This window comes from Tenrec ecaudatus, chromosome 10 (assembly GCF_050624435.1).
Source record: "Tenrec ecaudatus isolate mTenEca1 chromosome 10, mTenEca1.hap1, whole genome shotgun sequence".
NCBI classification, from domain to species: Eukaryota; Metazoa; Chordata; class Mammalia; order Afrosoricida; family Tenrecidae; genus Tenrec; species Tenrec ecaudatus.
Genome location: NC_134539.1, coordinates 137007354 through 137075055, shown reverse-complemented (window position 1 = coordinate 137075055; position 67702 = coordinate 137007354). Strand labels below are relative to the sequence as shown.

General features: G+C 58.6%; 3 protein-coding genes across 4 annotated transcripts; all 3 read left to right on the top strand.

Moving 5' to 3' along the window:
• The first annotated feature begins 42657 nt into the window (after positions 1-42657).
• Positions 42658-49371, top strand: LOC142458747 (keratin, type I cytoskeletal 42). The gene is made up of 8 exons (XM_075559663.1): positions 42658-43122; positions 45585-45667; positions 45800-45956; positions 47023-47184; positions 47687-47812; positions 47942-48162; positions 49058-49107; positions 49274-49371. The coding sequence occupies exons 1-8, from the start codon at positions 42658-42660 to the stop codon at positions 49369-49371; spliced, it is 1362 nt and encodes a 453-aa protein (XP_075415778.1).
• Positions 49372-51569: 2198 nt separating this feature from the next.
• LOC142458341 (keratin, type I cytoskeletal 17) lies at positions 51570-56752 on the top strand. Of its 2 annotated transcripts, XM_075559370.1 has the most exons (8): positions 51570-52004; positions 52916-52998; positions 53825-53981; positions 54560-54721; positions 55221-55346; positions 55446-55666; positions 55767-55792; positions 56588-56752. In XM_075559370.1, exons 1-8 carry the CDS (start codon positions 51570-51572, stop codon positions 56680-56682), a joined length of 1305 nt encoding a protein of 434 aa, XP_075415485.1. In that variant the 3' UTR covers positions 56683-56752. The 2 variants fall into 2 exon arrangements, with proteins under 2 accessions (XP_075415485.1, XP_075415484.1); XM_075559369.1 differs by lacking the exon at positions 55767-55792 and having other exon boundaries at positions 56505-56752.
• Positions 56753-64760: 8008 nt separating this feature from the next.
• On the top strand, positions 64761-67275 carry LOC142458343 (keratin, type I cytoskeletal 14-like). Its single transcript, XM_075559371.1, has 6 exons — positions 64761-65306; positions 65944-66026; positions 66156-66312; positions 66431-66592; positions 66684-66809; positions 67051-67275. Exons 1-6 carry the CDS (start codon positions 64761-64763, stop codon positions 67273-67275), a joined length of 1299 nt encoding a protein of 432 aa, XP_075415486.1.
• The last annotated feature ends 427 nt before the right edge of the window (positions 67276-67702 follow it).

Sequence of the window (67702 nt, the reverse complement as noted above, 5' to 3'; positions counted from 1 at the left end):
CAAGTGTTAGGTGTACATTAGTGAGGGAGACCAGGGCTTTGGGCCTCACAAGACGGCAGTGCTGGGCAGGTAAACTAAATGAATGAAGGCAGCCAAGTGTGATGTCATTGGGTGGGGTGGGGGCTGGGGACGCCGGAGAACTGCACTTTGCAGCAGTGACCGAGCGCCAGCCCCTTGTGTCCGATCTTTTCCAAGGGAACTCGGAAGTCTGGGGATGTTCACAAAGTGCCTTGGTTTTAAAATATCGCCTGTGAATGGACTCTGGGAAAATCCCGTGCAAGCCACAGAAAGAAAGGATGTTGGCTCTCCAAGATCCCTGACAATGATCATGAAGTCCAGTGGGGAGGAGTTGTTAGAACAAAACATTTCCAGGCCCCAAGCCAGCCTCACAGTTGTGTTTGAGCGCATTGTTGCAGCGCCTGTGTCAGCCCATCTCATCTCCCCTCCTCCGCGTCTGCACTTCTAAGGTACACCTTCTGGGGGTGCTTCCTTCAAGGCAGACCTTGACCTTCTGCTGTCTCCGAGATGCAGATGCATACTGCAGCTCTCAGACACATGTGAGGCGATTGAAAACACCATGACTTGGGTCAGTGGGGGGAGAGGTCATTGTGTGTATGTGGGGTGGGGGGGGGGAAGAGTATGTGACAGGCAGTGTTAAGTGCCAAGAAGGAAGTAAACAGGGAGGTGAGATGGTGACTGGGCCAGGATCATTCTTTAGATGGGATGGTCAAGAAGGCCTTTGATGGGGTGACATCTCAGTCAACACCTAGAGGTGGGGAGGAGTTATTCCCTGGGAGACACGACAAGAGTATGCTGTACAGAAAAGGCCCCAGGTAGGACAGGCTAGGTGTACTTGCTAGCTTGTTATGCTTCTACAGCATTTACTAAACCATACTGTGATGGATGATTTGGCGTCCTTGATACCAGGAAGTGGGGGCTATGGCTAGGGCCATGGGTATCTTCCTAGTGTCTCAATCATCCCAGTCTGAAACTGAGGACCTAACCCTGGAACTTGGGCCCATGGGTACCCAACACCCCATAGATTGGCCCTCTGCCTGGGGAAGCTTCATACTAACAGGCAGGGCTCCCCATGAAAGGCCTTGGGGAGAGAGGGTAAATGGTTCCGTAAAAGAAATCCCCTTTCTGCCCTCCATGTGGTGTGTAAAAGTATTCTGTATTTTCTTTAAAAGCTCTGCTTTTGATGTTTAAGCCTTTTATCTACCTGGAATTTAGTTTGGTTTTAGACGAGCCTTTGCTAGGTTGTCTCAGCATCCTTTATTTGATCATCATCCTTTCCCCTCAGGGTGGACACGCCTACTCCATCACAGTCATGCCTCCATGTCCCTGTCGTCTGTTTCTGGGCTCCATTCTGTTCCACTGGCCTGTTGACCCCTAAGCCACCCTCTTTTTAATTCTGTCCCTGTTTGTATTTGCCACGGAGGTGGTTCCGATTCGTGGCCAGCCCACGTACAACACAACAGGCCTGGTCCTGTGCAGACTTTATGGGGTATATTTGAGTCTCTTGTTGCAGCTGTTCTGTCCGTCCATCTCCCACGGGCTGCTCCTGCTTTTTCTGGCCCACACTTTACCGAGCAGCACGTCCTCCTGCAGTGGTCGGCCTCTCCTGGTGGAAGAACCAGGCACCCTTTGTGGCCCCCGGGGTTCTCACTGGCTGACATTCAGAAGTAGATCCTCAGGTATTTCTTCCTAGTCTGTCTTGAGGCTCTGCTACAGCCTGTCTGCCCTGGGTGTCCCCGCTGGTGTTTGCAGCATCAGTGGTACAGCTCCCTCCTCATCCCAGCGCATGCCCAGCCTCCGCCTCCGTGGGACCCATGACAGACAAAAGATGCTCCTGATTCCAGGAGCTCGACAAAAAGTCTCCATGACTAATGAGACGACGAAGTGTCCCTCTTCCTGGTCCTTTAGAATGACTTCTTACGAATCACAAACATTTACGTTGGAACGATTTTGGTTCTTGGCCCTGCTTCCCTTTCACCCTGGTGATGTATCACTGCCCCCCAGGTTCTGCACCTCTGCAGCTCCCCAGTCCCCAGGCTTTCTTGTCCCGGGGCCTTTGGCACACTTCCTGCCGCCTTCCCTGATTGCCTTCGTTAGCTTCTTAGCCACGCATCCTGCTGGGCTCACCTGGGAGCATCCCATTTTTGGAAGTGTGTGTGTGTGCGCGCCACGCGTGCTTGGAGTTCCTTCTCGGTACCCCCACTTCTGAGTGGGTGGTGGTGGTGGTTTTTGGTATTCATGTGCTGCTTTGGCTTACCTGTTCCCTGAACTGGCACTGCATCATTTTCCCGGTCTAATACGATAGCTAGGCGCCTTGGTGGCATTGGGGGTGCTAACCTCAAGGTCACCAGTTCGCACCCACCAGCTGCTCCATGGGAGGGAGATGAGGCTGGCTGCTCCTGGAAAGAGGGACGGCTTCAACACCCTGCAGGGCGGTCCTGCTCCGTCCGGTAGCACCCACGGGAAGGCAGCGAGGGTGGTTCCGTGCTGGAGTGCTCAACATGCATCCATAGGCGGCCCTTCATTAGACAATTGTTACGCGGTCCTGGACGGCAAGGCAGAGCTGAGGGGCGTGTGCAGGGCCCTTCTACCCCTGGAGCCTGTGTGACTGCATGGGTCAGGTCCCAAGCTGCCCCTGCCTGGCACTTAGTTTCTCCCGGGAGGTTGGAAGCTCAGAGAGCAGGTGCCTGCCTGACTCCCTGTTGTGTGGGTGTCTTTGGAGGGGGAGGGGAGGTGCTCAGTGATCACGCGGACAGGCACCCTGCCCCGGGCACTTGCTCTTGTTGAGGTTCCAGGCTGTGACCACTCTGAGAGGTTCCTGAGACGGAGGGTTGAGCGAAAGCTGCTTTCAAGGGCTGCCCAGGGGCTGGGGCTCAGGGCAGGGAGGGGGCCCTGGCTCAGCCACATTCCCCAGGCACTCCTGCAGGGACCTGAGCAGCGGGCAGGCGCCCTGTGCCAGAGTGACCTTCTCTAGAAACAGCATGTAGTCAAAGAGAGGGCCTGTGGTAGGTGCCAGGGAGGCTGGACGCCGGGCTAGCACATGGCCACCAACTCCCTTGCTGACCTCAGCACTTTGGTTACGCCCCCCTTCCTGCCCCCATAAAAGGAGAACTGGGTCTAAAGTCCCAAGTTCTGGCTCCCCTGCTGGAGCATGCCCAGGAAGGGCCTGCAGAGTCCACTGCCAAGTGGGGGCGGGCATGCCTGGGAGCTGTGGGGTGAGGGCAGGTCTGGGGCACGCGGATGGGTCTGAGAACCACCTCCATACAGGTAAGAAGACCCAGCTTCCTTCCCTGTGGAGGGGATAGGGGGTAGGGGTGGGCTCCCACTTCCCAAATCCCAGTCTAGCCTCCATCGCTTCCTGTCCAGAGCCATGTTCTCCGCTATAGAACAGAGACAGCCATCCTACGGGCCTCTTAGTGTAAGGAACCCCCATGGTGCTGTTGAGAAAATGTTGGACAGCTAGCCTCAAGGTCAGCGGTTCAAATGCACCGGCCCTGCCTCAGGAGCAAGAGGACTCTGTCTGCCCCGTGAAGACTTCCAGCCTCGGAAACCCTCGGTCAGGTTACTGTGAGTTGCAGTCGATGGCAGTGGGTCTGTTGAGGTCACTTAAAGAGGACAGCGTATGTGACAGGATTCAAGGAGGGGAGAGGGAAGGGCCCAAGAGTGGCAGCATAGTGCTCAGGCTGGGCAGAGGCCATGGCTGCCCGCTCTTGGGCATGGCAGGGCCTGACTGCATGGAGCACTCAGGGACAGGGTGCCCCATTAGAACCCCCCAACGCCCCGAATAGCAGCCTCCCCCCCCCCATGGGATTTCTGTGTCCTTTGGGAAAACATGTCTCCATGGAAACCAGGGCAGATGATGATCTGGTCCCTCAGAGGGACCAGTACCCTGGAGAGGCCTGCCACACCCAGATGGGATTTTGGGGCCGCCTGGTGGGATGTGGCTTGGCACCGATTGAGTCTGGCTTAGAGAAAGTCTCATTGCACATCCTATTTTGGACCCACCATCCACACACGTAAATGACTGGAATCGTGTCCGGCGCCCCAGACACGAGGAAGCCCCCACGGCCACCACTTGGAGCCAGAGGGAGACCCGAGCCGGCTGCAACTTGGGCCCACATCTGTGAGGGTGGGCTGAGGGAGCTGTGTGCTGGGGCTCTGCTGACAAAACCTCACCCTCCACCCACCCAGGGGCGAGGTGGGAAGGGGCATGAGGGACCCTTTCGAAGTGCTGGAGCCAATCACAAGCTTGATGTAGAGCAGGGGTGTCTAACTGGTGGCCTGAGAGCCCCAGGTGGCCCCTGATGCTCTGAAATAAAATTAAAATAGAAAAAATTGTTAGGAAAATAGCTGTTAGGGGAGATGGAGGCAATATCGTACACAAAATTCCCTGGTTACATTTTATATCAGAGCATCGTGGGCCATAAAATATTAACTCGGGGGCCTCATTCGGCCCGAGGGCCACCAGTTTGACCTCCCTGATCTAGAGCAGCGATTCTCATATGTCCGATGGTCTTAGGAACCGAGACACCGCTCCTCTGTGGTCTCCAGGTGGGTCCGCCCACATGCAGATGCGCCCACATACGAGTACCCGGTGTGAAGACTGTTACCCGTGCTACACCATGCTTCAAGACAACATTTCATTCATTTGTCATTAGAAATAATTTCACAATGTGTAATTATGTATTGATTTTGTGATTCATCACTATGCTTTAATTATGTTCAATTTGTAACAATGAAAATGCATCCTGCATCTCAGATATTTACAAAGCGATTCTTAACAGTAGCAAAATTACAGTTAAGAAGTAGCAACGAAAATAACTTTGTGGTTGGGGGACGTCACCACCACAGGAGGACCTGCTTGAAAGGGTCTCCGCAGGAGGAAGGTTGAGAACCCCTGCTCTGGAGGCTTGTGGTCCTCGGGCTGTGCCCTTTGGGTCTGCATCCTTTCCCCTCCCTGCCCCACCCCCTCTCAGTTTCTCACCCCTGTCCCCCACTGGGCTCCAGGCCAGCCCTGCTGCTTGGTGCCTCCTCCAGCCCCTCCGGATGGGGCGGGAGCAGCCTCCCTTAGGAAGGAGGGTAAAGGCCAATGTTTCTGCCAGGCCACCCGGGAGCCAGACTGCAGACTCGGCTGCCAGTGGCAGGCTGGACGGAAGGAGATGGGCTAACCTTGCACACCCTCTGACCAATAGGTAGCCCAGCCTGGCCTCATGCCCACCCACAAAGCCTGGTGCCCAGAGGCACACAGTGGGGGGTCCTGAGCTCTGACCTGGTGGAGGAGGATGGGAGTGTTTCATGGCAATCCTTTTAGCCTTAGGGTGGAGCAGTGGGACTAGTGGTCTCCACCATGGGACCAGGGAGCGGTCTCCAGCTCCCTGGCCCCCCACTGAAAGCCATAAGAACTCACTTGTGGGCCATCTCCAGGGGTGACCTCTGTGTCTACCCAGCACAGACTCCGCACCCCCTCTTCCCCCCAGGAAGCTCTCACCACCAGCTGAGACAGAGCCCAGCAGATCCTGGAAAGAGGAATTAGATGCTGCCTGGGGTGGAGGCGGGGCTACACCCCTGTCCCCACCCACACTCCCACCCCTAGCCATTCTCACTGTGCAGGTCTGGCATCAAGCTCAGGTCACTGAGCTGCACCTGGCTCCCCTGGGCAGCACCCGCCCTTCTTTTCTAATGAAACCCAACTCCCAAGGTGGAAGCGCAAGGGGCTGTGGTAGCTAGCACAGCCACAGCCGGGTCGGGCCACGCATGGCTCTTGGGTCCAGCTGGGAAGGTCACAATATCCAAGTGGGGCTTGAGGATGTGGGGTGAACACAGTGAGAGAGCGCACAGACAAGTTTTGTATTCTGCTCATTGGCGGAAACGACCTCCTTTGGGTTACGTCGTGGTGAGATGGCTGAGTCGGGTTCTGACCCGTAGCCACCCTGTGCACAGCAGAACGAGCTGCGCTGCCCTCTGACACCCTCACAACTGCCCCTGCCCTTGAGCCCATTGCCTCACGGGGGTACCCCCCAAACCAGAATTGTTTTTCAAAGCTATGTACTTAAATACTTAAATCTATTTTTAACAAAACGACCTTATCATCTTCAAACTTAATACATTTGTCAAACGAATCTGGGATTCCATGCTTGGAAACATTTTTCAAACTCATCTGTTTGGATGGTTGATAGCACCTCCCTCGGTTTTTCTTCACCTCTTCCACACAGTCAAAATTGCTGTCTTTTCATGGCCCTCTCCATTTGTGGAAACAAGAAGTTGCACGGAATGACGTCAGGTGTGTGGGGCAAGAGAGACATGCTGTTTTGGGCCCCAAACTGGCACACTGAGAGGGCTTCGCGAGCAGGTGCATTGTTGTGGTGGCAAAACCAGGCTCATCTGCCATAAACCAGGCCTTTTTTGTCACACATGATTACGCAATCTTTCCAGAACCTCTAAATAGAAAGCTTGATTCACAGTATGACCTGGTGGAAAGAACTCCAAATGTACTTTGACATTTTCATCCGTATGGGAAGTTGACATATCCAGAATGAGATTTGTTATCAATTGACATTTCACCTTTTTTGAAACTAGGAAACCACTTTTTTCCCCATAGCGCTGCCCTTGTGAGTTGTGTCCAACATTGCAGCAGTTTCTGTGGAATTCCCCGCCCCCTCAGGAAACAGAATTTCACAGCTGCACACTGTTCTCTTAAATCCACCATCACAAAAAAGAAGGTAGGAGCCAAACTGCTTTTATGAAAAAATTCACTGTGACCACAGAGAGCCTTCCCAGGTGATGCCACTGGGTGCGCTAACTCAGACCGAGTTGCTGGATGCTTACCTAGTGGGGAAAATGCATACTATGAAGGCTTAGGTCAGCGCTTTTTGTTTATTTGGGGGGTACCCCCTCGTACATTGGGGTGAATAGAAATGCATTCCCTAAACTTTTTTTGTGATTCTCACTATCATCGAGTTGATACTGACTCAAAGAGACCCCCATGTGGGTTCTGAGACGGTAACTGTTCATGGGAGTAGAAAGCCCAGTCTTTTCCCCCAAGTTGCTGCTGGTGGTTTTGAACTACTGACCATGTGGGTTGCAGCCCAACATGGATTTACACATCAGATCATCATCATTGCATTGATTCAACAGTTTCTTTTTAAATTTTAAATCATTTTATTGGGGGCTTTAAAAAATCGTTTTATTAGGGGCTCATACAACTCACCGCCATCCATGCAACATCAATTGTGTCAAGCACATCTGTATATTCATTGCCCTCATCATTCTCAAAACATTTGCTCTCCACCAAAGCCCCTGGCATTAGCTCCTCATTTTCCCCTCCCCACTCTCCCCTCCCTCACGAGCCCTTGATCATTCATAAATGATTATTTTGTCATATCTTGCCCTATCTGGCGTCTCCCTTCACCCACTTTTCTGTTGTCCGTCCCCCAGGGAGGAAGTCACATGCAGATCCTCCACTCAGCAGTTTAAACAACTTATCCACCCTCTCCCTGTCCTGTTCACCCCTCACTTCTTTTCTCCCATCTCCCTCTTGGAGGATTTTTTCTTTTCCTCAGCCAAGTTCACAACTGTCCCCCTCAGGCCTTTGCCTTCTCCTTGTGGACAGTGAGACTCCCACCAGCAGTGTACAAGGCGTCCCGTCTTTCCGGCCCCTCCCCCCACAGCATTGGTTGTTTTCTGCTTTTTTTAGACTTTTCCAGGTGTCTCTTTCCTTGTCATTTGGACCTGTACCTCCCGGATGGCGAGTGGCAATCATCTCTTCAGAGGTGTGCTGACTGAATAAAATACATTATTTTTTTGGCCTACGTAATTTATTATGAAGCTCTTGTTGCAGAAGCATAAACACCAAGAAAGAAACCAGATATTTGCCAATACAAGTTCAATGGGTGAGATGGTGGCAACAATCTGAATGCAATTCAACTCAGCACGACAGACTGCTACTCGGCTGTGCGTGCCACCCCTCGGACCAAGACCCAGCTTGGTTCTTCTCCAATGTCTGCTCTTGGGGTCCTACCTGATTCCATTGGGTGTGGGGTACAGACAGGTTTCCCCCAGGCTGTCACCTGCTTGCTAGTTCATTGTGCGGTCAGCTGCTTAGAGGTATTCTTCCTGCAGGCATTAGCCATCCAGAGCAAACAGACACTATTGCCTCTCACACCACAGGTGGGGCTCACGTCTACTGATAAACTTAGCGGTTGTTTCCCTGCAGGAGAACCCAGAGACAAAGTCAAGCCAGCCTGAGGATCAAAGTTTGCCATCTTGAATCTAGGATTCACCCATCTTGTCACATGTGTACTCTTAGTCCCTCCCCTTCTTATTGCATGCACACCCCTAGCTCATCTTCCTGTCATGCAATTGCCTGTTGTACAGCCCTGCCTGTTACCGATGCGCTTACCTGTAATCAGGGGGCTTGCATGCCCAAGTATGTATATAAGCCTTGGTTACAAATATATTCTCTCTTGCCAATGCATAGAGAGAACTATATGGCTGGCCCCATGATGAGACATGACATTCCTCACTGACCCATAGCCCTACAGGGGACAACACTGGAGACAGTGTGGGAATTGTACCCAATCTGACCCCACCACACTGAGACAAAACACTAAGGGCGTGCAACAGAACAGCAAGGGAAGCAGAGCAAAGAAGTGCCTTGGGAATACAAAAAATGGACTTTGGGGCCAGGGCTTGGCACCCCATCAGACTGGACTGGAAAACATTCCTAAAGGTCAACAAACAGACCTTGAACTCTTAAAAAAAACAAACAATATATTCTCTCTCTCCTCCTCCTCCCTCTCTCTGTGCATGCTACCATGAAATGTGTCTGACTCTTAGTTTATCTCTTCTATCCTGTCTTCTATGACTTGACAATGATCTTTCTCTGATATCACCGTAGAATTGCTCCTGCTTGGTTTTGCTCTGTCTTGTTTTTGTGCATGTTATGTCCTCAGGTCTGTCTAAATAAAATAGGCTGGATGAACAATCTGGAGGAGAAAACAACAGGACATATTATGGGAGAGGGGGAAGTGGAGGAAAAGGAAGTGATGTTAACAAACCCAGGGACAAAGGAACAACAAGTGATCCAAATAGGTGGTGAGGAAGAGGTAGGAGGTCTGGTAGGGCGTGATCAAGGGTAATGTAACCAAGAGGAATTACTGAAACCCAAATGAAGGCTGAGCATGATAGTGGGACAAGAGGAAAGTAAAAGGAAATAGAGGAAAGAGCTAGGAGGCAAAGGACATTTATAGAGGTCTAAATATAGGTATGCACATATGTAAATGTATTTATATATGAGGATGGGGAAATAGATCTATGTTCATATATTTATAGGTTTAGTATTAAGGTAGCAGGTGGACATTGGGTCTCCACTCAAGTACTCCCTCAATGCAAGAATACTTTCTTCTATTAAACTGGCATTCCATGATGCTCACCTTCCCTACACGATCGCTGAAGACAAAGCAAGTGCATAAGCAAATGTGAAGAAAGCTGATGGAGCCTGGCTATCAAAAGATGTAGCGTCTGGGATGGGTCCTTAAACTATGGCATGCCACCCGTCGAGGACATTTATCCAGCCAGCCAGGTGTTTTTGCCCCATTTGTTTTTTTTACTTCAAAATAAGATGTGCAGTGTGCATAGGAATTTGTTCATAGTTTTTTTTAAAACTATAATCTGGCCCTCCAATGGGTCTGAGGGACAGTGAACTGGCCTCCTGTTTAAAAAGTTTGAGGGCCCCTGGTCTAGGGTCATAAAGACTTGAAGGTAAACAAGAGGCCACCTAGCTGAGAAGCATTAAAGCCCACATGGAAGAAACACACCAACCTGCATGATCACGAGGTGTCGATAGGAGCAGGTATCAGGCATCAAAGAACAAAAAATCATATCACTGTGAATGAGGGGGAGTGCAGAGTGGAGACCCAAAGCCCATCTGTAGGCAACTGGACATCCCCTTACGGAAGGGTCGTGAGGAGATGAGTCAGTCAGGGTGTGATGTAGCAATGTTGAAACATACAACTTTCTTCTAGTTCCTAAATGCTTCCTCCCCCCTCCCACCCAACTATCATGATCCCAATTCTGCCTTACAAATCTGTCTAGACCAGAGGATGTACACTGGTACAGATAGGAACTGGAAACACAGGGAGTCCAGGATGGATAATCCCTTCAGGACCAGTGGTGAGAGTGACGATACCAGGAGGGTGAAGGGAGGGTGGGGTGGGAGGGGGGAACCAATTACAGGGATCTACATATAACCTCCTTCTGGGGGGATGGACAACAGAAAAGTGGGTGAAGGGAGACTTCGGGCAGTGTAAGATATGACAAAATAATAATTTATAAATTATCAAGGGTTCATGAGGGAGGGGATGTGGGGAGGGAGGGGGGAAAATGAGGAGCTGATGCCAGGGGCTTAAGTGAAGAACCAATGTTTTGAGAATGATGATGGCGATGAATGTACAGATGTGCTTGACACAATTGATGTATGTATGGATTGTGATAAGAGTTGTATGAGTCCCCAATAAAATGATTTAAAAAAATTGCGCCTAGGGACCCCACTCGGACCCTCGGCTGTGAGAGGCTGGTTTACTCCAGCAATTGGACAACGGGCTGCTGCTGCTGTTGCTGTTTCTTGGCCAGGAATCTCTCCATTCTGAAAGTCTTGTGAGACGACTTGGTGAAGCCGGTTAAATGCATTAAGATTAGTTTCCCAGTGTGGTGCTGAGCGGTGTTTGAGATCGCTGGCTGGGCCGGACTGTTTCTCTAGGATGGTCCCGGGCTCGCTGGGGCTGCAGGAGGGAAGATGCGGCGATGCCCCGCCCACCTCCCCGCAGAGATGTGTGTGGCACAAGTCACCTGTGGGGGGGAGGGGGGCTGTGTTGGGCAGGTTTAGATGGTCCCGCGAGTTGCTGACTGTGGACGCGGGTTGATGCGCAGGTGGGAGACATCCCTACCACTGCGCATGTCTCAAAATGTCCTTCCTGAAACGGCGACACTTTTGAGGTCTCCTTTGCTACCGAGAGGGAATATTTTACAATGCTTCTCAAGGCCGCATGATATTTTTTAAAAAAGATCATTTCATTGGGGGCTCTGACGACTCACCTGACAATCCGTATATCCATTAAAAAAATCAATTTATTAGTGGCTCATACAACATCACAATCCATACATGCATCAATTGTGTAAAGCACATTTGTACATTCGTTGCCCTCATCATTCTCAAAACATTTGCTCTCCATTTAAGCCCCTGGCATCAGCTCCTCATTTCCTCCCTCTCTCCCTGCTCTCCGCTCCCTCACGAACCCTTGATATTTTATAAATTATTATTTTGTCATATCTTGCCCTGTCCGACATCTCCCTTCACCCACTTTTCTGTTGTCCAGCCCCCAGGGAGGAGGTCACATGTAGATCCTTGTAATTGATTCCCCCTTTCCACCCCACCCTCCTTCCACCCTCCCGGTATCGCCACTCTCACCACTGGTCCTGAAGGAAACATCCGCCCTGGATTCCCTGTGTTTCCAGTTGCTATCTGTACCAGTGTGCATCCTCTGGTCTAGCCAGATTTGTGAGGTAGAATTAGGACCATGATAGTGGGTGGGAGGAAGTATTTAGGAACTAGAGGAAAGTTGTGTTTCATCGTTGCTACACTGCACCCTGACAGGTTCCTTTCCTGCGAAAGGGGCTGCCCAATTGCCTACAGATGGGCTTTGGGTCTCCACTCTGCACTCTCTCTCATTCACAATGATACGATTTTTTGTTCTGATGAGGCCCTGATACCTGATCCCTTCGGCATCTCGTGATCGCACAGGCTGGTGTGCTTCTTCCATGTGGGCTGTGTTGCTTCTCAGCTAGGTGGCCTCTTGTTTACCTTCAAGCCCCCAAGACCCCAGAAGCTATATCTTTTAATAGCTGGGCACCATCAACCTTCTTCACTACATTTGCTCATGCACGATTTTGTCTTCGGCAATCCTGTCGGGAAGGTGAGCATCATGGAATGCCAGTTTAATAGAAGAAAGTGTTTCTGCATTGAAGGAGTACTTGAGTGGAGGCCCAATGTCCATCTGCTACCTTAATACTAAACCTATAAATATATGCGCATAGATGTATTTCCCCATCATCAAATATATATTTACATATGTACATGTCTGTATTTAGACCTCTATAAATACCCTTTGTCCCCTAGCTCTTTCCTCTATTTCCTTTTACTTTCTTCTTGTCCCACTATCATGCTCAGCCTTCAATTGGGTTTCAGCAATTCCTCTTGGTTACATTACCCTTGATCAAGCCCTACCAGGCCTCCTACACCCACCACCGATTTGGATCACTTGTTGTTCCTTTGTCCCTGGGTTTGTTAACATCACTTCCCCCGCCCCCATGTCCCCTGGAACTGTCGGTCCTGTTGTTTTCGCCTCTAGATTGTTCATCCAGCCTGTCTTATTTAGACAGACCTGCAGAGATAATAACATGCACAAAAACAAGGCAGAGCAAAACCAAGCAACAAAATAAAACAAAACAAAACAACAAGCCAATGACAAAAAAAAAACACAACAAAAGAAAGAAAAGCTTGTAGTTAGTTCAAGGACTGTTTGTTGACCTTTAGGAATGTTTTCCGGTCGCATCTGATGGGACGCCAAGCCCTGACTCCAAAGTCTAGTTTTGGTATTTCCTGGGAACTTCGTTGCTCTGTTCCCCTTGCTATTCTGTTGCACCCCCTTAGTGTTTTGCCTCGGTGTGGTGGGATCAGATCGGGTGGAATTCCCACACTGTCTCCAGTGTTGTCCCCTTTAGGGCTATAGGTCAGTGAGGGACGTCATGTCTCATAGTGGGGCTGGCCATGTGGTCTTCTCTGCGGATTACCTACTCTGAGTGGGAACATCGTCCTCAAGGCTCGGTGGGCCCGGATGTGCTCCACTCTCTCTTCCTCCCCCTTCATTTGCTCCCATGTGCTTTGATCAGACATGTCCCTCTCCCAGAGTTGCAGAGTCATTGCTGTCCTCTGAAATAAATTCTTCTGGGGGAGGGGCAGCTGTCCACATAGTTGGGATTGGGGCCAGCCCCTCAGAGATCTCCACTGGTTCCCTACTCCATGCCTGCATGTTGCATTCACATCTTGGAGCACCGGGTGGAAGTCTGGTCCCTCTTTTCCTGGGGAGATGTAAGCAATACCCTCCCCTTGGGTGGCTTAGTGCCCTGTTTCCCTGCTACCCATTTATTTTTGATTTACTTCCTTCCCCACCTCCTTTTCAGTTGGCTCCGTCCACCCATTGTATCAAGCATGTCTGTATGTCCTTTGCCTGGCTGTCCCATCGGTCGCTAGGTTGGGCTCCTAAATCCTCAGTACTTATCAACAGCCCCGCAGTGACCGTGCCGGAGTTGACCCAGCACACACAGCCACCATCGTTTCGTAGGGTGCTTTCTGGGTCCGACACGAAACTGTATCTTCACAGTGTCTGCCAGATCGAGCCCCACTGACACTCCCTCGGGCAGCTCAGGCGGCCTCACCGGCTCCCGGGGGCTCCTCCACCCCTCCCTTCCTGGGCTCGATCCAGCAAGGCGGTCGTCTATGCTGGGACGTCACATGCCTTCGTACATCTCATTGAGTTGTCACCCCAACCCAACGAGGCAGACGCTTTTGTCACCCCCACTTTACAGATGGGGAAAATGAGGCTCAGCAAGGGTGAGCCAGGGGCCTACGGTCACACAGCTCCTGGTAAGCTGTGTTTGGAACAGAGCTGCCGGTCACCAAGGCCTGGCCCTCAGAACCCCGGGCAGCTCTTCCCTGACCCTTGTTGATGCCTCCCCTCTCTCTGGACGCCCACCTGGTCTTCAGACCCTTGCTCCTGCTCGCCTGGGTCTCTCCTTCCTCTCTCTCCTGGCCAACTCACTCCCCAGAGCCTGGGCGATCCCACGAAAGTGTCAGTCAGATCACACTGTTCTTGGCTCACGTGGAGAAGTCACCGTCTCTGCCTGTTTGGAACACCCTCATGTGGCCCAGCCCTGGAGGCTTCTCTCGCCTCATTCCATTCACTCCATCGTACATCCCTCTTCAACCCACCTATCTCCGTGCTAGGCCTAGAATTCCAGACCCCCCCCCCCCCATGTGCCAGTCTTCCAGGTATTCCCCCAGATACTCACGTGACTTCTTTTCTCAAAATCTTGAGGTTTTACTGAAATGTCACCTTCATAGGAAGGTCCTCCCTGACTTTAGAACCTGAGCCCCTCCTGGCCCCTCCCAGCGCCACGGCTCCCCTTTTCCCTGGAGCGCGTACCACCTGAAATCAGGTGACTACCTGGTGGCGGCCCCATTCTTCAGAGCTCCCCCACGGAGTGGAACCCCACGCTCACCGCTGCACCCCAACTGCTGGGCTCACTGAGTCCTGGCCAAGTCAGAGTGCGGCCTTTACCTGGAAGTCCGATCACAGGGAGGGGTTCTGATTCTTGCCTCTGTGGTGGAGGCTCGGAGTGTGGAAGCGGTTCATGCCCGGGGCTGCTCCCCCACAGGTGGATGCTGGTCCTCCCAGGGACGTCGTGAAAGGAGGGCCTGGTGAATGCACACACCGCGGGGCCGTGAGCTGATTGGGTTCCTGCGTGTAGTGTCGCACCTGCTCCTCACATGTCCCACTTAGGACAACGGTGAACAAACAAAAACTACTGTCCAGCTCTTTTGCATGTCAGTGGTGAACGTCTGGCAGGAATGGGTGGGACGGGCCTGGCTGGGCCCTGCGTCGCAGTGGTGTGGTGATGAGGGCGCGATAGATGGAATCACTCTCTGGTCTGATGTGGTCATCTTCGATTTTGCCTCACAACCGGGTCTTTGATGTCCATCCGTGTGGAGAGTGAGGAAGCAGTATCGTGCTAATGGCTCAAAGGGGATCATTGCCTGGCACTTACCCAGAGTACCTAGCAAGGGGATCTCAGAAGCCTGCCACTTTTCATCTCCCTGGGCGGGGGGAGGGGGTGCCCAACTCAGCACCAGCCCACCCGATGGCTGAGTCCATGCTGACTCCTGGCGACTGCTCTGCCCGCAGACCTACCCGCAGGGTTGCCAGTGACCGTGACCTTTTGGAAGCAGATCACCAGGCCTTTCTTGTGCGTGCATGTAAGTTGCCAACCATTTGGTGACCAGCTGGGGGCTTCTTAACTGCCTACCCCACTCAGGGCCTCCAGGTGGGGCAGGCTCTGCGTCAGGAAGGGGTAACGAAGCAACTAGTAACAAATCCTGAGACAGTCAAATCCATGTGTAAATAACCAGTGGTTACGTGTTTCCAAAAAAACAAAAATAGTAAAACTCCATTGAGTTGATGCTGACTTGGGTGAATCTATAGGACAGGGTAGAACTGCCCCTCTGGGTTTCTGAAACTGTAACTCTTTATTTTTGAAAGCATTTTTATTGGTGGCTCATACAACGCTTATCACAATCCATCCATCCATCCATCCATCCATCCATCCATTGTGTCCAGCACATTTGTACATCTGTTGCCATCATCATTCTCCAGGGCTCAAGTAGAGAGAAAGTGTTTTTGAGGAACTGTAACTCCTTAGGGAAGTAGAAAGGCCCCTCTTTCTTCCACAGATTGGCTGGCGGTTTTGAACTGCTGACCCTGCAGTTACACAGCCCAGTGTGTAACCCCCACGCCACCAGGGTTCCCAGTTTAAATGTCTAGCTCTCTTAAATCACCCCCTCCCCACGTGGCCTCCGGCGTGGACCCCTCGCACTGTCAGTGGTGCCAGCATTAACGCTGTCCACGTTCCCTGCACTCCCCCATCCCCCACCCCCAATAGCACTGCTCTTCAGCTCCCCTCCTGCCTGCCCTCAGCCAAGGCCTCCAACGGGACCTGTTAGAGCCCGGAGCAGCGATCTCTTCCAGAGGAGAGCTCAGGGCGAGGGCTCCCTTGCTCAAAGCCCTTTGCTGGCTCCCGGCTGCCTCAGCCATGAAGCACAGACTATCTGGACCAGCGGTTCTCAACCTGTGGGTCCAGACCTCTTTGGGGGTCGAACGACCCTTTCATAGAGGTCGTCTCATTCATAACAGCAGCAAAATGACAGGGATGAAGTAGCAACGAAAATCATGTTCTGGTTGGGGGTCACCACCACATGAGGAACTGTATGAAAGGGTCACGGCGTGAGGAAGGTGGAGAACCACTGCTCTAGACTCAAGTCCTGAAGGACTTGTCCATTATGCCCCCGACTGGCCTTTCCCTCTGACCGGGGTTGGGGACAGCTTGTCTCCTGAGAAGCCGTTGTTCCCTGTCTCTGTCCCTGTCCCTTTGCCCAGGCTGGTCCCTCCACTGGAGGGCCTTCCTGCATGTCACCTCACCCTAAATCCTCATGAACTGACCTCACGGGCTACCTGCTCTTTTAAAGTTCAGCTCCCACGGCCCTAAGGAGCCCCGACGGCTAGTGTTTGTGCCCTGGCCTGAGCCCCACAGGACCCGCAGTTCAAACCACCCGTCGCTTCGCCAGGGAAAGAAGTTCAAAACTCCAAGTAAACCAGTTACCCAGCACAGGGCTCAGGTGCGCCCAGCCATGGCGCTGAGCTGCCGAATGGGCACGCTTCCCAGGACGGCCATAAGATGGCAGCATAGACCAGGTTTGGGGACAAAGAGGAGGCTGTGGCGTCCTGATCTCTGGTGGGGGGCTGGAGAGCCCAAACCGACCTTCAAGCTTCCCTCCTTTCTCGAGACTGTAGCCCTGACAGGACACAACCCGCACACAACCCTGAGGAGGGACCTCTCTAGGGGCGAAGGCATGGGTGGGTGGGGGAGAGAGAGAGTTTATATATATGTATATGTGTGTGTCTATATATACACGTATATATATGAGAGAGAGAGAGAGAGAGAGAGAGACTGACTTATTGCCCTCCCATTTGTGAACTCAGATGTGAGGAAAGAGGGCGGACCCCGTTGGGAGGTTTAGGTCTGGTTCTGCACCCCAGTCCTGGGTGAGTGTCGCCTGGGACCCACCTGGGAAGGAGCCTGTGGCAGACCCCAGGTCATGGGGTATCCATTTGCCCAAAGGCAGTGTGGTGGTTGGGCTAATGGTGGGCTGCCCAGTCTCATTGTCTCCCTTTCTGGGATTCCGTGAAGCTGAGAAGCTGAGCACTAGGGGGCGCTCCTGGGACCCCACAAGACCCTGCCTGCATCTCAAGACCCTTTTAGGCAGGACACCCCCGTGTAGGCAGATAAAAGCCACCAGTTTCTCAGAAATCCTTACTGGGGGCCGGGGGTGAGCTCCTCCCGTTCTGGCTGTGACTCCCACTTTTGGGGGGGGATGGGCAGGGGCTGCCCTCCCAGCACCCTGTCCTCCGTGCATAAGGTAGCTGTACCTGGAAAACTCACAGCAGGCATCCAGGAAGTGGCCATTGCTAATGGTATTATTGCTAACCCCTTCCTGCCCCCACAGCCCCCAATTCTAATTTTACCTTGAGACCAATTCAGGAGGTGGGGGAGGAGGTGCCCCACATATGTCTATCCAGGGAGTGGCGAGAGGAAGGGCAAGGATTCCTTCAGAGGGACAGAGAAGGCGCCTGGGGCTTCCCTGGGCACGAGGGCAGGTGGGCACCCGGTGGACCTGCCCAGGTAGTGAGCGCATCCCCAGGCACCGGTGTTGCACAGGGACTTCCCAGCAGAGGGCGCCGTGAGCACACAGCCCGGCCTCCCTCCAAAGGCTGGACTTATTGTCCTGCCAAGATGTCCACTGCCCCTGTGGGTTCTTTCTGAGGCTGTACATCGGTATGGGAGCAGAAGCCTCCTGTTTCTTCTGAGCAGGGGCTGGTGGGTTTGAACTACCGATCTTGCAGTAGCAGCCCAATACGCTCCCGCCCAGGGTTTGCTCTGCGCCGCCCCCTGAGCTTGCTGTTAGGTGCTCAGAGCGACCTGGCAATTGCCAGGTCTTTGCTGCCTGTGCACTGGGGCTCGCGGTGGAGGCAAGCTGTGGGCCCAGGCAGGCTCCCATGGGAGCCGTGGCAGTGAGGGTCCTGTAGACGGAATTAGGAAGCATGGCCTCACCATGACTTTGCAACATCATGCCGCGTTTCATGCCGCGTTTGGGGCCCGTCTGTATTGTCATCATGTATCCGTTCAACTAGCGCTGACCTATAAAGCGGCCAACACCAGGAACCAGCCATAGAGGTCAGCCAGGGTGGAGGGGTGCACGGGAAGCCTGACACCGCAGGCAGTTTGGGAGGTTGGACAGGACCTAATTCTGCTGGTGGAGAATAAGAACTGCAGCCAGTCCACCAACACTGGCCCCGGGAGCCGCTGTGTCTGAGCGAGCCTCCCTGGATCCACCAGGCAGTTACACACGTGTGTGCTTGTGTGTACGAAGTGATTGTTGTTGCAGGCACTTACAGTCTGAGGGCCCCAGCCAGCAGGGCGCCCCACTCTGTGAAGGCCAGCAGGCTGGGAGGGAAGGGGGTACTCAAGGAAGGAGGGGCCCAGCTTGGGCCTCGGGGAGTGGGTCCACCTGGCTGGTGATTAGACTGAGGGGTGGGGGCTGCCAGCAGTGGGCCTGGGGGAGGGCGAGGGCTGACTGATGTGAGTGTGTGCCTTTCTGTGTGTGGCAGTGGCAACGTGGTGACCTCCAGACCTGGGCATGTGCGGAAAGTCACCTCTGCTTCCACTTGAAGGAGCCCTGGAGGTGAGAGGTGGGCGGTTCAAACCCACCAGCCGCTCTGCAGGAGAGAGTTGAGGCTGTCAGGGCCTGTCAAGGTTCACAGTCACGGAAATGCCAGGGAATAGTTGCGCCCTGCCCTGTGGGGTCTCTGTGAGTTGGACAGGATCGAGGACAGGGTTTTTGGGTATCCCACTGAGAGCATTAGACTGCTGGTCAGGGGCATTTCCTCCAGGCGCAGCCCAGTCGGGGCCCGGCCGGAGGCTCCAGCAGGGTTGTGGAGAAAGAATGAAGGTGAATGGAGGTCAGAGAGAAGGAAGAAGGCCCGAGGGTCAATGCCTTGGGCAGAGGGGGCGCTCAGGTCGCTGACCTCCAGGCCAGTGCCAACGTTCTTGTCTGCTGCGGTTCAGTTTCCTGGGCATTCCACAGGGCTTTCCACCGATCAGATCGCAAGCAGGGACGCGGCGAAACGTTTCCAGGGGACACTAGTTTGGAGCGTGGACCCTTGCCTGAGACAGGAGGGGTCGGGCGTGATCGCCCTGGCACCTGCCGCGGCCTCCCTCCCTCCCACGGGGGCTGGACGCCTAGCTGCGCTTCCCGGCCCGGCCACCAGGGAGCGGCAGACGCTAAGCGTCCGTGTGGAGCGCGCGAGCCGCCGCCAGCCCCGCAGGTGCGGGCGGGAGAGCCGCCAGGTGCGCGCGCCCGGGAGGGAGGGAGGGGCGGGGCTCCCTCGCGCACCCGCGCTGGGCCGGTGGGGACCGAGCCTCTGCTCTAGGACAGGGCCAGCAGCATCTTCCACGAAGCGCCCCATGGTCCATCCTTCAGGCTTAGCTGGCCATCCTGTCTACCGGATTCTGTAACCACTGCTCGACAGTCCAGAAATGGCTGGGCCTGACTGAACGCCAATAAAACTGTATTTGAATGTCATGGAAGTGTCACCGAATGTTGCTGTTTTAATATATAAAAGAAGGTATTTTAAATGGGTTGAACTGTCTTGATTCCAGCTGTCTTTATTGATGGCAAAGGAAAGAGAGGCACGGGACACTTCATCGATCCTGCTTATCCGAAAACCGGCAGGGACTTGATGGCAGGGGGCTTTTGAGCTTGAACTTGGCCTGGGCTCATCGACTTGACATCAACACCGGGAGCCTGATTTTCAGGGCGCCTCTGGGTGTGAGAATAGCTTAGGGAGGTTTGAATCTTATTTCAAGGTGCCCAAGAAGGAAGACCTGCAGATCTCTTTCCCCCAAACCAACACGGAGACTGCCCCTGCTCCCGCCCCCCCAACACAGTTCTCTGCATAGGTGGAGTCCACGTGAGTTGCCATCCACCGGTGGCCACTGGCATTTTGAGTGTGGCAGTCAAGCGTTGACATGTACAGACACTCAGAGACCCCACAACAATTGAGACAGAGAGCTGCCATCATTCCCAAAGCTCCCCCTTATGCCTTGACTTTTAAAATAGGCCCCCCTGTTGTGCAGGGCTGGCCGTGGGCGGGGCTCCCTGAAGCCCCTGACAAACGCATCTCCTGGGAGCCTTGGGGGCCTGACTGGGTGGGCTCTGGATGGGAGGGCGTAGCAGTGAAATGCAGAGCTGCTGAAGGATAGTTTGGGGGCTCGAACCCACTGAGCAGCTTTGCGGAAGAAAGACCCGGGGGATCAGTAAAAGGAGCCTGAAAAACCCTGAGGGGCAGCCCACCGTCCCAGGGTCGCCATGGTCACCCAGCAACCGTGGCTGTTACCCCCCCCCCCCGACAGTTGGGGACAGGCGGCTCCCTCCAGAATGGGGAGCACCGCTGCCACAGTGGGGAAGAGACAGGGATGGGATTTGATCTGCTCCTGTTGCCTCCCAGGGCATCCCTAACCACGTGCTGCCTGCCTCCCCCAGCCTCCCTTCATATGCACACACAGCCTCTCTGCCTCACCTGGCTGCTCTGACCTCGGCCTGGGCCTCCCCTGGCCAGGTAAGGGCCAGTCAGAGATGCAGAATCTCAGGCTGGGCCCAGACCTGCTGAGGCAGTCCCTGAAGCTGCCAGGCCCCCCGAGGCCTAGAAGTTGGTTTTAAAGCAGTGGTTCTCAACCTTCCTAACGCTTCGGCCCTTTCACACAGTTCCTCATGTGGTGGTGAACACCCCCCCGCCCCCCCAACCATCACATTATTTTCGTTGCTACTTCATCACTGTCATTTTGCTACTCTTATGAATCGGGCGACCCCTGTGAAAGGGTCATTCCACCCCAAAGGGGTCGTGACCCACAAGTTGAGAACCTCAGCCTAGGGAGAGCTGGCTGCACAGCACCCCCTCCCTGCTGGCCTGGGAGATCCTGAAGGGCCCCTCAGGGTCGGATGGTTCGAAGTTGAATTCAGAGATGACAAGACAGTGGGAGCTTGAAGCTTTGGACGGTGCTGTGTGCAGGTCATGTCGCCCAGGAGCCGGTGGGAGGGGGAGTGAGGGGCAGGCAGGTTGCTGTCTGTCCACTGTGTCTCCCAGGAGCCACTGCGGTGGGAGAGGATTCTCTGTCCACTGGATTTGAGGGTCAGGTCTCCTCACCCTCAACCCTTGCTCAAGTTGACTAAGGAAGAGCTGCGGCTCATTTGTATTCAATTTGCATACACCCCCTAGCTCTCCAGGGCCTCCCTGCGGTGCTGGCTTCCCACTGATGCCCTGTCCCAGGGACCCTCTTGGGTGGGGAGGGGGGCTGCTACATCCTCCCATTTCTGGGCCCCCGCTGGGGGCAAGGTCTGCCCACCTTCCAACCTAAATGCCCTGCCCCAAGCCTGAGGCTGTTACGATGGACCCGGACAGCACGGTGAACTTGATGGGGATGAGAGTGAGACGCCCTATTTTGTGCCCCCTTAGAAAAGGAGGACGCTTCCTCCCTCCTCTCCCCCCCATCGTGGCCCTGCCTTTCAGTTCTGGCTAGACCTGAGCATGTATGCTGGTACAGTTAAGAACTCACAACACACGGAATCGAGTTCCGATCCACCTCTCAGGAACGGGAATGGGAGTAGTGATACCAGGAGGATAGGGATAAGGGGGGGAGGGGAGGAGAGGGATGGAGAACACCCTACACCCCAGGGGGTCAAACAACAGGAACCGTGGGGAAGGGAGGCAGTGGTCGGTGTAAGATATGAAAATACTAATATATAATTTACTAAGGGCTCATGAGGGTGGGAGGCAGGAGGGAGGGAAAAAAGAGGAGCTGATAACAAGGGCTCAAAGAGAAAGTGCATGTTTATAAAATAATGATGGCAGCATATGGGGGCTCCCTGACAGCAGAGCCCAGTCCTGTGTGTCCCTGGGACCCCTGGCCAGGCCCAGGGACACCTACGTGACTCCTCAGTGCCACTGGGTACCTGGGTACAACCAATCTAGACCTTAACCATCCTCCCCCAGTGAGAGCACTCCAGTGGACGGGGCCAGAGATGGCCCCCTAGAAGGTGCTGGAGGATGGAGAGGTGGGGCTCAGGGTCTAGAGTGGGGCTGGGGCTGGGGCCATGGTCATTTGGGTCCATGCCCCTCTCTTCTCCAGGTCCCCTGCTGGAGCCCTGGCCTCTCTCTTGCCACACACACCCTTTCAGCTGGGTCAGGTTGGCCTGTGCCCTAGGCACTGACCCTGACCCGGGCCACCTAGGCCCCTGCTGGCCCCTATGGAGCCCAGGAAGCATCGTGAGGCCTGTGGCTTCCTGAGCTCTGGCAGCCAGAAGTCTCTGAACCTGACCATGACTCACTGCTGCCACTCCCTGCCCTGCAAAGCCGCCCCTCCACCCAGGCTGCAGGGACCTACAAGCCAGAGAAGGACTCTGGGCAGTGGCCCGACTCTCTGCTCAGTTTCCCTTTTCTGTCAAGGGTGGGCACGGGTCCGCTTTGTTCCCGGAAGAAGTGGGAGGCTCGGGGAGAAAGCCTGCCTCAGTGTGTGTGTTGGGGGGCTAGTGAGGAGCGACCCAATGGGGGGAAAGGCCTCCAGGTGATGTCGGGGGCTCCCCTGGGAGGCAAGTGGGGTGTGGGAGAGTACCGGGGGCTTGGGGCCTGCAGCCTTCTTCTTTTATTGACAGTTTTATTGAAAGTCCATCCACATGTCACACAAGCCCACAGTCCAGTCTTTCCAAGACTTGGACAATGATCCCCACAGTCAATTGTGGGGCTTTTCCTTCTTCCCTGGACTTATTGTTCCCCTGTAATTATGATTATGATTATTTTTAATTGTAGCAAGAAGGGCCTAGGTTCTAAGCCTGGCTTACCCGTCCCCCTCTGGGCCTCGGTAAATGGAGGGGACCTTTGGCTTTGCTGGTCTTTCAGGTCCCCCAGCTCTGGCTGGCCTGGCTCTGGAGTAGTTTCTAAGTGCACCCCCATAGATCAAGAGACCCAGCATCTGGAGTGAATCAAGGGGTCTGCCCCTTGGGATGCCCCACACTTTCGGGCAGCTGTCCCACGCTCGGGGCCTTCAGTCCCCACTGGCCCAGAGCCCATCCTGGACATCCACAGTCCGGGTCATCCCTGCTCCGGCCCCTCTGAGCTCGGCTGCCCACTCTCCCGGTCAGTTCCAGGACAGCCCCGGTTCCCGGGGGGCCTTGGCTTGGCTGGGTGTGTGTGCACACAGCCCTGAGCCAACCTCAGACTCTAGAAGGGAGGCCCTACTGGATTGGGTACGAGTTAGTGCCCAGATGGACCCAGGCCGAGGACTAGCCAGGGGATTTCCTGGGGCTGTTTGGAGCCAGAGACTGGGGGTGAGCTCCTTGCTCGGGGCCCAATTCTTTCCCTCGCCCTCAATGATCAACCTGAAGGTCATAGCTTGGCCATCCTGCCCTCACTGTCACTGCCGGCTGTTCCTCAAGCCCTCTCTCCTCCTGCCAAGCCTGCCACCCATGACTCAGCTCCAACACCTTCGGGAAGGCCTCCCTGTCTTCCCCAGCAGGCTCAGCGTGGGGGCTTGCTCGGCTGCCCACTGCCCCCTTAGCTGGGCTGGGACCTCCTACCTGCCCCACCTCCCACGCCACACGCAGTGTTCACAGAGGATGAGAGGCAGGCACCTTGGGAAGTCACCAAGAGCGGGGCCGGGGGCTCCTTGGCTTTTGCTGGGCCATTGCTCAGAGCGGGAGCATGGATGCCCTCCCTGGCCCCACCCCACCCCAGGCCGCTGGATGGAGCCCTGGTCCTACGGCACGGTACTGTCCACTGTCGGCCCAGCACGCCAGCCACAGCAGTCCCCAGAGCAGGCACCCACCGTGGGCCAGCCAGCCCCAAAAGGCAAACAGGGTGCAAAGCCTCCTGCCCAGACATTGCCCCCGGTGGCCTGTCCTGGCCGGAGCAGCCACAGGGAGGCTCGGGTCTTGGGAACATTTGTCAGGAGAAGAGAACCAGGCTCCTGACAGCTTACAGATGGGTCACTGGTGGGGAGCAGCGGCCGAGTCAGGGGCCTGGACCTGGTGTCCCGAGACCTTCCCGGGCTGTAGGGGGGCTTGGGGGGAGGGGAACATGTTTAAAGGGGGGGGGGATGGGACTGCCGAGCCAACCCTGGGGTTCCCAGCCTCCCAGGCCCCCATCTGATCAGCAGGGCCACCCTCCCTGCCCCCAGCACGTTCCACCCGGCTGCCTTTCTCAGAGCCAGCAGAAAGCAGCAAGGTTGGGCAGGAGCAAGTCTGAATTGGCCCAGGGAACTTTGAGTCCCAGCAGGCCCTCCCTGCCCTCAGGCCCTGGGAGAGGGAAGTGAGGTTCCACACCCCACCCACCTTCCTCACCCACATACTGCCCGGGGCCCAAACACACTCCCTCCTTGGTAACCAAGTCACAACACCCAACACTGGAGACTAGCCGTCCTGCCAGGGCCGCACCCTGACCTGGGCCTGCAGGCTGGGGCCCAGCCTGGGAAGTGGGGGGTGGGGTGGGGAGAGTGTTGGCAGGGCCTCTGGGCCTAGAGACCCTTGCCCTTCCACTCAGAGCCCCTCATCCAGGGACAATGTCCCTGAAGCCTTGAACTCGGTGGCACCAGCCCCAGCCCCTAGGAGGGGGGAACTGTGCTGGAGTTGCTGGATCAAACGTGGGCCTGGGGAAGAAAGAAAGCCCCCCCCCAGCCAGTGTGGCTCTGGGAAGCTCTTAGGGGTTGGGAGGGGCTTTCCCACTGGGGGCCCTGTGGCCTCTGTGTGGGGACCGGCCGTGGGATGTCAGAGGCCCATTTGGCTGGACAGGCCTGTGGAGGGGAGTCCATGTTACCGGCTTTCAGTGGCTGTGGCTTCTGTGGACCTGGCCCCCCAGGGCAGACAGGGTCTGAGTCCCTCAGGAGACCCTGTCGGAAGGGGCAGATATCAGGCAGCGCTGACTTCAGTCTGTTCTGACTCATGGCGGCCGTAGGACGGGTGCTGTAGAACTGGCCCCTTGGGTTTCCAGGGCTGTGAGTCTACAGGACCAGAGAGCCTCCTTTCTTACCCCTTCGAGGGGCCGGTGGGTTTGAACTGCCCACCTGATGGTCAGCAGCCCAGAGTGTAACCGCTGTGCTACCTGGCCTGGTGAGGGTGTGTGGTTACCTATCCAGATGGGGCACCTGAAACCGAACCACCCGACAGAAGCCTTCCTTCCCAGGGGAGCAGGGGGTGCGGTGCAGCAGGCTCGTGGGGCCAGGGCTTGGCAAAGACGAGTGAGGGGCTGGGCTCTTTCCACTGGTCCCTTGTGGTCTGTGTGGGGCCACTGCTGACCGGCCGGGGAAAGCACCCCCTCTTCCCAGCTAAGTAGCTGCTTTCGAGAATCTTCCTTCTCGTGAACCTGGTGCTCCAGAGCGGAGCCCCACAGGCCCTGTTCCTTACATGTGGAAATGGAGGTTCTGAGAGCAAGGTACCCTAAGAGGCAGGCATTTGGGGGGATTTCTGGGTCATCCTCTGGTCCTGAGTCTCCTCTTCTTCCCTCCTAACACCCACCACCCTGGACAGAGCCCTGGCAGTGGGGCGGGCAGGGCAGGGCTAGCCTGACTGTCCCTGCTCCCCCACCTGGCCAAGACCCGAAGCCTTGGGGGCGCTGTGCGGGCTCCCAGCCCCCCTCTCCGGGCCTGTCCCTGGGTCAGCTGCAGCGGGCCATGGGGAGGGTAGAGTGGGCAGGTCGAGGTACTGCTGAGGAGGCAGTTTCCCGGCCCACCCAGCTTGAGTCAGGCTGGGCCACAGCCAGGGGGCCGCGTTCCCAGAGCCAGTCCAGGCGGCACCCACATTCCGCACTGGCGGGTGTGCCTGCCTGCCCGGGCTTGGCTCAAGCCAGGTGTACTGGGCCCTGCCCTGCACCTGCCCACACTTGAGCCAGCTCAACGCCCGCCCAAGCCTTGTAAAGATTGTGTCTGCCACCGCCCCGGGTGTGGGAACTGCTGGGCTTGCATGTCCTCTGGTGGGGAGGGAGGGAGCTGGGGTGCCAGCTGCAGGTCACACTGTTCCCTGAGAAGACCAGCAGCACGATTGGGGTCCTGCTGTCGCCCCTGCTCACATCCCCCTACCTCTCACAGTTGGCAGGATGATGTTGGCCGAGGCTCAAGGCAGCCTGGGGCCAAGGAAGGTCCTCAGAGCTCTATGAACACTGGGGGTGGGAGGGTGAGGGCCCCACAGAGACCAGGGGGTGACAGAGGGGCCAGGAGGCAGGGCAGGGCCTCCTAGGGGGTAGGTCTTGTCTGTCACCCTGTAGCTCTCGGGAGCACCTCATCCTGAGCTGTGGAGTGCTCTGGGTGTCACTGAGCCCCTGGGACTGAGGCTTCTGGTGGTAGCTCCCATGTGGGTAACCGCTAACTCCGTGGTCAGCGGGACCCTGGTCTTGGCCAGTGCCCACCACTTGGGTGACCTTCTGCCCACAGGTGGCTGCCTCTCTCTGGGCCTCAGTTTCCTCTCCTACCCTGCCAACACCTTTGGGTTCTTGGAGGCTGGAGCATGGTCTGCCTATGGGGGACCCCGGACGGGTTGTGCTGGGCCTCCTGTGAGGGACCCTGATGCAGCCCCCCTGCCCCCTCATGGCTTGGGATTTGGGGTACATGCCCACCGGTGCCCTTTGCCTCTGAAACAGGCAGTGGAGTCAGCATTTGCGTCCTGTCGGGGTTGCCCTGAGCCTCCTGCCACCCGGCCACAAGGCCTCAGCAGTTCTGGGCCCAGCCTGTGGGGCCGGGGCCGGTCCCCTCTGTCATTCTACAGCAGTAGGCAGGGCTGGCTCTGCCCTGGGAACCTCAGTGAGGGAGGAGGGCCAGGGTGGCTTGGTCAACTGAAGTCAGTTCCCAGGCCTTGGTGGGAACCAGCAGGTCTTGGCTCTGTGCCAGGGGTGGGTGTGGGAATTCTGTCCACACTGAAGGTCAGGGAGAGTGACATGGGGCTGCAGGAGCAGTCTGGCCTGAGTCTTGAGGCAGGGGGCAGGCAGGCAGGGGGCAGGCAGGCAGGGGGCAGGTAGGCAGGGGGCAGGCAGGCAGGGGGCAGGCAGGCAGGGGCAGGCAGGGGATAGGCTGTCAGGAGACAGGCTGTCAGGGGGCAGACAGGCCTGGGGCAGGCAGGCAAGGGGCAGGCTGGGGGCTGGCAGGGAGCAGACAGGCAGGGGGGCAGACAGGCCTGGGGCAGGCAGGCTGGGGGTAGCCAGGGGGCAGGCAGGCAGGGGGCAGACAGGTAGGGGGCAGACAGGTCTGGGGCAGGCAGGCTGCGGGCAGGGAACTGACTAGGACTATCTGGTCATGCTGAGAACACGGACCACTTCTCCTCTCTTGCCTGGGCAGCGTCCCCCTCCCTGGCCTTCCTGTGTCCAGACCCAGGCTGTGGGGGATCTGGGAACCCTGGCGGGGCTTTGGCTACCCCCTTCTTCTCCCATCTGGGGCTTTTCCCCCGAGTGCTATCTGAAGTAATAGGAAATGCCCCTAGTCCAGCAGGACGTCCTGCACAGGAGCTGGTGCCAGGGCGTGGGTGGTCCAGTTTGTGCCCGTGTGAATGAGAAAGTCATCCCTGGGAAGGTGGGCATCTGGATATGTGGACTGGGGTCCCAGTCACTGGTTTCCGAACTCTGAAGGCTTCTGGGACTTGGCACTGGGAGCCGGTCCTGGGGCCTTCTGGGAAACTGTGAGAACAGGTGTGGACAGGCTGGGAGGGTGCGGCGGCGGGAGGAATGTGGGGCTCTAGCAGCCCCGCCCTCCGCAGTGACAGGGTGCTCCCACAGAGCCAGGATCAGCAGTTTCCTCCAGCTGCCCCCGCCTGCGCCACCAGGACCCGGACCCAGACCCTGACTCCCTTTAGCAGGCGCTCCCTGCCTGCCCCCACGGGGCTGGAGCCAGCTGCTCTGAGAGGCTGGCCATTGATCCTCGGTCCGCAGAGGCCCATGGTGTTGTGTTGGTTTCTGACACTTTGCACAGACAGACTGGGTCGCTTAGAGGGGTCTCACCTGACTGTGACTTTGGACGTGTTGTCAGGAGAGGCCAGTCCCTGGAGAAGGACATCCTGCTCGGTACAGAGGAGGGCAGAGATGAGAGGAAGGTCCTCAATGTGCTGGATGGACACTGGCTGCAGCCGTGGGCTCAGGCACAGGGGCAGCTCTGAGGCTGGTGCAGGGCCGGGTGGGGCTTCACTGTGTCGAACGTGGGGTCACTGTCTACCACCCCCTGACAATTGGGGCCACTCACAGTGGAGCAGGGGGCCTGCGTGTGACCTGCCCGAGAAAGGCTGTCCACAGCCCGGCCCTGCAGGCCTCTCTGCTCTGCTCCCCGCTGCCTGCTCAGCTGGCCCCTGCTGGCTGGAGTAGGCTCACTCTTCCTAGCAGTTCCTGGCTCCCTGTGTGTCCCCTGGCCTTAGCATGTGCCAGTCACCCTGCCAGGGAGACCAGTCGGCATGAGGCTCCTGTTTGTACAGGATCCTGCTCAGGCTCCCCGGCCAGGCTGCCTTGCCACGTGGGTGTGTCAGGGACCCCTTGTAGGTACCCTCTCATCCTCGCCCAATCTGTGCAGGGCTTCATGATGCCCTGGTTGGCCTGTGAGTTTCTGCCGCCCCTGAACACAGAGTCCCTCGGAGCCGGGTACACACCTGCCCCTGCCGGGTCCCCTGGCTGGCCCTCTTGGAGGTCAGAGGAGGGAGAAGGAAGCCAAGAGCGGGGGCTGGTGGGCTCAGAGGGCTGATGACCCTGGCCCTGCTCCCCCAGGCTGAGGAGAAACATCCCTCTACCTTGGACTGTGGGCTCCTTGGAAGATTCCAGAAGCCTCTCCTGGAATCAGGGCAGGGACCAGCGCCTTCTCACCTGTGTGAGGGCCAGGGTCTCGAGCTACAGCTGAGGGCAGTGTGTGGAAGCGTGTGTGGGCACAACTGGGTGGGCACGCGCACGAGGGCGATTGTGTGAGGCCTGTGTGAGCTGAGAACTGGAGTCTGTAGCGTAAGCGAGATTAGCCTGGTGATGAGCGTGTGAGCGTGCAAAGGCACACGCAGTCCCATGTGAGTGCACACAAGTGTGCAAGACCTATGCGAATGTGAGTTTGTGCAGATCTGCCAGCCCGCGTGCCTGGGTGAGTGAGTGTGTACGAGGGTGAATGCAGATGTGTCCATCTGTGAGTGCGGGAGTGTGCGTGGGGGTCTGCGAGTGGGTACACGAACGTGTGTGCGTGCTGACGTCTGTGATCCTGTGTGAGTCTGTGTGTGGCGGTGCACATGCAGGTGGGCTGTGTGAGAGAGGGTGTGTGTGCCCGCGAAGGCGTCTCTGTGCGTGTTTGCATGTGTGGGAGTCTGCGTGTGTGCCTATAAACGTGAGCTCTGTGTAAGTGTGTGCTCCATCCTGAGGGGCTGGAATCCAGCCCACCCATTCCCCAAGGCGACGGGGAAGTTCGGGGCCTAGGCCCTCCCCCTGGATTCCGGGGCCAGGACGCAGGGCGCAGGACGCTGGCTTTGCCCAGGAAAGCTGACTCAGACCCAGTAGTGTCACCCTTTTCCTGGCCTTTCTCGTTTAGAATGCAAAACCTAGCAAAAGGGACCCCAGCCTGGAAGGTCGCACGGTACAGAGTCAACACAGCAGGAGCACCCACAGGCTGTGTCCGGGACTCCAGATTTGAGGATACAGTACAGGATACCTGTGAGCCCGCCGTCTGCTTCAGAAACGGTGTCTCTGACACCCGCCCCTTCCCACGCTCATGCTCGTGCACCGCTGACTTGGGTGTTGGGTTGACATCTTTATGTCCCGATAGGCCATCCACTTACACAGAGCTCACATTTGCACACACACAGGCACAGGGTCGTACACAGGCAAACGCGCAGAGACTCCTTTACAGGCAGGTGCACGCAGGCAGGCACACAGCCCTGGTAGCCTAATGGTTATGTGTTGGGCAGCAAACCACAGGTCAGCAGCTTCAAACCACCCACTGCTCCTCAGGAGAAAGATGGGGCTCTCTGCTCCTGTAAAGAGTTACCGTCTTGGGAGCCAGAGGCAGATACAAAAATATATAGATCCAGGGGTGGATTTTGGGCTCGCACTAAGTCCTAGCTCCAACTTAAGAACAAGTAATGGTAGCGCTTACAACGTGGCCCTGGCTGATCCTCGCCCCCAGGAAGGAAGCACGGAAGAGATGGGTGCTATCGCAGCGTGTAGTGAAGAAATTAGAGGGTGCCCGGCTGTCAGATAGAATAGTCTGGGTCTTAGAGGCTTGGTTCCCAACAAGCAGCCATCTAAGAGCGATGTCAACGAAGTGCACATGGTAGAAACACACCAACACCCACGACCCAACGATTGTACATCCATCATCTAATCCAAATCCTAAGGAGGGCACAGTATCAGAGCTTCAATCGTGAGGTTCAGGTTTGCGGAAGGCTATGGATGACGGTGGAAGCCCAGCATATACATTTGTGAGATCTGCACAGGAAACAAGTCTCCGGTGATTTCCCGGTCACCATAATTGATGGATGAGAATAAACTGGTTCCCAAACAGAGTAGTCTAGGAGATCAAAATGACAAACCTGACTCGAACGGTTAAAACCTTGTCACTCGATCCTCCTCCGATATATTTTGGGCCTGATGTGGTTTTTAACATTGTTTTTGGTTTGCTTGTTTCTCTTCATATTAAAGTTTATTTCTGATGTATTCTGTCATTGTGGGGAGTCTCCATGCACCTTTGTTATGTGTTCTTTGTTTTCGGTGTGTGGAACCCAGGATTGATGAACCTATAGAGAGACAGCAAGTAGAATAAGTGTTCTGGGTGGGGGGGAGTACAGCAGGGGGTGAGGTGGGGGGTACAATGGTTGAGGTGGGGGGTACAGTGGGTGAGGTGGGAGGGTACAGTGGGTGAGGTGAGGTGGGGGATACAGTGGGTGAGGTGAGGTGGGGGGTACAGTGGGTGAGGTGAGGTGGGGGGTACAGTACAGTGGGTGAGGTGAGGTGGGGGGTACAGTGGGTGAGGTGAGGTGGGGGTACAGTGGGTGAGGTGGGGGTACAGTGGGTGAGGTGGGGGGCATATGGAGGAGCTGATATCAAAGAGTTCAAGAGGGAGAAACTTTTGAAACTGTGGTAACAATTGTACAAAGCTATATGATGTGACTGAACTATAGAATGGTATGATAGCTGTATCAGCTCCCAAAGACTTATAATGGGGCAGTTCTCTCCTGTCCTGTAGGGTCCCTATGGCATCAATTTGATGGTAGTGTTTGTCTCTCTCTCTACATTTTCCACACACATATGTATTTTTACACACATAACTTCACACACACAAACATTTCTTTGTATCACACATTGCACAAGCACTGGGCTGCTACCTTCAAGACTGGCAGTTCAAAACCACCAGCTGTTCTTGGGAGAAAGGATATCCATTGACAGCCTGGGAGACCCTACCCGGGGTCACTGTGAGTCAGCATCGGCAGTGGGTGGGTGGGTGGGTGTGCATTTCACATCGTCATATCATACATTGCACGCGTTTGCACTTGACAGACAGGCGGGTGAGGATCCGACTGGCTGCAGGCCCGGCTGCGTTTGAGCTCCGTGCTGCCCTCTGCGGGCGGCTCGCCGTTCTTTCTGCTCCCCTGCGCGAGGCTGAACCCCACTCGGCTCACGCGTCCCCGACGACAGTCCGCGCGCACACACACACACACGTGCAGGGCACGCGTGGACAGATTTGCACACGTCTGCCAACACACACACACACACACACACACACACACGTGGGGTGTTCATTCGGTTGGTGTACAGAGGTCCCCGCTCAGCTATTGCCTCCCCAACACCCACAGCAGCAGGAAGGAGGGGACTTAAGCGCCCGAGGGACCTCTCGCCTCACAGACTGAAGACTGGGGAGGCTAGGCTGGGGGTGCTGAGGGTGCTGGGGGGCACTGGGAGTCAGAGTCAGGGGTACTGGGGGACTGGGGTCTGGGGAGGAGGGCTGACGTTCGGGGAATTGTGCCAAGAAAAGAGGGCGCTTTCAACTCAGCAGAGGCACGAACACCATAACCCCCGGGGGAAGCGAGGCAGCGGTCGGGGTAAGAAACTTATAGTTTATCAAGGGCCGGTGGGGGGGGGGGGGGAGGGAGGAAAAAGGAGGCTCCGACCCCAAGGGCTCAATAGAAAGTAAACGTCTGAAGAGAATGGTGGCAACATAGGGACACATATGCCTGATACAACCGATGCATGGACTGTGATAAGAGTTGGAAGAGCCCCCAATAAAATGATCTTTTAATTGAAAACCACAAAACAAAAAGACGGTGTTGGAGCGGCAAGACCGAAGGCACAGGCCGGCTTCGGAGAGGAGCTGCATGTCCATTACTAGCTCCGGAGGCCAGCGAACCGCAGGTCGGCTGTGGGAGGTGTGCTGGGTCCTGGGGCTGGAGGGGGCGGGGCTGGGGCGGTGCAGCTGAGAGAGGGGGCGGGGCTTGAGGAAAGCAGGTGGAGATGGGGAGCGGCGCCCGGCCCGGAGGCAGCTCCCCGGACGGCGGGGCAGAGGCGTTGCCCAGAACGGCCAGCAGAGCGCGCTCCTGCCCCAGGGTTGAGCCAGCTGGCCGGGCGGAGAGGGCAGGATTTCCAAGGCTCGTTCTTGGAAAGCGCTTTGGCGCTGGAGTTGCCTTCTGGCTTCCCCACTGGGGAAAGAAGAGAACCAAGTATTTAGAGGGAGCTCCGCGATGCCCTTTCCTCTCCCCGTCCCCGCATCCCTGGGCCAGGCGGCTGTCTGCTCAATGCTCACCCTCTCGTGGGCGGAGCCTTGGTGGCGCAGCGGTTAGGCGGTGAGCTGTGATCGCAAGGTCAGTAGTTTGTAAACCACCACCTGCTCCGCAGGGAGAAAGACCGGGCTTTCCACTTCCACAAGCAGTTCTAGGACGACAGGGGAAGTGCTTCCTTGTTTGATCTAGTTAGGGTTTTGTCTACAGTTGTGCCCTAGAACACGCCTAACCTGCCCCGGAGGTCTTTCTCTGTGTCCTTGGGGGTGGGAGGGGGGTCTGTCCGCGTCACCGACCTTTCTAGCATGTTCCGCAGTGTTCTAGCTCCAGGCCTCTTCCTCTGCGGCCCCACCCTGACCTCACGGGCTCCGCTTCCCTCACCTTGCCGCCAGGTGGAGCCCGTCCTGTCTCGCCTCCAGGTGAGCACTCAGGAACAGGCATCTCATCTTCTGCTGTCCCCCCCACCCCAATGACAGGCTTCTGTGGCCGCTGCGTGGTGAACACTGTCAGGACCGGCTCATTCAGGCCGTGGGGTGCAGAGTATCGACTGTTTGGGGAGAGGATTATGGAGGCGCATGCCCTTCTCCATGAAAAGCCCCTCGCTACTTCCTGACAAGCCCACCCGGACAGAGGCACCTCAGTCATCGCTCATTTGTTCATTCTCTCCAACAGTATTTGCCACGTTCATTTCTGGGTGGGGTGGGGTAAGGGTGGGTGGGCCAGGGCATGCTCAGGGGCCCCTGTCTGGAGGAGGAGTGGGCCACACAGGCTGTGATAGTGGTACAGGGTGGCCAGGGGGTGTGGAGAGAGGGGACTTGTTTTCCTCTGGACGTTGCTCTCCTGGCTTCTCCAACCCAGCTGGAGAGGCACCAACCCCACTCCCCTGCTCCCCCTGCGCCATGCAGGCTCACCCTGGCACCCCAGCTCTCAGGCAGACTCCCTGCCGGTTGGTCAGCCCCATGGCACATCCTCACGCTCACCAGCTCTCCGCCTGGCCTTCCCCCCAGCCCCGTCCCCGGGCAGGCTCCGGCTCTCCATCCAGCCTTGTGGGGTGCCCAGAGTGGACTTCCTCAAATATTCTCAACCCTCTCCCCAGACCGCGGATTCCCAGGAAGACAAAGGGCACAGGAGCCAAGGTGACCTCAACAACATCCAGCTCTGTGGGAAAAGACACGGGAAACCACCCTTGGAAGACCGACGGCCACGCTGGGAGAACACGGGACCAGGACTTGTGAAGTACAGCCTCACTCCCCTTCTCAGGGAACGCTCCCGTCAGCCAGTCAGGAAAGGACCCCTAGGAAAGACCAGGTGCAGACAGAAACACAGAAGAAAGAAATATTAGCCCCAAAATACCGCCAAAGAGGTTGAGTCCCGCTCATGGTGAAGTCACGGGAGAACCATAGCGGCACCGAAGGCCGTTCACAACAGCCAGAAAGACGAGACTGCAAGCCAACAGCCCGGCCTCGGTGGTACCCAGTGCTGGGGCGAACCAGGGGAGAGAGTCTCGTCTGGGGTTGGTGGGAGAGAAAATTGGGACAATTCTCCCAGTAAGAGAAATCCCATCGCTCTTTGTCCCAACTTCAATCATTTGTTGATGCTGCCGTCCTTATTTCTCCTCAGGGGTGGTGGGGTGGGGTGGGCTGGTGGTTAGTGTATTTTATTGATCTATTTTCAAGTGACCCCTAGAGGTCAAAGAGCAGCTTGACAATAGCTAAGTCCAAAAGTGAACGTAACCTTTAACCTAATAGTCCTACTCCTAAAAATGCCCCCACATGTCATATTCGCAAATGTTTCCACGCTTGGTGTCGGGGAGCTGATCCCCATCTTCATCGTTGATCACATGCGCAGAAACCAAGCCAGAGGAGATCAAAGAGACCCGGAATCCAGGGAGACTTGGTGGGGAGGAGAAATCGCTGACAGGTCACAGCTGCAATGTTGACAAGAGAGGGAGGTGGGTTTCCAAGGGATACGGTAGACATGGCTTGTAGATTCCCTTTTGTGGAATTAAAAAAATCCCACAGAAATAGACATTAAAATCAAGAGCATGCAGAACCCGGCACTTGGGTGATGTTCCATTGCAGTAGGATAAACCCCAACTCCCTTGCCAACCTCCTTCTGCCCCTCCCTTCTGCCCTCACTCCGCCCCCCCCCCCCCCCCCCCGCCACACCGGCTTACAGGCCCTAGGGATTGGCCCACCATTATTTCCCAAAGTGAGTTCCTAGGAACCCTAGCTCAACCAACTTCTCCCAGAACCACTGCTTCTTGGGAAGTGCCGGGTCCTGGATTCCTTGGTGAGCCTGCACGTGAACACAGAGATGCGGGGAAGCCTGCAGTAACACAAGCGAACCGCTGTCTGACCAGGTGGTGCCCTGTCTGGGTCTAGGAGGCCCACAGCAGGCTTCTCAGCCCAGGCTCTTGCTAACAGCTGTGGTGTCCCAGGGCTGAGGGTCACTGCTCTGTGAGGCCACCCAGGCCCCTTTCGGACGCCGCCCAGTCCCAATCTCTTCCAAGCTCATTCTATCCCAGTCATATTGGCCCTTCTGTTTCTGGAAGATCTTGGGTCAACCCCAAGCCCTGTCTCTAGCCATTCCCTCACTTTGGAATACTGTTCCTGGGACATGGTTGATTAATTTCTTCAATTCCATCTTCCCAGGAAAGGTCACCTGGGAGAGGCCTTTCCTGGCTCCAGGAAGCAGTTCCCCAGATAACAGCTCATCCTCCAGCTTGTCTCTTGCTTGACTTCCTCACTGGATTGTTTGTTCCGTGAGAGCATTTCCTAACAGGATCCATTTTCTGGGGCACGTCTATTGCCTTCTCGCTGGGCGTGCCAATCCACCTACCAGTCTCCTGGTATTCCCCAAGCTCAGGGGTGCCTTCCCACCTTTTCCTGGATGGCTCCCCACCTCGCCTGCCTGCACGGAAAAGCCCCGCCCTGTCTTCGAAACCCAGCTTCCCTGTCCCTCCCTGCGAAACCGTTCTCAGCAGCCTGGCAGGATGGGTCGCTTCCTCCTTGTCCTCCCCAGGAGCTTGTACACACATACCTCTATCACTACACAAATAACGCTGTGTTGTAATGAGCTGTTTGTGTGTCTGTCTCTCCCCCACTGGCCTGTGCTCATCAAGGGCAGGGCTTGGCTGACTCAGCTCTGAATTCTCAGCGCCCAGCCCAGTGACAGCCACATACTGCGTGCAGTGAATGGGTGCTGGATGGAGCCCAGCGCTGCCCTTTTACTGCCTGCCTGCATCCAGTGGGCAGCACTGGGCACCTGGGCACCTCCTGTGCACAAAAGTGCTGAGCTAGGCCGGTGTCCGGAGAAAGGCATATTGGCCTGCGGAGGATAACGATTCGGGTCCCTTGCCAAATCATTCTAATTTGAGCCCGAGTGTTTACCTCTAATTGGTGCCGGCACCGGGCTAAGCATGCGTGTTAATTTCCTGTTACTGGTGTAACAAATTACCGCAGATTCCGTGGCTTAGAGCAACGCCTTTCTCTCCCAGAGGGCAGCTGTGTGGAGCGGGTGCCACGGGGCGAAAGCCCCGCTGTTGGCAGAGCCGTGCTCCTGCCAGCTGTGCCTCGCTGTGGCCAGCTTTGGGAGGTCACCCTGGCAGGGCCGTGGTTTAGCTGCTGGCCAGCTGCTCGTTGGGAGAGAGATGGGATTGTCTGCTCCTGGGAAGATGGGCCGTCTTGGAAGTCCTCTACAGGGGCCCTCGGAGTTACAGTGAACTTGATGGTTGTGGTTTGGGTGTTGGCCTGTGGTCAGCTCCCTCGGACCTCTGCCTCTGATGTCCTGCCTCCTTCTCCAACTCTGGCCCTCCCACCTCTCGAGTTTATAGAGACTCTTGTGATTGCTTTGGGCCCAGACCAGGTAGTCCAGGAGGGGCCCTCCATCCTGCTTTCTTTTGCTGTGTAAGGGATTCGGACAAGGTCATCTTTGGGGGCCATGCTGCTGCCCCATGGTGGTGATGGTGGTGGGTGGTGGTGGCCTCTCCTTACAGCATTGGGGCGGGGGTGTGTGTCCACTTGCCTATGCCCTCTCATTTTGTCTTTTAAAAAAAATCCGCTCTACAGGCACATCCTTGACATAGCACACACGTCAATCGTTCAGTCCTATCAAGGAGGATTATACAATCATTAGCATATCAACTTTAGAACATCCCCCCAGTTACACCGCCTTTAGAATGAGTTGCGCTGTCATAGGCTCCCCCTTCGTCTGCGCGGCACGTCCACCACCTCCCTTGGAAGACGCTGTGGCCGAGAGGAGGAGAGAAACTCACCGGAGGTCATTTGGGGTCTGGAAGAAACATAATGCCTCCCAGAAAGTGCACTGGAAAAAGAACATAGAGGCACTGAGACCAGAGGGGTCCAGGAGAAAGGTACTGTTTAGAAATTCCGCACGCCAGCAATCATCCCTGTCGGCTCCATGTAAGGGATGTACAGATGGGTCTCATCTATGGAAGAGCCCCCGGTAAAATGATTTCTTCTTATTTAAAAGAGTGTTTGCCATGTCAACCGTTGTCATGTGTGTCTGATGCTGAGACGTGAACGATGCTCACCTCGCCAGCAGCCACCGCTGTTGTTTGCCAAACCAACACGATGTGTCCGTGTTTCCAGGATAACAGAACAAAAACTCATTCCCCCATGCCTGAGCAATGGTTTCCTCACAGGCCGGTGGCTGGAAAGTCTTGTGGATCCAGTGGCGGTGGAAGCATCTCAGCACTGGCGGGGGCCTCCATGTGGCCCCTCCAACTCCAGGGCGACAAAGCAGAGAGAGTGCGTCTGGCCTCCAGTGAGCCTTATCTCTGTGGTGCCTCCAAACGAGGTCATCAAGCTGTGACTCGATTGACAGGCTAGACTCCACCCCTTCGCGAGTTGACAGATTATGTAAGTACCACGGCATTGTAGGGTATGCTCATGAATAAGGAGCATGGACTCTCCCCCATAAGACCTTGCTGGGAAATGGTCATCACACCTGAAATGTCAATAAACATGCTGGTAGGGACCCTGGGTTCTAAGGCCACATGCGTCCATGTTGGTGCGTGCATTTGTGCATTTGTGCATTGTGTGTGCATTGTATGTGCATTGTGCGTGCATTTGTGCATGTGTGCATTGTGCATGCATTTGTGCATTGTGTGCATTGTGTGTGCATGTGTGCATGGCAGGCTTTCAGGAGTTTGCTCCTGGCCAGTTGTTTGGGCAGCTTCTTGGAGGTGACTCTGGGGAGGGCCGGGGCGGGGGTGGGGGGGTGGAAGTGGAGGTTCACTAGGTCTCTGCACAGAAATGTCCTTACGCTCCCTGCAGTTTTGTGCTCAGAAAAGACGGGCCCCCTCTGGGCCCCCGTGGACCTTCTGAGGCTGAAGGCATCTTCTACTTCCTCTCAGCTTCCCGGAGCACGTGACCTGCAGCTCTTTCAGGACTGCCCTCCTAGATCCTCCTGGCCCTGGGCCCCCCTGCTGCTCCTCCTCCCCTCCCCTCTCCTCCCCACCAAGCAGGGTCCTGGGGTGGTGGGCTGGGTGACCCGTAGCAGCGCAGTGAGACAGCACTGCCCTAAGCTTCTGGCAGATGGGCCAGTGGCTGGGCCTCTGAGCAGCTGGGCGCACACGAGGGAGGCATGGCCCCCACCCCGTGAGCTCCCTGCTCTGGGCTGGAGTGGAAGATGGCATTGTGCGGTCTGAGGTGGCTGGTGGCCGCCCCCTCAGGGAGCACAGGGACCATTGCGGAGCATTGAGGTGTGCATGAGAGGGGGACGGAGGGGGAAGAATGGGGTGGGCTGAATAGCCCCTGGAGGGTGGGCTCTGGAGGTTCGGAGGACCTGGTGACCCGAGAGTCTGATAATGCAGGCCTCCTCAGTCAATGTGAGGGGCAAAGTGTGTGTGTGTGTGTGTGTGTGTGTGTGTGTGTGTGTGGTGGGGGGGGGGTGTCCTGGACCTGAAAGGGGAGTCCACCTGATCTGCTGCAAGTGCAGGCAGGGGTGGGGGGTCGATGTGGGGAGACCAGGGGGAGAGGACAGCTGGGTCTGTGGGAAGCCAGTCTCATACACGTGTTAAACTCCCACCCCTCCTTCCCAGGCTCCCCTGACCTCCTGCTCTGTGACCTCCTCCCCTGGGGCTCCTTTTGGGGCGGGGTCCTGGGCAGCTGAGGTAGCTCTGACTGGAGGAGGGACAGGGTATCCTTAGCTGTGTCCAGCTCAGGTGCACAGTCCGAGGGGAGGCAGAGTCAGCCTGTCTGTGGGTGGGGAGCACCCGCCTGGCCCCCCAGGTGTGCAGGGGCCACTGGGAATCTCCTATTCCTGCTTGCATGCCTGGGTGCCTGCCTGCTCACTGCTTGGGGCCCCAGGAATGTTCTGGAATCTGTTTGGCCTGGGGAGGCAGCGGGAGAGGCCCTTTGGGAGCCAGACACCAGCCATTACTGGGCAGACATGGGCGGGGCAGCCGGGTGGCCAGGGCTCTGCCTAGAGGACCCTGGTGGCTCCCACCTGAGGGCAGGGCGGCCGGTGTGGAGGGCTGTCAGGGTAGTTCTGAGGGGTGCCTGGCCTCTGGTGGGGGAGGGCTTCAGGAGAGGTGCGGACATTCACTCCTGGGCATGGTGCCCATGGGGCCAGGGGTTCAGTGAAGGAGCTGGCAGAAGGCCTGGGGGCAGAAGCCGGAGTGCAGGGAGGGCCTTTGGAGTCTTCCCATCAGCTGAGTGAGCCAAGGTCCCCTGCAGGGAGCGCCCCCCCCCCCAACCTCCTGGCCTCTCATTTCCCCTCAATGCATCCGGCCCTTGTTCTTAGAGGGTAGACTAGGTGGCCGATGAGAGTCCTCCTGCTGTCCTTCCCCTACCTTGGCCATCTGGAGCTCCTGTTGGGAACAAGCCCTACCCTGGACCCAGGTGGAGAACGGAGGTGGGCACTGCTGAAGGGGGCGATGACTGGGCACCTGGAGAAACCAAGGCCAGCTGGGCAGACAGGGCCTGCCCTTCGTGGTCAGTGGCCAGTGTCAGTCAGACAGCACTTGTATCCTGGCCCCTACCTCGTGTATCCCACATAGCAGGGGTAGGGATAGTCCGAGGGGCTCTCTCCCCTGGCCCTCTGGCCTGTTCACACCCGAAACAGGGCCTGCCCACGCCCCACCCTCGAGCATGCTGTGGAAGGAGAGCCAGGACCTCTGGGTGCAGTGGAATCTGGGATTGGCCGGGTGGACACGGGGGGTGCTGGGGTTTCCTTGGGGCCTCTCCCTCGCTCCCATCTGTGCTTGGCTCCCAGAGTCCTTTGGACCTCTCCCTTCTTTCCTTTCCCTCCCCTTGAAGTGGGCCAAGCAGCTGGCAGCTGTGGGGGCCGTGGGCCCGGAACTGAGGGGCCTCTCCCTGCCGGGGGTGGAGGACAGGCCTGGGCAGGAGGGTGTCGGCCCAGAGGACCGCTGTGAGGCCCTCCTTCCCCCGCAGGGAGAGTGTGAGCTGCTGGAGGCTCCGGTTGGGGCCTGGTTAGTCCTGTAGCTCTGTCTCCTCCCAGCATGGTGGATCTGACCAGGGCTGTCCCAGTACTGCGTGGAGGGATGGCTACCGGTCTTCTTAGCCTGGTCCCAGGCTGAGGGAGAGGGAGGCCTACAGCTTGCAGCCTGATGCCGGGTGGGAGCCGAGGGCTGTGGGGACTGAGGTGGAGCTGGGAAGCCAGGCCTGGGTCAGTTGGGAGGGAGGTAAACTACTCTGGCCCATTCAAGGCCTTGGACGCAGAGAGCCCTGGGGCCTGACACTAAAGACCAAGGTCTGGGGGCTTTGGAGGTGGGGTTCTTGGGAAGGTGAGAGCGAAGGGCTTTGGTGAAGTCCTGAGGGACAGGTGGGGGTCCCTGTGGCTTGTCTCCCTCCTCAGGCCCCCGGCTCTCTTCCAAATCAGTGTTGAGAGGCATGGTAGCCGCTTTTCAGAACCCAGAGTGAGGCCTGGCTGGGCAGCCTGGTCCTGCCTTGGGATTGGGGTTCGGGGTGTGGTTGGGAGTGGAAAGGAGACTGTGCACTCCAGTGTGGGGGTCTGGGGGTGTATTGCATGGTTGGGGGTCTTCACTGCAGGTCCTTCCAGGTGAGGGTGACCTGCTGGTGCAGGGCCCACTCAGGTGTCCCCAGACACAGATGTCTCTTCTGCTTCTCCCTGGACCTTCACGGTGGTCAGGAAGCCCCTCCTGCAGTCCAACATCAGGGGCAACAGCCCTGTTGATCTCACCTTACTCTCTAACCTTGGCTTTGAGCACCCCTGAGCACCCCAAAGACTTCATAGGAGGCCCCCACTCCCATAGAGCTGGCGATGGCCCCTCCCTGACCCCCTCACCTTCTCCAAGAGTGGGGAGAGGGGGTACCTCCCAAAGGGTTGAGATCGCCTGCTTGCAAGCGGAGGGCTTCCGGCAGCTTGGCCTCATCATGGGGGCGGGGCCCGGGTCACAGGAAACCCTCGACTCATTCACAGCCCCCTGGGTGGCCAAGAGCCAGGCCACCCACACGCTGTGCCCCGTGCCAGGCCCGCCCGTTTCTGCCCTGTCCCACGGCCTGGCCACCCCTGGGAGTGCCACACAGACACTGGTGCAGACGAGACGCCAGGGTCCTGGCAGCGCCTAAATCATTAGGCCGTGGAGATTAAGCTCTAATCTCTTTGTTGGGTGATGAGCAAGTGCCAGCCGCCACGATGTGGGAGCAGGCTGTTCCTCCCAGGGGTGGCCTTGGGTGTGGCCTGGCGCAGGTGGGGGGGCGGTCCTGTCTTCGCAGTCCCGAGGCTCCACGGCTTCCCCTCTTGGAGGAATTTTCCTCATGGGGGAGCGAGCAGGGCATGTCCCCCGCCCCCTATGCTTCATTCTCCCCCCTCAGCCGCGTTCACAGAACTGATCACACGGCCCGTTTTGTCAGAGCTTGGCTGGGGACACTCTGACTGCCCTCCTTGCCCTTCACCCCAGCCCGCTGCCATCAGATGGGGGTCCGACTCTCTCCTAGTGGCCCCACGGGCAGGGTGGCTCTGCCTCTATAGGGTCCCCAAATGGTCACTCTTTCCAGGAGCAGACAGCCCGTCTTTCTCCCTCTAAGTGGCTGGTCAGCTGGTCAGGGTGGGTTGCTGACTTGGTGGTCAGCTGTCTAGCGCTGGCCTGTGGTGGCACCAGGCTCCTTCCCTTAGGCCTAGGCGGCTGGCTTTATGTCTGTTTCACAGCGGGGACCCTGAGACGGGGGTGCTGACTTATCTTAACACCCGTGTCCAACGCTCCCTCTGACCGACGGCCCCATTTCCCTCAGATGTGGGGAACCCAAGGCCAGGGCTGTATCGCTCCACGTTAGACTTGGGATATTTCTAAGAGAGCTCAGTCTACCTCCTCAGACAGAGGCACCCTGCGGAGGGGGCTGGGTCTTCCACTCAGACAGGGGCTGTGTCTCCCTGCTCCAACAGGGACACCTTCAGTTTGAGGCTGTGTCTCCCCCCTCAGACAGGCCTTCCCTTCAGGTCAGGGTCCCCCAGCTCAGATGGGGGCCTGCCTGGGGGAGGGTGTCACTGGCTCGACCCACCCTACCCCTGGGGCCAGGGTGTGCTGGGTGGGGGCCAGGCAAGCCTCCTGGATCTAGGCCTGTGGAGCCTTGTTCAGGCCCTTCCTGGCTCCGGGGCTGGCTTCTCCGGACTCCCCCCAAGAATGAGCTCAGCGGCCTAATTGGGGCTGCGGACGGAGGATCACCCTCGCCCGGGGCAGCAGCTCCTCCACCACCTTTGTTTCTACCAGACAACGGGCCCCTAGGTGTCCCCTGTGCCCAGGCCAGGTTGGGCCCGGGCGCGGTTGGGGTGCTCTCAGCCGAGCCCCGGGCCCTGGGTGGCCGGCACACCAGCAAATTACACGGCTCGAGTTTGGCTCCGACTTCAAGGGCCGGGGGGGCCCAGCCCCTCAGCGACCGGGCTATAAAGGGCTGCAGGGTCTGGCCCAGACCATCCCTGCATTGACCTGTGTCACCATGGCCGTCACCACCAGCAGCATCCGCCAGTTCTCCTCGGGCTCCTCCAAGGGGCTGTGCGTGCCCGGCGGAGGCTTCTCCCGGGTGTCCTCCGTCCGGGTTGGGGGTGCCTGCCGGGCCCCCAGCCTCCTGGGAGGTGGCAGCTGCAGCAACATGTCGGTCACCTCGTCCCGATTCTCGTCTGGCATCGGGGCCGGCTATAGCAGCGGTGGCTATGCCTGCAGCCTGGGTGGGGGCTTCGGCTCCAGCTTGGGTGTGTCGGACACCCTGCTGGGGGGCAGCGAGAAGGAGACCATGCAGAACCTCAATGACCGTCTGGCTTCCTACCTGGACAAGGTGCGCGCCCTGGAGGAGGCCAACACCGATCTGGAGGTGAAGATCCGAGACTGGTACAAGAAGCAGGGCCCGGGGCCCGCCCGCGACTACAGCCACTACTTCAAGATCATCGAGGAGCTGCGCAGCAAGGTGGGCACTGCCCACCCCCTGCCCCCTGCCCCCTGCCCTCAGAACCTGTCTCTGACTCGCTCTACACCTAGACATCCATCATCCACTTGCTCACTCCTTCGTCCCCTCACTTGCCAGCCCCTAGGCCCAGGCCCGGAGAGTTCTCCAGGAAGACAGATGGGGGCACTCCCTTCCTGGGGCGTGGGCAGGCACGTTTGGAGACGGGCAGTGGAGGGGTGGGCAGGCCAGGACTCGAGGTGTGGGCTAGGGGATAGGAGTAGGAAAGTGGGCCTGCTCTCCTGCCTGCCTCACCTCCTCCAGGTCCGTCCTCCCAGATGAAGGGTGCTTGCCTCTCCCCCCAGGTCTTGGGGTCCCTTCAGCACTTTGAGGTTCAGCTAGGCCTTGTTCTTAGAGCTGGTCTTTGAGCCTGGCTGCCTTTACTGTGGCTACCCCTCGACCCTGACAATCACTCAGCTCGCTGAGGGGCGCTTCAGGTCTCCGAGCGCAGTGCAGGGGTCTCAGACTGGGAGCTCCCCGGGGCAGGCATGCTCCCATGTTAGCCTGATGCAGGAGACAACCTTTGTTCATACATGCTCAGATTCCCATATTCACCTTCATTCATACACACACACACACACACACACACACACACACAGGAACATGGCCTGTAAATGCAGACACCAGGAGCTGCTGCACCCCTGCGTGGGGGAGGTTCCCAGAACGGTGAGTGTGGGGGCTGGGCAGACAGGCCCCAGGGGGCTAGGCTGGCACAGCTTCCTGGCTGCTGCTCTGTGAGGGGATTTGCCTGCTCCTGCCCAGGCCCTCCACCAGGCTGGGAACTCCTGCAGCTCCCCCCTGGGATGCCAGATCAGATACGGGGCCTCGGGGAACCCAGGGGAGCCCTGGTGAGTCAGTACTCTCAGCTTGGGGTCAGCCAAAATCTCCCCAACAGGCCTTGCCCTCTCAGTCACCCTCGCCTGCTTCCCTGGGGTCCTCAGCCACCCCCCACGGAGCCCAGTCTGAGCAGGGAGTACAGGGGGAGCCCCAGGGGGATGGCAAACTGGGCCCTGGCTCAGCCCCAGACAGGGGTCCTTCAGGGACCTTGAGGGGGCCTAAGAGGACAGGGGTGGGGGTGCCTTTGCCTGTAGGTGGAGCTTCTCTGTGTCTATTTAGGTCTTCTGTTCTCTCTGCCCAGGGGCAGGGGCCTTGCCCTCCCCCTCCCCACCCATGAGTCTTGGCTGGACCTCGTCATGTCTTGGTTAGGACCAACCTCTGATCGCTCCAGAGCCTGGGCCTTCCTCATTCTGCTCCCCTTGGGGGTGAGGGAAAAGAACTTGTGGTTTTCCGCTTGAGGTGGGGCTAGCCACAGCCTCGTTAGTGACTGAATTAATCACTGCATTAGACAGGTCTCCAGGGCTGGGGCTTCAGAGGTGAGCGAGGTGGCCAAGGGCCTGCCCCTGGAGCTCGGTCTCCAGCCGAGGAGAAACAAGCATCACCCATCAACCCACTGCCATCGAGTCGATGCTGACTCACAGTGACCCTGTAACAGCAGTTCTCAACCTGTGGGTCACGACCCCTTAGGGGGTCCCACGACCCTTTCATAGGAGTTGCTCGATTCATAACAATAGCAACATGACAGTGATGAAGTAGCAATGACAATAATGTGATGGTTGGGGGGGGGATTCACCGCCACATGAGGACCTGTATGAAAGGGTCGCGGCATGAGGAAGGTGGAGAACCTCTGCCCTGTGAGAACTCTTCACAGGACTAGGAAGCCCCATCTTTCTCCAGCAGAGTGGCTGGTGGTTTCAAACTGACAACCTTGAGGATCGCAGCCCACTGTGAAACCACCATGCCACCAGGGCTCCATCACGCCATAGATCTGAGAAAACTCCTTGGGGGAAAGAGCGCTGTGGCCGGCGGAGGGCTTCCTGGAGGAGGTGGCAGCTGAGCTGAGCAGGGACTTTTGTTGGGGAAGAGAGGGTGGGGTCAGGCAGCTTGGACAGTGGCCTTTTGTGGGAGGGAGGGAGGATGGGTCTTCCTCTGGACATCTTGCTTACCGGTGACCCCACCACCCTCTGAGCCCACCATGGGTGGGCGGTGGAAACCTACCCAGTGGCTCTGTGGGAGGCAGGCCCGGTCGTTAGCTCCCAGTATACACAGTCGACTTCTACTCCAATGCAGTGAGTGGGACTGTGCCCCCCCCACCCCCAGGGTTTCCAAGGCTGCAGATCTTTCTGGAAGCAGATGGTCATGGTTAGCAGCTGGCTGCTTTACCCACTGCACCTAGGAATCCTCTGGGGACAGGCCTGCTCTGTCCCCGGGCGCTGGCTTTGAGTGGGGATGCCCTCAGTGGTATCTAGCCACCGCAGTCCGAAGAGGCGGCCACGGGACTCCCGCCGCCCTGCTCAGGCCTTCCGAGAGGGGTGTTAGGGCTGCCCTCTGCAACTGCGGGCGGCTGTCTCACAGAGCCACCTCCACAGATCCTGGCGGCCACCATCGACAACGCCAGCCTTGTGCTACAGATCGACAATGCCCGCCTGGCAGCCGATGACTTCCGCACCAAGTGAGTGCGGCCCTCGAGGAGCCCAGGGGTCTGGGGATGGGCCCCCGGCTTGGCTCCCCCCTGAAGACTGTGGTGAGTGCAGCCAGAAGGGCCCACGTGGCAGTGCGTGGCTCACGCCTCTGCCCCTCGCAGGTACGAGACGGAGCTGAACCTGCGCATGAGCGTGGAGGCCGACATCAACGGGCTGCGCCGCGTGCTGGACGAGCTGACGCTGGCCCGTGCCGACCTGGAGATGCAGATCGAGAGCCTCAAGGAGGAGCTGGCCTACCTCCGGAAGAACCACGAGGAGGTGAGGCCAACCTCACCTGGGTGCAGAGAAACCTGTCTGGGAGCAGGTGGGGGGGAGGGGAGCGGGTCCAGAGCTTTACTGGACGGGACCACCCATCCCTGGTCTGATCCTGGGAGACCCACTAGATGAGGCCTCATGGCCCTTTCCCCCTTAAGATACTTCCCACATCCCTCGAGGCTCAGCCCACTGGGTGGTGGCAGTTAGCTGCCTAATGAGCATATCAGTCTAAGAAAACACAATGCTAATTATTATAACTAATTATACTGATAGTCATTAACAACTTCGAACATCTGCCCAGTGTGTTACAAATGATTCACAGCAAGGATCTTAGCTGATGCCAACGGCAGTGCCGTGAGGACCACACGCCTTCCCCTTTTACCCGTGGGGAAACTGAGGCCTAGGGAGACGGAGATGTAGTCAGGTTGCACGGATCTTCCCCAAGGCAGACAGACATACATCCACACCCAGGTCCAATCCCACCCGCTGCCACGTCTGCTACCTCCCCCTTTCAGGGGACCCTGGGTCCCAGCGACGCCTACCACAGGAGGGGGGCTCTGGTCCTTTCAGGGGAGGCCTCAGACTCTGTCCTGGCGGCTTCCTTCCCAGATGGCCTGCCAAGAGGGCCTCCCTCAGGAGCAGGAGGCCCAGCGAAGGGCTCTCCTTGGCTTTGGGGCTGGTTCTGTGGATTCTTCACTCCCTGCAGCCACCCAGCCTTGCCCTTGCTCGCAGGCCTGGGCTCAGTTGATGCCGACATAGGGTTCCCACTGCTGGCCCCGGGTCAGTGGTCGGGGAGGGGAGCTGGTGTTTCTCTCCTGCCCCAGCACCCGGGGGCTGGTGAGGCTGACCTCTGTGGCCCAGTGTGCACTGGGGGGCTGTGGATCCCACAGTCTTGTACATTTGAGATGTGATGACCCTGGCCTTCTGGGTGAGGAGCTGCCAGCCTTTCGTGTCTGTCTATCCGTCCATCCCTCTGTCATCTTACCCATCGCCCACGGTGAACAGGCCGGCCCCAGGCCTCTCTACCCAGCATGGCCCGGGGTCAGTTCCCATGCATCTCTCTGCCCAGGAAATGAACGCCCTCCGTGGCCACGTGGGCGGGGACGTCAGCGTGGAGATGGACGCGGCCCCCGGCGTGGACCTGAGCCGCATCCTGAACGAGATGCGCGACCAGTACGAGAAGATGGCGGAGAAGAACCGCAAGGACGCCGAGGACTGGTTCTTCAGCAAGGTGGGCGCAGCCGGGCACACCTGTGGGGACACACGCGCTGGGTGCGGGCTGGACCCACGGTCTGAGGTGGAAAGACTCTTGGAAACCAGTTGGACTGAGCCCTGGTGTTTCCGATGCAAAATGAGAGTCTCAAGGGAACGGAGAGCTTGGCGGCTGGGGTGGGGTGGGTGGGGTGGGGGCGGCATCCACGGCAGCCAAGGGGACAGATTTGGGTCTCCTCACCCCCAGCATCCTCGCCCAGCAGGTAGTGCAGGTATTGTGTGTGTTTGGATGCCTAACTCATCCCCTCAGTAAGTGCAAACGAAGCCTCTCCCGTGTCCCGGGCGTCACAGGCCCAGGAAGAGCGTCCCGTGGCTGTCTCCCACGGGCTTGGGGTTCCCCAGGACTCAGATACAGGACAGGGGAGGGGAGCCGGCGCAGGCTGGGGAGGGGATGGTGAGAATGGGGGTAGCCTGCTCGGCCTCCAGCCTCCTCAGCCCCAGCGGCCCACCCTGCCTTGCAGACAGAGGAGCTGAACCGCGAGGTGGCTACCAACACGGAGGCCCTGCAGAGCAGCAGGACCGAGATCACCGAGCTGCGGCGCACCGTGCAGAACCTGGAGATCGAGCTGCAGTCCCAGCTCAGCATGGTAGGGCCTGCACCCCAGGGGGAGCCCGGCTTGGACCCCCACCCCCACCCCACCCCTTTCCCCCGCGCTGCGCCCTCTGCGGTGCCGGCGTGGTTCTCGCCCAGCCCACTCCTCCGCTCCGCTCCGCAGAAATCATCCCTGGAGGGCAGCCTGGCGGAGACGGAGGCGCGCTACGGGGCGCAGCTGGCGCAGCTGCAGGGGCTCATCAGCAGCATCGAGCAGCAGCTGTGCGAGCTCCGCTGCGACATGGAGCGCCAGAACCACGAGTACCAGGTGCTGCTGGACGTGAAGACGCGGCTGGAGCAGGAGATTGCCACCTACCGCCGCCTGCTGGAGGGCGAGGACGCCCAGTAAGGGGGATCCCTGCCTGGAGCTGGTGGGGGGCGGGGCAGCGAGGAGCCCCCTGGGAGGGACAGGGGGCTGAGAGAACAGAACAGCCAGGCCCGGAGGTGTGCATGTGCACACAGGTGACTGGGAAAGGTGATACAGTGGCGGAGGAGGGGAGGTTTGTAGGACATGAAAGAGAAGCCCGATTCCTGGGTCCTGGTGGGAGAAACCTGGAATGTCCAAATTAAGCATCTGCCCTGGGTCATTGGGCAACAGGGAGCCAAAGAGGCTTGCTTTCTCAGCAGAGGAGGGGTGTAATCATAGGCATTTTGAATGCTCACTCAGAGGGAGAAATGGGGCTCAGGAGGCCGGAAATGGAAGTGGCCACGGGTCCAGACAGCCAGAAACTACAGGGTCACATGCCTGGCCGTGGGTGTGTGTGTGACGCCAGTCTGGGCTCATTAACACGCATGCACCCACTAGCGAGAGGCTGACGAGGACCCGGGTTTCTGGTTCTGATCACTGTGTGGCTGGTGACACCAGAAACCGGGACAGGCTAGGGAGCAGAGCCGGGCGCCCTGGGACATTTGATCCGGTCCTGGACTGTCCTGGGTCCCTGGGACACACTGAGTCACACACTACAGCTTGTTCCCCAGCAGGGAGAAGTCCATCTATGGTCTAACCACAGGCTCTCCTGCTTTAATTGAGTCGATTTGTTGGGGCCTTCGGGATACGGAAAAACCACTTGCTCAGCTTCTTATAAATCCCTGGTTAACAGCCATTAGGTGCCGGCGGCAGGGCCTCCCTTGGCGCAGCTCGGATTCCGTGACCATTTGCTGGGACGCCCTGCTCCTCCTCTCCAGGGGCCAGGCTGTGACCTGGAGCCCCTAGATTGACCAGTGTCCCCTCTCCCTGCAGCCTGGCCTCCCAGTACTCCTCATCCCTGGGTTCGCAGTCCTCCCGGGAAGGTAAGTGCCTGTGCATCCGCCCAGAGCCAGAAGGAAGGCGCAGGTATCGGCTGAGGACCCCCCTGGGTGGGGGAAGCCTGGGAGGTGCATGTAGGTGGCGACGGTGGCAGTGGTGGTGTGGCTCCTGCCGAGGGTAACAACGTGTCTCCTGCCTCACTGCCTGAAGCTGCAGTGACCACCCGCCAGGTGCGCACCATCATGGAGGAGGTCCAGGATGGCAAGGTGGTCTCCTCCAGAGAGCAAGTGCATCGCTCCACCCACTGAGGCCGCCAGCAGAACCAACCCAGCCTCGCGGGTCCAGGAGCAGCCCAGCCACATGCTCCCCGCTTAAGTGTCTGCCTGGGACCCGCCTCTGTGGCAGGGTGGGGGAGGAGGGTGGGGGTGGGGGAGGGGAGTGGGGGCTTTTCTGCACTTGCTTTCTGAAGCCCCTCCTGAGGGGCTGCTCCTGGGCATTCCCAGTGACTGCCATTAAAGCTTGCTGACATGGAATGCCTGGTGTGGTCTGGTCATTCGCTTGGGGCCCTTGTGGCTGAGGGGGAGGGGCAGTGGAGGAGGAGGAGCATTTGCTGACTATCTGGGTATCATCTTGCTCTCTGCCCACCTGCTCTGCCCACCCCATCCACCCTGGGGCTCCTGAGGAACTGAGAGGGCTGGGGGTGGGGGTGGGTGGGAGGATTGGAGGTGGCTAGGACAGCCAGTCTGGCTGGGAAGGTTTCTGAGATCCAGCCCCTGTTGCCCGAGGCTGGACCCTGAAAGGCCTCATAGCCCCTTGGGACCACACTTGTATACAGCGCTTGCAGCCTCAGCCCTTGGCCAGTTGGGGTTTGATAGTGGAGGGAGAGACCTGGGCTGAGGGCTGGCCCAGGGAGCAGACAGGGGCATCGATGGATGGGAAGAGGTGGTGCAGGGATGCCTCTGGGAAACCAGACTGGCTCCACCCGGCTGGGGGTGTGTGTGGGGTGGGGTGGCCGCTGGTGAGTACACATGGGGGGTGTCCTGTTTGCCCTGGTGGCTTGGCACCTGCCAGGCTGTTGGAGACTCTTTCTCGGGTGCAGGTGGGGCTGTCTGGGCCTGTCTGGGAGGTGGAAGCCACCGGTACCCTGAGGTCACATTCTGCCCACAAGCATGCTGGGAGCCTGGGACCCAGAGCCCAGCTCGGGGTGGTTAGAAGAGAAGCCTCCCCCCCACCATAAAAGCACTACATCTGGGGGCTGGAGGGTGTACCTGAGGGGGGCAAGGGGTGGGAGGAAAGCTAAGAGCCTGGGGCCTCAGCTCAGGGCCTTTGGCCTTTTTAGGCCCATTTAGACTCCCTGCCAGCACGTGCCCTCACAGCCCCACCCCAAGACCTGGTGGTGGTGGGGTGCGGGTAGTGGATGGGGCACTATTCTCTCAGCTCCCCCTCTCCACAACTGTCTCTCACCCAATCACCCAGCCTACAGCTAACTTCCTCCTTGCTGAGCTCCCCTCTATATGGGGGGAACTAACCCTCCAACCCACCCACCAACCCAAAACCAAGCCACCAACCAAACCAAAACCAAGCCACCAACCAAGCCAAACCCAATCCTGCTGCTATCAGTGGGCTCACAGCCACCCTACAAGAGGGGGTGGGGGGTGGGGGGGTGGCGCTTAGGGGTCTTTGGGATGGAGACAAGACTGAACACGGAACAGAAGACTCTCAGCCGCCAGAGAGGGCCCTGGGTGTCTAGGGTCTGTCCTGGGTGGCAGTGTGGCCTGGGTCCTTGGGGAGGGAGGGCGGTGGCAGACAGGGATGCTGGCTGAGCCCTGCTGGCCAGCCCTGGGACAAGGCAGGCCGTGAAGGCAGTGCACCCTCAGCTTCAGTCTCTTTACCTATCAAATGGGCTGCAGGGGTCTGAGGCCTGCTGGGGTGAATACCTGACAGGGTGGTCCCGGTGGGCTTAGGCCTAGCTTCTCCCTGGGGGCTGGGGGCTGGGCCCAGAGCCAGGACCATGCAGCAGCGCGGTGTGTACAGAGGAGGAGAGCCACCTCAGGCTGGGGGCCGCCCAACCAGTTTCCCCACCAGACATGGGGGCCTGGCAGGCTGAGCAGAAGTGACAGTGCCTGGGAGGGGCCGTGAAGGTGACGTCCTGCCTTCTCCTCTTCTCCGTATTAGGTCATAGGAAAGCGTCCCCCGAGGGCCCGCCTGAATCACAGGTGATTCAGGTCACCTGAGAGCCTGAGACCAGAGGCACGCACGGGGGCTCCAGGAAAGTGAGGCAAGGCCCCATGTGGGGGTGCGTGCCGAGCCACCTGGGAGCTGGCGGGCGGCCAGCGGTGATGAAAGCTGAGGGGAATGGAAACAGAGGCCTGAGCCTGTTGTAATCGCTACGCCCACTTGCCGGTCTATAAAGGCGGTGGTGAGCCCCGGCAGCGGCATGCACCTTTGGGCCTCTCCTGTTCTCCAGACCAGACAGCTCTCTTGCTCAGCGCCCGCCGCCGCCGCCATGACCACCACCATCCGCCAGTTCACCTCCTCCAGCTCCATCAAGGGGTCCTCGGGTCTGGGGGGTGGCTCCCGCCCCTCCTGCCGCCTCTCGGGCAGCCTGGGCGGAGGCTCCTGCCGGCTGGGGTCGGCCAGCGGTCTGGGCAGCGCCCTTGGGGGCAGCAGCAGCAGCTTCTCAGGCTGCTACAGCTTTGGCGCCGGCAGTGGCTATGGCAGCAGCTATGGGGGCATTGATGGGCTGGTGGCAGGAGGAGAGAAGGCCACCATGCAGAACCTCAACGACCGCCTGGCCTCCTACCTGGACAAGGTGCGCGCCCTGGAGGAGGCCAACACCGACCTGGAGGTGAAGATCCGAGACTGGTACCAGAAGCAGGCCCCGGGACCCGCCCCCGACTACAGCCACTACTACAATACCATCGAGGACCTGAAGAGCAAGGTGGGCCTGTGGGGAGGGCGCTCAGGGCCTCCCTGGGCTGAGGACAGCTTGGCTCTGGGAGTGCACCTAGGACCCTGCTCTCTCTGGGGCAACAGGCTGAGCCAGGGCTAACACAGAGCATGGGCCGTAGGAGATGATGCGAGTGGGCGGGTGGGGGACGGGGGTCCTGGACAGCTGGGCTGGACCCCTGGGGCCCCCTTTGGGGTCTGGTGCAGGGTGATTTGTTGCATGGGGGTCCCCCGGGGAGGGGCTGGTGGTGGAGGGGTCAGGTGAGCTTTTGATGGCGCATGCACAGAGGAGGTGGTGCGAGTGGGCAGGACTTCAGGGCAGGGAAGGCTTCTTGGGGACTTTATTTGGGGATTTCTCAGGCTTCCCCATCCCTTCTGCTGGTGCTTAGTGGATGTCCTGTCCGGACGCCCTGAGGGCTAGCACTTAGCTGGGGCTGTGCCTTCTTCCCATGTGGGGCTATTGCTGGATTCCTTTAACACCTCCCTCCCAATTTGGAGAATCTGTCAGGGAAACCCTCCTCCTCCCCACTGAAGGTAAACTGAGGGGGTTTCACACTTCTGGAATTCTAGGGTAGCTCATCCTTCAGGGCATCCTGGAATTCCCTAGCTTTCCAGGGGCTCCCAGCCTGCATCAGCCTCTTCATTAAGGCAGAGCCTGGAGTGGGGGTCGCTGCTAGGCATGCAAGTCCGGGGAGGGGGGAGAGGAGGGACAAGTTTCAGCTCATCCCACCCCCTCCGCTGCCAACAATTACAGCTCAGTGAAGGGGAAGGGTGGTGGGGGCGGGGGAGGGCTCTCCAAGGAGGCTGCCAAGTCCTGGCCCCCAGGCAGGAAATCCTGCTTCCTGACCTGGGTCCTGGGCCAGCTTCTCAACCCCATGACCCGATTCCTCTCCCATCTCCCAGATCCTCACTGCCTCCGTGGACAATGCCAACATTCTGCTGCAGATTGACAACGCCCGGCTGGCTGCGGATGACTTCCGCACCAAGTGAGTCCTGGGGCCAGAGCCTCGGTGCCCCAGAAAACTGGGGGTGGGGGAGCCTGGGCATCCAACTCACCCCCACTCCCAGCCCAAGAGTCCCCTGTGGCCTTTTTCTTTGGAGCCGGGCTGGCAGGCCCAGGAGTTGGGGTGGGGGAGTCCTGGGAGCAGCCAAGAGCCCACCCGTACCCCAGGAAGCAGCAGCCGGTCTGGCACTGCGGGAGGGGCAGGCGGGTAGAGAGGAGAATAAGGTGGTGGCTGGGGTGGGTCTCCCCTGGGATGGTCCCAGGGCCCCAGAGCTGGAATCTGTTTCCATTGCTCCCCCTCCCAGTCCCCACAACCCCTTAGCGAGACCAGGGGTGGCTTAACTAGCAAGAAGGTAAGCATGGACTCACTTCTGCTTACTAATCTGTAGTGCACAGTTTCACATGGATCCCACCCCAGCTTTATTGACTACAGATCAGTCAGGAAGCATAAGTGGGCCCAGGCTTCCCGTGCTTCCTGCGTCTTGGGTGCTGGCCAGGGGCTGCAACTTTCAGGAACAAGGGGTTGTAGCGGGTGGGGAGGATGCACATGCCAGCCAGATCCAGAAGCAGACTCTTTCATGTGGGTTGCAAATAAATAAATACATAAACAAACAAACAAACAAATAGAAAGAAAGAAGAGAAAGAGTGAACTAGTTCTCGATGGAGTAGTAAGTGAGCATAAGTAAGCCCGTGCCTCCCTTGCTTACTGGATCCCCAGCACTGCCTCAGACCCCTGCCAAGGCAAAGGTGGGGCAAGGAGCCAGGACCTGCTGGAAGGCTGGACTGATGAGGCCCCTGCTCTGTTACAGGTTCGAGACAGAGCAGGCCCTGCGTGTGAGCGTGGAGGCAGACATCAACGGTCTGCGCCGGGTGCTGGACGAGCTGACGCTGGCCCGCGCCGACCTGGAGATGCAGATCGAAGGGCTGAAGGAGGAGCTGGCCTACCTCCGGAAGAACCACGAGGAGGTGAGCATGGAGGAAGCCAGCGGGTCAGAGAGGCTGCAGGACACGTGGCAGGGAGCTGGGCTGGGCCCAGGCCAAGGGGGTTGGAGAAACAGTGTCCAGGTCTGTCTGCAGGGTCCTGATCCCTGGGCATCGGGCAGGGTGAGTGCTAGGAACCAGTCTTCCGGCAGCTTCCTTCAGGTGGCCTTTCTGGTGCCCCTCCTGGTCTTCCTGTCAGAGATGGGGGCTAAGTGAGGGGTCCACTTTTGTCCCCATTGAAAGTTGAGAATGTGAGCTCCATTTGGAAATTTGGAAAGTAGATAGGAAACCCCAGGGACCCGGGTCTGAGAGCGATAGTGTAGCTGTTGAGAACCCTTAGACTGATGGAGCAGCCATGATTGTTCTTCTCCGGGGGCTGCCAGTCTGATGGTGGAGGCACGGTCCGTTATGACACACAGTCCCCTTGAGGGTCCGAGGGTAGAGGGTCTCCAGAGCACTGCCTCATTTGCATCAGAGTTCCAGAAACCTCACCTGGCGTGGGTTGGCAGAGAGGGATCCGGACAGGTGCAGGTGCCCGTGATCACGATCTCCTTCTTTCGCAGGAGATGAACTCCCTGCGAGGCCAGGTGGGAGGCGAGATCAACGTGGAGATGGACGCGGCCCCCGGCGTGGACCTGAGCCGTATCCTGTCCGAGATGCGCGACCAGTACGAGAAGATGGCGGAGAAGAACCGCAAGGACGCCGAGGACTGGTTCTTCAGCAAGGTGGGCGCCCACAGCAAGCCCCGCACCTGACATCTGGGGGTGTCCCGGAAGAGAACTGCAAGGGACCGCAGGGCCTCAGGCCTCCCCGTGACACCACCAGCCTGAGTTCCAGAGGTGGCAGAGGAGGTGGGGGAGCCCACCCTGTGAAATGAAGGCCCTTGGACCGTGGGGAATCAGAACCTAGTGTGAGGACCAGGTGACAAGCTGTGGCTGGTTCTCAAATGTCCTGTTCCCATTCCTTCCACCGGTAGGGATTAGTGGGGAAAACGGGAGCATTCCTGAGGTTTGGGAAGCAGGGAGCTGGTGAGAAGTCACCCTCACCACAGTCCAGGAGGCCCAAAGGATGGCTGGAGGTTGGGTGGCCATGACAGGGGCAGCCCAGAGGCGAGCCTTGAACCCATCCCTCTCTGGGCCTGGCGAGGCCCTGGGCTGAGCATGCAGAGGCCATGGAGGGGACGGGATCCCAGCTCACGTTGCCTGACCGTGTGTCTGCCTGCAGACGGAGGAGCTGAACCGCGAGGTGGCCACCAACAGCGAGCTGGTGCAGAGCGGCAAGAGCGAGATCTCGGAGCTGCGGCGCACCGTGCAGGCCCTGGAGATCGAGCTGCAGTCCCAGCTCAGCATGGTATCAGACTGCTCTTCTGCACGGGGTGGGGGGTGGGGGCACTCATGAGGGGACCCAGACCACCCTTGCTGACCCCCCTGGCTCTCCCGCCTCCTGCAGAAAGCATCCCTGGAGGGCAGCCTGGCAGAGACGGAGAACCGCTACTGCGTGCAGCTGTCCCAGATCCAGGGCATGATCGGCAGCGTGGAGGAGCAGCTGGCGCAGCTGCGCTGTGAGATGGAGCAGCAGAGCCAGGAGTACAAGATCCTGCTGGACGTGAAGACGCGGCTGGAGCAGGAGATCACCACCTACCGCCGCCTGCTGGAGGGCGAGGACGCCCAGTGAGTGGGGCTTGGCCAAGCCCGAGCACCTCTGGGTGGGGTGTGGGAGTCCAGATGCACATCTCATTGCCTCTCCTCTCTCTCTCTCTCTCTTTTGCAGCCTGACTCAGTACAAGCCTAAAGAACGTAAGGACCATGGACGGGGACAAAGGACTGGGGTCGCAGGGCGGGCCCTCTCTGCACAGTGCTCAGGAGGATGCTACGTGGGAGGCCCAGGGGGTCCAGGATACGATGGCTGCTCCTTCTTGCGGGGGGAAGACGGAGGGGGCCCTGGATTGATGCCCAGGGAATGGTCACGAGGCAGAGACCATCTGGTGTGATGGGGCAGAGACAGAGAAATGGTCCTGGCTCTGGAGTTACTCTCCGGATCCGGGACACACGGTCCTCCCCAGGGGTTTCTCATCAGATGGGGGAAAAGGACATGGGTATATCACCTTTGAGCTTGAGACTTGGGAAGATGGGACAAAAGCAGTCCTGTCCCTGGGGACGCTTGTCTGCTGAGGCATAGGGACACCCTTTCTGTGATCATATGACCATGGCCCTGGTGCACCTGGTCTAATGGGGGTGACCTGGCTTTCACCTGGGAGACCCCGGTCTGATGTGGGAGAAGGGGGCACAGCCCTTGCCCCGGGCACCGTAGAGGAATGGAGACAGACCAAAGTCCACACGGTCTCAGTCTCAGTCCATGCCGTCCCCTATCTAGCAGGAGGGCACAGTGGGTCCGAGTCAGAGAACTTCCCTGGGGAGTCAGGAGGCACTGCCAGTTGAGGGTGGGGGAAGGGAAGGAGGGACAGGTGTGCTCCTGTGATGGTAGGTATTCCCCCTAAGCTGCTGGGAGGGGTGGCTCCACTCAGGGTGCCAGGGTGCTGAGCGAGGCTCCCAGCCGGTGCTGCCCACCCAGAGCGTCTGTTTTCCCTGCAGCCGTGACCACCCGCCAGGTGCGCACCATCGTGGAGGAGGTCCAGGACGGCAAGGTCATCTCGTCCCGGGAGCAGGTCCACCAGACCACCCACTGAGGACCCGCCTTCACAGCCAGCGCCCCGTGGGGCAGGGAGGTGGCCACCCACCCACCCACCCATGCTGCAGCCTCCAGCCTCCTTGCCCTTGGCCCTTTGCTTTAGCGCTTCTCCATAATCCCCTGCCCGACTCCAATAAAGCTTGTGGACGCAAACGTGAAATGCACCCTGTGGTGGCCAGCACTGGGCCCGAGTGAGAGAATGGGTGGCCGGGGTGGGAATCAGGGTGTTGGCTGGGAGGAGCCCCGGCAGCTGGAAGGCTTTCTTCCAGGCGATCTGAAGATCACCGGACAGGGTGGGCTGTGTTCTTGGTCTTCTTCAAGGAGGTGGGTGGTGGGCAGGGCGAGTGAGAGGAGGGGTGCCTTCATCCCGATTCATTGACAGGATGGGGAGAGTCTGCTGTTGGGGAGCTAGACCCTGTCTCCCCTGTGCCCCTTTTCTCCTGGTGCCTGGAAGCTGGGCGGGGGCCTGGAGGAGGGACTACCCCACTGAGCTGTCAGCTCTGACGCAGTGGGTACATGCTAGAGGGAGGGACAAAGTCCTTGGATGTTCATTATTGACTTGGAGGTCAAGGGTCATCTCAGGCCAGGGTGAAAAGTGGGTGTGGGGAGAGCTGGGTGGCAGGTGCTTTCTATATCCCAGGGATTGGAGGTCTTTAGGAGAGGGGCCCAGGCAGTGCTAGGCCCCCGGGGAGCCAGGGCATTGGGTGGTCTCAGACAGCCCTCTCTAGCGGCAGGAGTCTCTAGCCTAGCAACCGACTCCAAGCTTCAGGCAACTCTTCGTTGCTCAGCCTCACTTTGACCTCCATAAACGGACCAGCTCAGCTCAGGTCTGGAAGCCATGCCCCAAGAGGTGACACATCCAAAGCAGGTCTTGTGAACAAGGTGCCTTCGGCCCTTCCCCTACCTAGGGGGCAGGGCAGGTCCTTGGGGAGAGGCACAGGTGGGGAAGAGGGGCTTAAGGCTGAGGTTCTCATGAGTCTCAGGAAATCTCCCTAAGGGGCTGTGGACCCCCAGGTGCACCGATTGTCCCCGCTCACACCCCTCACCAGGAATGTGGGCAGGAGGAGGGAGCATCCAGGGATATCTGCGGACCTGTGGGCAGGAGTGGGGGAGAGGGTGGGGCCTTTCTCAGGGGTGCTTCCCCAAGGAGTCAGGAGCTGCTCAGACTGGGGGCGGGACAGGGGGTCCCTGTAGACAGAAGGGTTGTGCCCACGCCTTCCCTTCCTCCCATCCTCTGTCCCAGAGCCTGGGAGTAGGGGCAGGGTGAGGGAAGGTGGGATCCGTGTCCCTGGCCACAGTCCTGTCCTAGCCACAGCCCCTGCTCACTCTGGCGGCAGGCAAGGGTGTGTGTGTGGGTTGGTTCTTGTGAAAGCAGTTGGGAGGAGCCATTACACCTGGAAGGCTTCCTCCGGAAATCCGGAAACCATTGGGCGGGGTGGGTGGCGTTCTCAGTCTTCTTCAAGGAGGTGGGTGGTGGGCAGGGGCTACTTTGAGGAGGGGTGCCCTCACCCGGATTCACTGACACACTGGGGAGAGTCTCTGCAGTTGAGGAGCTAGACCCTGGCCCTCCACGTACCCTGTTTCTCCCAGTGCCTGGGGACTCGGGGCTGGGTTGGGGAGGCCTCACTGAGCTGTCAGCTCTGATGTAGAATGGGTACCTTGGGAGGGAGGGGGGCAAAGTCCTGGGGTGCTCACTGTGGACTAGGAGGTCCAGTGTCATCTCAGACCAGGGTGAGGAGTGGGTCTGAGGGAGCTGGAGGGCTCCCTGGTGGTGCAGGGGCTCAGTGCTAACTCGGCCGAGAAGCACAGGTTGGTGGATGGAGCCCCCCAGACCCCCCCAGGAGAAGCATGTGGCAGTCGGCTCCTGTCAGGTGCCAGGCTCAGGAGCCCCACAGGGCAGTTCTGTTCTATCCTACAGGCTCACTATGAGTTGGAATCAAACAGGTTTTCAGTAGAGAGCTGGGGGCAGGCATATACAACCCTCCCCCCGCAACGTCCCCTTCCCCGCCAGACGGGAATGGTAGAGGTCCACCTTTTCCTCCGGATGCCTGGAGGCTGGGAGAGGGCATTAGGGGCTGGAGCCCTCTGAGCCTGGCACTGTGGGGGGCTGGGGCCTAGCTGAGCCCGGAGGAGTGTGTAGTGGGGGCTGTGGAAGGAGCAGGAGTGGGGCAGCGGGAAGCTGCGACTGAGCGGGGACTTTGGACAGGTCTCAGGCACGCTCTGGAGCTCAGAGACAGCACCATAAAGCAGAGGGTGAGCCCGGCCACAGCTAACGGCCCCCAGGAAAACGAGCTCCTCTCGAGGGAGGTGGGCACAGGGAACCGCTTAGAGCAGGGCCTGCTGGGCGTGCGGGGGCCCTGCTCTGTCTTGGCCCTGCTCTCTGCTGCGCAGGCAGCGAACAGGGCGAGGGTGAGGGTGGCAGAGAGGCCCTCTTCGCACCAGGCCTGGCGTTGCCAGCCGGCGGCAACCAGAAGAACCAGCCCTGGGCTGGGAATGTTCATCCCAGGTGACCTCATCTTTTCAAACAACAGTCCCCGGTCTGGGAAGAGGCTCCCCATTGTGTGGAGGGGACACTGAGGCTCCAGAGGGCTGCTGACTCAGGCCTAGTCTGGCTGAGGCTCACTCAGCAGAGTGGGCCGTGTGTGTGTGTGTGTGTGTGTGTGTGTGTGTGTGTGTGTGTGTACTTAGGGCTGCTCCCCCCTCCCTGCAAAAGAGCTGATGCAGATGGCTTGAAGCAGAGGGAGGCAGCTCACCCACAGGGAGTGGGTGGTCCTTGGGGGGAGCACCCAGCTGTGCCCAGAGAGCTGAGCTGGAAAAGGCCGAGGCTCTGTGCTGGGATGAGGGTGAGGGTGTGTGTCCTGAGTAGTCCTGAGCCCCCGAGGACAGTTTCCATTCCTCCCCGCGGTACTTGGGGCAGAGTGACCCCCTTGGTGGTGGTGCGGGCTGGGGGCCTGAGCTGAGGTGATCTGGGTCGATCACAGCTCTGTGCACACCCCGCCCCGCTGTCAGGGGGCCTCACACTCCATCATCTGCTGCTCTTACACGATGTGACAACCTCACCTCCCACTACCCAGGCCAGCCCCCCCGGACCTCTTCTTCTACTGCACCCACAGTTCGGGGGCGGTCAGTGCTGGACATGCTGTTCCAGGCCTCCTCCCTGGCCTAGTGCCTGGCCGGAGAGAGCTGTGGTCTGGGGGGTGGAGCAAGGCACGGTGGTGGGGCTGCCATGCCCCGCCCTGTCTGCATGCAGTGCGGGGCTCTTGTTTTGTCCCTGGCTGTGGGGAGCAGAGAGGGACAGAGGGATGAGGTCACAGAGCTGCAGCTATAACCCAGCTGGTCCAAGCCACGGTTCCCCTAAGGGTCCCCATGGGACAGACCCCCTCAGAGGGGCACCGCACATCTCAAGGGAAGAGGGCCCGGAGCTCCCAGGGGCACCCTTACCCTGGGGGCTTCGATGAGGGGTCTGCCTGCCACCTCTGCATCCCCTGTACCCCATCCTGTTTGACCCCTCCCTGAGACGGGCCACTCCTCGCCAGGGCCTCTGGCTCATCCTTGGCGCCTAAGTGCTGGGCACAGGGCCTGCCCCGCCAATGATGGGACTGCCACCACTTTGTGCCCAGGGCCTCATTCCTTCACCTGCGGTCCCCGGGCGGGCCTGCTGTGAACCAGGGCTGTTATTTTCAGGGATCCTTAGCACCTGGCCTCGCCCCTGCTCGGAGGGCAGCTGGCTGTGTCCTGGTCCTTCAGGGGCCTTCTCCTCCCTCCTGCTGCCCACCAGCGGCTGGGGTCCCTGCAGAGACCCCTCTCTCTGCCCAGCCTCCTGCTCTTCCTTGCCAGCACCCTGTGCTGCCTCCTGCTGCCCAGTCTGGCTGGCTGTGAGCCCCCTCAGGGAGCTTGTACACCATTCCCGTGGCTCGACTGGTCTGTGGCAGGGGAGGCCGAAGCCGTGGGTGGGAGCAGGAAACAGGGCCTGAGTGTGGATGCTGATGATCAGGCAAGTGGAGACCTGGCTCTAGCCAATGATGGCTTCCAGCCACGTTGACAGAGGTGACCTCATGCCCAAGATGGGGGGTGGGGTGAAGAAAGGAGGAAGCAGGAGGTGAGGGGGGGACCTGCTACCTAAAGGTGGGTAAGCCTGGGGGAGCATGTGCTTGGAGCCCCTCAGGTTTGGGGGCTCTGGCCCTGGGCAACCTCGGGGAAGGTGATGGGACTGGAGCCTAGGAAATACCCTCCTGTTCCTGGCTCCTCTGTCGTTTGAGTCCTTGGGGGTCCAGCTGCAGCCTCCTCTTCCAGGCAGCCTCCCCTGGTTGCTCGGAAGGCCTGAGCGAGATTGGCCAGCCCTTTTTGAGGCTTGGCGTGAAGTACTGCTTTCCTTAGATGCCTGCTGTCGGGGGTGGCAGAGTCTGTGCCTGCATGAGCACCCGACGCACATTCTTTAAAAAAAAATCATTTTATTGGGGTCTCGTACAACTCTTGTCACAAGCCATCCATCCATCCATCCATCCATTGAGTCAAGCACATTTGTACATTTGTTGCCCTCATCATTCTCAAAACATTTGCTTTCTACTTGAGCCCTTGGCATCAGCTCCTCATTTCCCCCCTCCCTCCCTAACCCCCCTCCCTCAGGAACCCTTGATCATTTATAAATTATTATTATTTTGTCGTGTCTTATACGGTCCGACATCTCCATTCACCCACTTCTCTGTTGTCCATCCCCCAGGGAGGGGGTTATATGTAGATCTTTGTAATCAGTTCCCCCTTTCTACCCCACCCTTCCTCCACCCTCCTGGTATCGCCACTCTCAGCACTGGTCCTGGAGGAGTCATCTGTCCTGGATTCCCTGTGTTTCCAGTTCCTATTTGTACCAGTGTACATCCTCTGGTCTAGCTGGAATTATAAGGTAGAATTGGGATCACGATAGTGCGGGGGGGGGGAAGGAGGGAGGAGGAAGCATTAAAGAACTAGAGAAAAGTTGTATGTTTCATTGTTGCTACACTCCACCCTGACTGGCTCCTCTCCTCCCCGCGACCCTTCTGTAAGGGGACGTCCAGTTAGTTGCCTACAGATGGGCTTTGGGTCCCCAATCTGCACTCCCCTCATTCACAGTGATATGATTTTCTTTGATGCCTGATACCTGATCCCATTGACACCTCGTGTTCACACAGGCTGGTGTGCTTCCATGTGGGTGTTGTTGCTTCTGAGCTAGATGGCCATGTGTTTACCTTTAAGCCTTTAAGACCCCAGACGCTATATCTTTTGATAGCCGGGCACCATCAGCCTATGTACATTCTTTCTTGCCTGGTGGGGCTGTGTTTCCCAGCCTTAGTGTACACTCCTGGGTCACATGAGGAGTTCTGCTACGATCAGGGGCTGTGTCATGGCCTCTCCCGTCCCCATTCCCTGGAGCTGGGCATGTGGTGGAGCTGGAACTGTGTGTGGGCTGAGAGGGGTGACAGGCTGGCCAGTGACTTCTGGCAGCTCCTTAGCCCTTGCAGGTCACTGGGTATCAGGCCTGGGCCTGGGTGCCACCCCCTACCCCCAATGACTCCTGCAGAAACGGAGTTCGGTGCTGGTTCAATGGGAGGAGGCAGCAGGATGTGTGTGCGTGTGCGTGTGTGTGTGTGTGGGGGGGCATTGGCAGGGAATGGGGTGGGAGGATAGAGAAGGAAGATGCCAGGAGACCTGGCCGGGGGCATGTATGGGTGGGAGGCTTGGTCTAGGTGCTGTAGCCGGGCCTGAAGCTCTGCTGGCTGGTGTCCACGCCATGGGCTGGCCAGGGCTAAGGGGTCTCTGTTTTGGGTCAGTTTTGGGAACCCCGAGGGAGTTTCCAGTTTTGAAGGGGATGAGTCTGCTGTGGCCCGGATCCATCCTGACACCTGGGGTGGCGGGTGACTGTCTGCGGCCCCACGGTCCCCTTTGTTCATTTGTGGGGAGCACGAGGGGAGTATAGATCTCTCCCTCCCAGGCCTGGCTCCACTGGTGTGTCCTGGGTGATGGGTGCTGCGGGCTCCGCTGGGCCCCGGGCCTGCAATCGAGTGACGCTGCTGCTGAGGCATGCTGTAGCAGCCAGGACAAAGCCCCGCTCTGCTGGGAGGGAGGGACGGTTCCAGAGAGTATCGCCCAGCCGAGCTCAGGCTGAGACAGGCCCGCCCTTGGCTCCTCTGACCTCCAGAACAGGAGCCAGCACCGCATATCTCCCCCACAGGAATCATGAGGAGGCCTCTATCTTTGGGGCCAGACCCTTCCCCTCCACCCCCTTTGGTCCTCAGTGTTCAGCTAGGCTCTCAGGCTGCAGTCAGGCCCTCTGAAGTCTGGTCCCTGCCTGCAAGGCATTCTGGGAGAGTGGAGAGAGCCAGGGCTCTAGGTGCTGGCCCTGGGTCCGCAGACCATGCGGAAAGATTAGGGAAACCTCTCCCTGGGGTGGGCTCTCCCTTTGCCACCCCCACCCCATGGGGTTTTAATTCAAGCCTGAAGAGAACGATGCCAATTAGAGACGTGCTTGTGAGACTGCCAGTGGCAAAGACCGTTTGTGCCCAATTCTGAAGGTTCTCAGTTCCGACCCTCCACCAGCACTGTGAGCAAAGTTCCGCCAATCTCTCTTGAAGGTTACAACCCAGAGCCCCCCAGAGCCTTTGCTCTGTAGCTCACGGGTCAGTTTGAGGTGGAACCTGGTCAATGGCCATGAGGCTTGGAGGGGTGTAGTGTCAAGGTCAGGTCTCAGGCTGGGGAGCAGATGCACAGGGGCTCAAATCCCAGGCGCCTCCCTACCTCCCCCTCCCCCCCGTGGACCAGTGGGGAAGAACCATGTCTTAAAACTTTGCTGCACCTGTAAGGCACTCCGGGCCACACCAGGAGACCGGAGGGCCTTAATGGCCTCTCCTAGTGTCCTCTCCCATTCCTGGACAGGATGAACGAAGCTGCCCATCCCTGACTGGAATCTGTGGAGCCATAGAGGAGACTGGGAAACAATGTGGGAATGGCCGGATAGTATTTTCCAAGTGGGAATTTTTGAGGCCATGGTGGGGCCAGGGGTCATGGACTGAGTGGACGGGGGGTGCCTCTGGCCCCACCGTTTACAAGTGAGCAGGGCAGAGCCTGGGCGGCGGTGGAGGAGGCGTGTTGGGGCGTGTGAGGGGGCAGAGAGGAGAGCAGGGCCTGTGTAGGGGGTGTGGGGGGAGGCTTCAGAGTATAGAGGGGGCTGAGAGGCAAGTGAGGGGTGTTTGACCTGGAAAGGAGGTGAGGGCCAGGCTGGCCATGGGGAAGGGACACCTCCTGGTCATTACTCATGTTCTTTTGTGGCTGGTGCCCCCCCTCCCCAGATGAGAAAACTGAGGCTAGAGGGGCCAGATGTGCCAACTGCAAGGGGCAGAGCAGGATCTAAGAATCCCCCCTACCCCCCGTCTGTCCCCAAATTACTGGCTGTTTCCACGGCATACTTCACTTCAGTCCTGGGGTCAAAGGTAGCCCTTGAGAGTGAGGTTGAGCCCAACAGGAACGAGTGTGGTTTCTAGATTTTGGATGGAAAGGATCGGAGACCACCCAGCCCACGTGAGGGGCACAGAGGCGGGGAGCACACCTGGGGCACAGGGCAGCTGCCCCCGAGGATGACACCGCCATGGCCTCTCTCAGCCAAGGCAGTCACCGATGGGCAGGGAACCCTTCTGACGGCTGACTCACTACCTGGGGATGCAGTTGCCACAAGGCTGCTGGTGCCCGGGTCCCCCTGGCCCTTTGGGCTCCGGGAACTTGAGCTGGCAGTCTCAGCCACCCTGCCTGAGTCACCACCGACTCGGCGTTTGTGTGTTTTTCTCCGAGCCCCACGCCCCCTGCAGCAGGGTGTGAGCCCCGAGCCAGCCTCAGCCCTCCACAAAGACGTGAGTAGAAGCCCCCGGGGGAGTGGGATGGGCCCGGAGTGATGAAACTGGAGGGGAACCTGCAGTCAGCACTCGGAGGGCCCCACCTCGCTGGGACGGCTATAAAGCCTGCAGGGACTCCGGCAGTGGCAGCATCTCCTGCACCTGCTGCTCTCACTCTCCTTCCTGCTCACCTGCTCTCACTCACCTCGTCCTCAGCACCATGACCACCTGCAGCCGCCAGTTCACCTCCTCCAGCTCCATGAAGGGTTCCTGCGGCCTCGGCGGTGGCTCCAGCCGGGTCTCCTCCGTCCTGACCGCAGGCTCCTGCCGGGCCCCCAGTGCCTACGGGGGCCTGTCTGCCTCCTCCTCCCGCTTCTCCTCCGGGGGAGCCTGTGGCATGGGGGGCGGCTACGGCGGCTTCAGCAGCAGCAGCAGCTTTGGTGGCGCTGCGGGTTATGGCTTCGGCGGCAGCTTCGGCGGCGGCATGGGTGCCGGCTTCGGCGGCGGCTTCGGCAGTGGCCTGGGAGGTGGCTTTGGCGGCGGTGTCTTTGGGGGCGGCGATGGCGGCCTCCTCTCCGGCAACGAGAAGCTCACCATGCAGAACCTCAACGACCGCCTGGCCTCCTACCTGGACAAGGTGCACGCCCTGGAGACGGCCAACACCGACCTGGAGAAGAAGATCCATGACTGGTACCAGAAGCAGCGCCCCAGCGAGGCCAGGGACTACAGCCCCTACTTCCAGACCATCGAGGATCTGAGGAACAAGGTGGGTGGGCTGGGTGGGTGGAACATTGAGAGAGGCCAGGACTGCAGGGGCCTCCAATTTCTAGCATCTCCATCTTGCAAACTGGGAAACTGAAGCCCAACTGGAGTGGGGGTTGGGGGGTGGATCACCAACATCCTCCAGAATGGCTGGCTCAAACCCCCAACCAAACTCACTGCTGTCTAGTCTCTGTCGACTCACAGTGACCCCATAGCACAGGGGAGGGCAGCTCCTGTGAGTTCCCGAGGCTGCAACTCTTTATAGGAATAGAGGGCCTGTCGTTCTCCCGAGGGGTGGCCGGTGGTTTCGAACTGCTGACCTTGTGCTTAGCAGCTCGAGGTACAATCACGACACCACCAGGGTTCCCTTAGACTTGGTGGCGGAGGGTCCCTTCCCATCATCTCTGTGCCTGAGCTGGGGCTGGACCGTACAACCTCTTATTCCCTGGGGTGGGGGGTGCTTTGCATGGCCCTCAGACTCCTCAGCCTGAGGTTCCGGATGTGGGTAGAGGGTCATCTACACACCTTGATTTGGGGAGAGAAGGCATGCCATGGTGGGCCTGGTGAGTGTGGGGCCTCCCAGCGAGGAGAGAGTGAGGGTGTTTGCTGACCAGGCCTCCTGTCTCTCCGTTTCTGCCCAGATCATCAAGGCCACTATTGAGAATGCCCAGCCCATTCTGCAGATCGACAACGCCAGGCTGGCAGCCGATGACTTCCGGACCAAGTGAGCAGTTGCCTTGGAGGGGGGCCTAGGACAGGGGGCAAGGAGAGGGACCCCAGGGGTGGCCACCAGCAGGCCTTGCACCCCATAGCCTCCGAGTTGGAGTCTGATGCTTTGACTTCTGAACCCCAGGTATGAGCACGAGCTGGCCCTGCGCCAGACCGTGGAGGCCGACATCAATGGGCTGCGCCGCGTGCTGGACGAGCTGACGCTGGCCCGCGCCGACCTGGAGATGCAGATCGAAGGGCTGAAGGAGGAGCTGGCCTACCTCCGGAAGAACCACGAGGAGGTGAGGGGGCTGCTGGCGTGGGGGCTGGGAGTCTGGCTTGGCGGGCTTGTCAGGCCCACCCGGGGCCGGCCAGGACAGGGGCCTGCTCAGCTGACTTCCTGTTGCTGTCCCTTCCCAGGAGATGCTGGCTCTGCGGGGTCAGACCGGCGGGGACGTCAGCGTGGAGATGGACGCCGCCCCCAGCGTGGACCTGAGCCGCACCCTGAATGAGATGCGCGACCAGTACGAGCAGATGGCCGAGAAGAACCGCCGAGATGCCGAGGCCTGGTTCCTGAGCAAGGTGGGGCAAGAGTCTGTAGCCCACCATGGGGACCTCCCAGCCAGGAGACCTGGGAGTGCCTCACACCTGCGGCTCTTCTTTCCTGTCTCAGACCGAGGAGCTGAACAGAGAGGTGGCCTCTAACAGTGAACTGGTGCAAAGTGGGCGCAGTGAGGTGACCGAGCTCCGGAGAGTGTTCCAGGGCCTGGAGATCGAGCTGCAGTCCCAGCTCAGCATGGTACGGGGGTCCCACCCCTCTCTTCTTCTTTGTGTCTCCCTGTCCTGTTCAGCAGGGGACCTTGTTCCTATCGTCTGGCTGGGCAGCCCAAGGCTCACAGTGGGGGAACAGCCTTACTCCTGTTGTCTTGCCTCACCTGTAGCCCAGCTCAGACTTCACACCCGTCTCGGAAAACATGCTCAGGGACCTGGAGGGCCGGGAGGACACCCCCTCAAACTCTTTGTCTCTCCCTCCCCTGCAGAAAGCATCCCTGGAGAACAGCCTGGAGGAGACCAAGGGCCGCTACTGCATGCAGCTGGCGCAGATCCAGGGCATGATCGGCAGCGTGGAGGAGCAGCTGGCGCAGCTGCGCTGCGAGATGGAGCAGCAGAGCCAGGAGTACAAGATCCTGCTGGATGTGAAGACGCGACTGGAGCAGGAGATCGCCACCTACCGCCGCCTGCTGGAGGGCGAGGACTCCCAGTGAGTGGGGGCCCTTGTCCTGACCAGTGGGGGCCCTTATGCCCTGCCGCCTGCTGCTCACAGCACATCTCACCTCTCTGCCTCTTCTCCCCACCACAGCCTCTCCTCCCAGCAAACAACTGGTCAGTCCTATTCTTCCCGAGATGGTAAGCCTTCGGGATACTCCAGCCTCCTTGTCCCTTTGCCTGGGGTGGGCACCAGACCCCTCTCCCCTTCTCCCCGAGTCCTCTCTTCTTGTCCCATAGTTCTCTTGTCTCTTCTCTCCACAGTCACCACCTCCTCCTCGTCCTTCTCCTCCGGCCGTCAGCAGGGCTCCTCCAGCTTCAGCCACAGCCAGCACTCCAAACCCTGAGCAAGTTCTGCCACAGCCTCCTGCCCCTGCCAGCCTGGCCTGGAAGGCCTGGGTCAGGACCCTGTTCTCCCAGCGCGGT

Coding starts and splice junctions, on each gene's coding strand:
- LOC142458341 (XM_075559369.1), top strand. CDS start 51,570: ATGACCACCACCATCCGCCAGTTCACCTCCTCCAGCTCCATCAAGGGG. Junction 53,982..54,559: donor TCCGGAAGAACCACGAGGAG/GTGAGCATGGAG, acceptor CTTCTTTCGCAG/GAGATGAACTCCCTGCGAGG. Junction 55,347..55,445: donor TGCAGTCCCAGCTCAGCATG/GTATCAGACTGC, acceptor CGCCTCCTGCAG/AAAGCATCCCTGGAGGGCAG.
- LOC142458747 (XM_075559663.1), top strand. CDS start 42,658: ATGGCCGTCACCACCAGCAGCATCCGCCAGTTCTCCTCGGGCTCCTCC. Junction 43,123..45,584: donor TCGAGGAGCTGCGCAGCAAG/GTGGGCACTGCC, acceptor CCACCTCCACAG/ATCCTGGCGGCCACCATCGA. Junction 48,163..49,057: donor CTGGAGGGCGAGGACGCCCA/GTAAGGGGGATC, acceptor CTCTCCCTGCAG/CCTGGCCTCCCAGTACTCCT.
- LOC142458343 (XM_075559371.1), top strand. CDS start 64,761: ATGACCACCTGCAGCCGCCAGTTCACCTCCTCCAGCTCCATGAAGGGT. Junction 66,027..66,155: donor GCCGATGACTTCCGGACCAA/GTGAGCAGTTGC, acceptor TCTGAACCCCAG/GTATGAGCACGAGCTGGCCC. Junction 66,810..67,050: donor TGCAGTCCCAGCTCAGCATG/GTACGGGGGTCC, acceptor CCTCCCCTGCAG/AAAGCATCCCTGGAGAACAG.